Genomic DNA, 72,089 nt, shown 5'->3' with positions numbered 1-72,089 from the left:
TTTTTTAAAAATTTTTATCCCTTTATTTTGTTTTTCTTTTTACCTATCATCCTCAACAACGTGAATGTTTATTATGATGCATATGTCCCTCCATCTGTCTTCTTTTCAATTAAAATGCTAATTGAATAATGACTTTTCCAAAATATAAACAGTAAGTTCGTGCGCATGTGTCAAACATATTTAGTGCTCATTAGAACAAGGCTTTGTTTACAAAGCGTAATAAGGACGTCATATTAGAATGATAATTATAGTACAACTTGACAAACACATTTTAGATTTTAACACATTGTTATGAGGAATATAACAATGACTAATTACATTACGGTGAAAATATGGATTTTTTTTAGTAATTTATAATAAACTCATCATAGATACCAGGATAAGATTTTGTATTTACGTCAGACGCGCTTTTTGTCTAAAAAAGACTCACCAGTGACGCCCAATTCCAAAAAAGTACGAAGTTGAAGAACATTGATGTCCAAAATTCCGAAAAGTTTTGCCAAATCCAGCTAAAGTATTATATTCCTGAGGGAGAAAAGCCTTAGTATTTCAAAATTCAAGAGTTTAGTAAACAGTTAATTTATAAATATGATCAATTCATGTCAGCACAGAGGTACTGACTACTGGGATGGTGACAACCTCGGGGAATTAAAACTCCGCCAGCAGTGGCATCGACCCAGTGGTTATTAATTATTCATCATAGATACCAGGATGTAATTGTCTATTTTCGAGTTCGTCTAAAAAGACTCATCAGTGTCGGTCAAATCCAAAAAAAATTAAAAGGTCATATAAAGCACGAAGTTGAAGAGCATTGAGGACCAAAATTCCTAAAAGTTTTGCAAAACCTAAACTTATTTCCCTACCGGAGGACCTGAGGTCACCCCTATTTTAATTTTTTTTTTGGGGGGAGGTGTTGCATTCTCTTGTGTACTATTGTTTGTCGTATTTTTAATTTTTAACCATGGCGTTGTCAGTTTGTTTTCGATCTATGAGTTTGAATGTCTCTCTGATATCTTTCGCCCCTCTTTTAAGATTATAAACTATTTATGAGTTTGAATTTCTCTCTGGTATCTTTCGCCCCTTTTTTAAGAATATAAACTATTTATGAGTTTGAATGTCTCTCTGGTATCTTTCGCCCCTCTTTTAAGATTATAAAATATTTATGAGTTTGAGTGTCTCTAGTATCTTTCGCCCCTCTTGTAAGAATACAAACTCTTTTATAATAAACACCAAATTTTATGCCGTACACTTTTTATTTACTGCCAATGACTTAATAAATTTATCAAAATAGTTCTATTTCTCGATAATAAGCGTAGAGATTTTGAAGAAATCCCATTTACTGTTTCAAAATTTTAATATATATACTTTGAGTGTCACTTTGACACTGGAAATGTATAATCTAAGCGGTAAGCAAAGTCTTGGGTAAATGTAATCACTAGATAGCCTTATTATAACATGTATTAATGAGAAAGTCTTGTTATAGTAAGTTTCTTTTCACGTTATATAATACAATATCTACTGTTTTATCTTCGCAGTGAGTTGTTTTCTGTTAAAAAACTTAATACCACATGAATATCAACCTACTGACTGGAGTAAAACGCTAGTGAGGGTAAACCAAAGGCATGAGAAAGTGGGCCAAGTACATTTAATAAATCGTTTATTCCAACTTTAAAAATAATAAAGTTTGACCGTATCATTTATGCACAACCCAGTCCATCGTCATTACTGTCGGAAGGTTCGCATCCTGTACATCTGATTTGCCCCTTTTTAGTGACGGGGCAAACAACTGGAATGTTACACCCTAGTTCTGAAACAGACATGAAGTCTAAATATTTGAACACAAATATGCATGTTTAGTACAATGAATACCTTATATATTGTTAGCATACAAGTGTTTAAACGATTTGCCTTTTCAAAAAAAAATCAGAATAATTTTCAAAATGTGGTTTGTGTGCCAATGAGACAACTCTACATCCAATATAGGTGAAAGTACGGTCTTCCACACGGAGCCTTGGCTCACACTGCTATATGTATAATTATTGTGTTCAAATGAATATATTCCATCGCAGTCACAATTCATAATTTACAAAGAAGATTAAAACAACAGCTTAAATTGTATTCATAATGACTTATTCACGACTGAACATCATTACGATTAAACTTTTGGCTAGTGACTTTTGTAACCTCCATTGTATATATTGTAAATAGTTATTGTTGTTATCTCTGTATCGATGTCATACATTGGCTATAAAGATATAAACGCAGTTGTATTTTTAAAACATTCATTGACAGTTTATTTTATTGTAAGCATCCGGCAAAAATAGCCTATAATATGCCTTTTAAAAATTAATGTTAAGCATGAAACCGAAATAAAAAAATGTTATTTTTTTTTCCTCGGATTGTTGATTACTAAACGTTTCTATGGTTCCAACATATATACTGATGGTCATATTGACTCCAATAAACCAGGTGTTAATAAACTTGCACGCATCAATTGGAATGTTAGTATAGACTATGCTTACCAGGTACCTTTACTGAAAAGCAAAACAAAAGTAGATTGAAATTACAAACAATCAAGGAGATGTTGTGATTTTTTGCCAGACATCTTCTGGTTTTATTCATTAGTGTCATTAGAAAAATTTCCCATACTTTGTTAGGTACTGTATTTATATAGTATTAATTTATAACTGTCTTTAAAAAGATTGTTGTTTTGAGTAGCGAACATCCTTAAGCAAGGTAAAAATGAAAGCATAACAAACGCTTTAAATTAACATAACAATTAAAAGACTAATGTCAAATTCCTGAATTGATACAGAATTTCCTATCAATTTGTAATCATGAATGGCTTTACTGCATTCTGTAATTACTGTCACCGACAAAGTGTGACATGAATTGTCAGGAGATATACTGCAGATTCCCTATATTCCTTTTCACTGTTGTTTATTCATCTAATGCTGTAACACTGATTAATTGCGGTACAGCTGGTAACATTGTGTTAAAATATTAAGGATGTACTTAGGTGAGGTTATGTAAAAATTCAGAAGTTAGGAAATTAAAGTTGATACTATATACTGGTAGAGCATCAATTTAGGATAAAGATAAGCTAAAAATATTGATAGGTCATGGACCTTCTTTTCGAGATATCTGAGATTTAAAATATGGCGTGAAAAGGCTGACTTTTACCTTATATTTGCATTGGTATTATTTGGATCTAAGAACAAAAGTAAGAAAATCAAGAATCTTCTTAAATTTTTGGTAAATGACCTTTCATGAGCTATTAAGTCTTATATGAAAAAGTAGTGTTATGGGGCAAAATATTTACATTGTATTGTATGGAAAAACACCAAGGAGTCCGAACATTTGACACCAATTCCAAAACAATTAAGTACATCCTTAATCACTACAAAACAAATAATTATACCATAAAATTGTATTTTGTTTTTACAACGATTGAAATTTATCGTTTGATAACAATTAACTAAGAATATCATACTTACCGACTGCACAGTCTGAAGCATTAAAAGAATATAAAACTTTCTTTAGAAAATTAAACATGTTCTGAAACTTGAAAGTATGTGACTTATTACATTAGAAAATTCAATAAAAAAAAAAATCGGGAAATTTCCCGAATTTTTCATTGTACTAATGAACTCAAAATCGTTCAATTTTTTTTTGTCTTGTTTTTGAATTTCCGGATCGGCGCAGGAATCTACTACCGTTTCCGGTCTTGTTTACATGAGACTTTGAATAAAATGTATATTTATAAGTCTAGGCAAGAAAATAATACTAATTCATTAAAAAAAAAATGTTTGTTATTAAAAAAACGTTACCTGATGACAGCGTTTCTTTGTTTACATTGAATATGACGTCATAACTTAAATAACGTCAAAACTTAAATCCCTGACAACAGAACCAAAATCGGAAACGTTACGGTATTTCCGTTTCTCTTTTTAACTTTGTTGATAGAAAATCATAGACTTCGGCCCCATTCACAGGTAATTCCTGCCTCATATTAACATATAAACAGTTGAACACATAGTGTCAACACTGGAGCTGTCCAAGTTTTAAATTTTCTATTAGTGATTTGGCGTTTGAGTAGTTCAATCTCGAGCATAACCGAACACAAATCTATTGCCGTAATTTACATCAGTTACACTTGTTACTGTTAAATGATTGAAATGCTGATGAACTTGTAGTATTCTGTGTATGAAGTCTGAATACTTACTATTATTGCAATATCAGAGGCTCAAATATAAGTCTTCCTTTTCTGGTCATATTCTATTTTATCATATCCTTAAAGTTTCTATTCGGTTTTGGTTTTAAATATATTAACCTGGTGCATCAATGAGAAGATAACAGTTGGCGAAATGCGCACCAGGTGTAGTAACAATTGATACAGTTCGGTGTTCCTAATGTTCCTGTTGTTTTCCTTTTGTAGTTGATTTTATCCTTTAGTTTCGGATTAGATTTCCTTAAGTCGATTTGTTACTCTTGATCATCGGTCATTACATTTATTGTTACAATGCATATTTACCGGAGTAAGATTGGTAAGAATTAATATATAAATTTTCGAAAAAAAAAGGATTTTCTTATCCCAGACATAGATTTCCTCAGTCGTATTTGTCACAACTTTTTGTAATTTTGGATTCTCAATGCTCTTCAACTTTTTACTTGTTTTTTTTTTTAATCCTGGTACATTTGATAACTATTATTGGTATACGATTTTAAAGTAGTAAACAATCATGCATTAACTCACCAGTTTCTTCTGAATAGAGAAATACAATATTTAGTCTTAAGGTTGATTAGGTATAAAAGGAATAAATAATTCTTACAAAAATAATCTAAACAAAACAGCTGTAACTACAAATGTAGCTCAATAATTTTATTCAAAATATTCAGCCTTTACCATTTAATCACTTCATGTTGAATCATGGATGGATATGTTATATTAAAAGTTTAATTATAATGTGTCTACGTTATAAGTCTTTCTAGCCCGTTTTTCACTAATAAAACTGCATATTCTTATTCAGACAAATGACATTAAAATTTACATAAACGCTTAAAACGCATCGGGAACACATTACTGTACTTAACGTAAGAAAAAATTAAAAAAAGTTTTATGTATTTGATTTAAGTAGATGTTCTTTACTTACCGATGTCCAGAACAAAATCATTCAAATTAGAACCCGTGCAAATATCACAGATTGTTGGATTGCCTTCAAGTATAGCTGTAATATAGTTATATTTATGTTAGTTTTTTTGATATGCACTATTTCGTGAATACAAAAGATTCACAATGAAGGTACAACTACTGGACCATACATTGGTTACACTACCACAACAGATGTGTTTACTCCGGACTTTTATAGCGTCAAAAACTATAATTGTGTCAGTTGTATTCTATGATAACTGTTATTTGTCTTTTGACTGTTTTCTGCAAAGTTTGTTGTGTTTTTGTCTTTAATTAATATTCTGACGATTAAATTTTAACAGATTAACAGCTTTATTTTTTCTGCAATTTTCTTTGAAGATACAGACATTTCTTAAAGGCATACAACTAAAGTTGCTTACAACCAAAACACAAAACAAAACAAAACCAATTATACTATCAAATATGAAGGAAAACGAACAACACATGTTTTAATAGCGTGAAGATAATTGGTGAAATTGTAGTATGGATGAACCAGTTTAACGTGCGCTCTTTTTTCCAGCCAATCTATAGATATAGGAAGATGTGGTGTGAGTGCCAATGAAACAACCCTCCATCAAAATAACAATTTAAAAAAGTAAACCATATCTATACCATATGTTGTAAAGCTAAAACACACAGTAAAGAAAGAAGGATGATAAACGAAAAAAAAAAAAATTCTAGTTAATGAAGACACGTCAGAAGGTTAATTTATTACCGAAATGTGTGATTTAAGTGCTTCTAAGTTTTATATCTGTTAGTAGTACTTTCATATTTACAAATCTTCAAAATACTATTTCGTACAAAAAGTTGGTATCAAATTATTGTTATTGTAGATAAATTGCAGTCTATCTTGCTAAATAAAGATAGTGTTTGTAAAGATCGTGTTCAGATTAGAAAATAATTGATTACACAACGGCAAAGTATAATATGTGATTACGAGTTACGTCTCGGGTGCGTGGTCTATACTATACATGAATAGGGTTATTCCAGAAGCCAGTATTTCAGTGTCACACGTTAATATGTAAACAACCTTATTGAACTTTTCCAATATTAATGAAATGTATGAGAACAACGAATAAAATGTATACAGCAAAACATTGAAAGTTCTGATATATTTGTACATGGATTAAATTGCTTGCACACATACCTCTTTAAAAAGAAGAAGAATTCTAAAGTAAATAATTTAAGAACTAAATATAAGATACTCACTAAATGCACTCAGATAATAGAGCAGAGCTGAATCGTTCGGATCAATATTCATATCTTTCAAACAAAAATATCCATTATGGGTCTCATTAACTGCAACCCTAATACGAAAGCAAATGAGAAATATCACTGGCATTGTGCTGTCTTTGTCTAATTGAAAAGACTTTTGCACATATTTTGATTTCGTTAACACCAAAATGTGAAACACATTCATATCTCTTCAATGGAAATGTGTAGAATCTATTTGAATCGAATTGTATGATTGAAAAAAATAATACTATATAAAAAATGAATGCTTTAAAAATTCCGGAGCGCGTACCAATGTACCTTCATCGATGAAACAAAAAGCTTTTAAGCCAGGCATGTATACAATCTATATGTATGAACAAAAGGGAATTGATGCGATTAGACAAAATTCTCATAGGTCAACTATGCATAAGAGACCCCTATTTTTTTTTTTTTTTTTTATAATAGTTCATAATCAGTGATAAATAAAAATAACTGATTTTTCAAAGTCGCTAGAAAGAGTGTGATTTAAATTATTTCATTTGAGAATTTAATATCATGAACTTGCTTGAGTGTTTTAGGTTTGTTATTACATAAATGTAGAATCCCTTATTCGTTTAACATTAGAAATACAAATATTAAACAAAATCTATCAAAACATATTGATTTTGTAGTGAACAATTTCATGCATTTACTTAAAACAAACGAGAAAAAAGGAAAGTATGACGTCCATTTTCACTGAAAAGTACACAGTTGTTTTCAAGGCCAGCTGATGACCACCTCCGGGTGCGAAAATTTCTCGCTGCGTTGAAGACCCATTCAGGTCAGACTTTCGGCTGTGGTCTGCTCTTTGGTTGGATTGGTGTCTCTTTAACATATTCCTCATTTCCATTCAATTTAATTCCTTTTAGTGTTAGATTAGAAAAATTAAAATGAAGAATTCTACATAAATAAAACTGATCTGTTGACAATTTAAAAAGAGTAATTGAATATGATCAGGAACATACTGTTTTATACTTTTGACATTGCCTTTTTTGTTTTTAATTAAAACAATATATCTAGTATAAGTAAATGTTATTACCGCTCTGTATGGAAAGGTCCCGATCTAGCATAACATTCAGCAATTGATATTAATTCACCACCGAAAAAGAAATGTACTTTTGTTGTAAAGTATTTCAGGTATCCTCCACTGAATGAACCACCAGTTATATTGAACGTTTTATTTTTCCAGCTGCATTGAAAAGCACACAAACTCTGACCTGGTCAAAAAAGCATATATAAGTAAAGTTATTGTTTATAAATACTTTAAATACATGTAATTTGCTTTTAAAATGCAATGTAATTTAAAATTACCATCAACATATTATTCTCAAAATTCATAATACATGGTTTGTTTCCTTGATGGTGTGACTTCACAGTTGTGGTTTGATCATTAGTTTGCCAAAATTCGGCACAATCGAGTGCTTGAGGCCGTCTTATACTGGACGTTAGAAGAGAGTTTATTTTCTATCCACTATTATTTGAGATGAAGAACCGCCATAAAAAGACTTTTCCTTTGCTTTTTTGTTTAAATAAAAAAAAAAAAAAAAACATATAGAAGCAGGTCGGCAAGAAGTATTTCCTCTCTAAAACTTGTATTTGTAGTCTCAAATATGTTACACGGAACATTTTAGGAGGGGAGTTCGAGAAAACTGAGCGCTAGAAATGTTTGTCAAGCTTGCAGAAAATATATACTTTTGCGATACCTTCCAACCAATACAATATTTTGTGCAAATAATTATAGTTCTTGAAAAAGCAAATTTGGTACATCAAATACTATTCTGTTCTGAACGTTTTGCCGGAATAAACCAAATATCGATATTCAATAGATTATGAATTAATGGATAGACTACTGACAAAGGCAAAATTACGACTGCAAATCCGCGTTATAATATAGACCGTGGGATATATACAAACTATTATGACATCAACTGGCTTGTTTATGTGACATGCAAAGGAACAATAAGACAGTGACGAACGATACCAGGGACATTCTAACTCATAGACCGAATATAAACTGACAACGCCATGGTTAAAAATGAAAAAGACAAACAGTAGTGGAAAACACAAACAATAAATCTTACCTGATTTGATCAGAGTGAAAAGACAAAAAGAAACGACACATGCTTTCAGAGAGTCCATTGTTCTCAAATAATAAGGTGTGTATTGACGATGACTCTCTCTCTCTCTATATATATATAGCTAATAATGTAAGAATAAAAAAATTAAAAATAATGTAATACCATCTGCTGACAACATCAGTCAATTGCATCGGTTGTTTAAAAATAAAATATTCTAATTATGATAAAAAATATGAATAAATCTAAAATTCAAATTAATAATGTACCAATGATGTAGTAAAATTCAGACAAGAATTGCAAAAACAAAACTGGTATTTTAGGTCTCTTGTTGAATGTTGTCTCAATGACTATTACTGTTTTTGAAGACTTAGTTCACGATTTTCCTTGACACATCAAATAAGTACTATTGTTTTAAGCAGTGTTTTCTTTATATATTTTCTTTTGGTTTCTGTGGGATCACTTCTGTGAGTATAAACACTGGACGACATAAACTAGCTCAAAAGTGGCTCTTTAAGGTGACGTTAATACACAAACAATCAATGGGAGTATGTTGATTACACTGGCAATAGCGGTAATCGACATATTAGGTTACTCGTATGAAAAGATTTCAGCGAACCATGATGTGTTCAAATTTGCCTTATTAATGGAACATTTTGTTTAACATTATTGACAGATATTGCCGGGGATTAATGAAAAGTTCACTATAAACGTAAATTTGCTAAATTTGAGTTTGTCAGTTATAACAAAATCCGGCCCCGAACATCACCGAAAAGAAATAGATATTGTAACTCAAAACCGAAAAATTATCAAAAACTAGCTTAAAAACATGTACATATTTCCACTTGTATGTTTACTCTATGTTTTAAAAATTAAAATCACCAAAATACTGAACTCCAGGGAAAATTCAAAACGGAGGGTCCCTAATCAAATGGCAAAATCAAATGATAAAACACACCAAACGAATGGACAATTACTGACTTGGTACAGGCATTTTCAAATGTAGAAAATGGTGAATTGAACCTGGTTTAATAGCGGTAAACCTCTCAATTGTACGACAGTCGCATTGGCAAACATGGAGAATTGGCAAATTTACAATTTGGGAATATGCTTTCGTATTGCCTAAATTCTTCGATACCCTCATTAAAACTATGCCAGTAAATTGGATGATGATCATCTAGAAGATTAGCCAAGGAATCCCGACGCGGTTAACGTTCTATCTTTTTGGCAGTGTATAAACACTTATACCGGATTTTTCCATTCTTTGTTGTTTGAATTTTTAAATAAATCTGGTCAAATGCCCCAACTACCATAATTCTATTTATGGAAATTGTCATTACTAGACATGCAGACTATATGTGAATGATCAATGGCTGTGAAATGCATAGTTTGTTACTAAGTGTCGTATTTGAAAGATTGACTAACCATCTTTCCACTTGTAGATTAGTCAGCAAGAAAATCTGGCTTTTTGTTTAAGTTTCTCCAAATGGGAATTCGCGTTTGTAACTATAACACTACTATCAATTGCACATTAATATAAGGATACTGTATTTTAGTGTGACATGAAATTTTGTACATCTGTCTTGGTACATGCATTTCCTAAACTCAACTGCTCCGGTTCCTTGTTGTAAGATATTTCTGTTTTTAAGTGAAACTTATTCGTGATTGATATAACATAATTTGCAACCAAAATATAGTACCTTCCACAAAGTTTGATTTGAAGACTTCAACTCTACCATTTGGTTGTCTTGGTCCGGAAACTTCTGTGTTTAGATGCAATATAGCAACAAAAGCGTTTCAAACTAGCTCCATCAAATAGAATAATCATACAAGTAAACTTTCATGTGATACACATATCCTCCCAATCGAGACTGTCTGGGATTTTTACCATTTTTATTCATTTATAAGTATGTAAAACGAGTCAAAATCATAACTACATGTCTTTGTCTTGATTTTATCGATGTACTATCTTCCGTAATTATAACATATATTAAGTAAATATGTAAGATTGCTAATACACACAACACGAAATAAAGTCGTCAGAAAATTCGATCACGAACAAAGTTGAGTGTATGGGACACGATATCTTTTTTTTAGAAAAAGCATCCACGGATATGTATAACTCGAGATATAGTTTAATGCGTTTCATTTTATAAATGCAATTTAACCAATCATCTTAAAACCAAACATCACGCCTGTCATCAGTCTGAGTGCCGATGTTTCGTTTCACAAATAATCTGCTAAGATAAGCTTAAGGATGTTTTAAAATTTGAGTCAGATGTTCGGAACCCTTACTTTATTCCCTACAAGATAAGATTAAATATAGGTTTTCCCATATAAGACTAAATAGCTCATAAAAGATAATTTACCAAGTTTTAAGCAGATACTAGATTTCTTTTCTTTTGATTTGAGACCCAATTATATATTAATGCAAATTCAAGGTAAAAGTCCGAGTCAGCCTTTTCCCTCTATATTTGAAAAATCAAATATGTCGAAAATTATCTCCATGACCTATCAACATTTCTAGTTTATTTCGTTCCTTTACTTATGTTCGTCGAATAAATCACCAAAATACTGAACTCCGTGGAAAATTCAAAAATGCAAGTCTTTTATCAGTTGACAAAATCAAAAGCTTACCACATCAAACGAATGGATAACAACTGTCTTATACCTGACTTGGTACAGACATTTTCTTATGTAGAATATGGGGGATTAAAACTAGTTTTAAAGCTAGATAAATCTCTCACTTGTATGACACTCGCATCAAATTCCATTATACCGAAAACGATGTGTGAACAAAACAAAACACACAAAATAGATAAAAATGTCAAAACAGGGATACAGAATTGTGTTTTAATCTAAGTTCCTATAAAAACAAACAAATATGTAACTAAGAAGCACAAAATGGAATATAGAATAAGCATAATAGCAAAAACTAAAGACAAGAATACACAAATTTCCCATAGTTTAATAACTCAAAGACGGGACTTATAAGTACTGAGCCACGTTATGTGTATGTATCAAAGAAACATAAAAAGGCATGTAGACATTGCACATAGGCAAAAGTAAAAGAGAAGAATACAAAAATGTTTGTTTGTACTTGTTTGGCTTTACAACTTTTTTTATCTGAGCGTCACTGATGAGTCTTATGTAGACGAAACGCGCGTCTGGCGTATTAAATTATAATCCTCGTACCTTTTTTATACTTAATTACAATAGCACAATAACGTGATGTTTAAGAACAGAGCCACGTCATATGTATCAAAGAAACTCGTAGACAAAGCACATATAGTTTAGCAAAAATAAAAGTCAAGAATACGATAATTATTATAGAAAAATAACACAATGACGGGATGTACAAGTTTCGAGTTACGTCAATTGGATATCAATAAAAACATACTAAACAGTAACAGTAATATTCATAAATACAAATGGAATAATTTGTAATTTATAAGTTTTCCGTACATTTAAAAAAACCAACATGTTTCACTACATGCATATCTACACCATCCTTAAACCTGTAACATTTGGTATGTCAAACTCTACATGTTTAGTCAAATGCATCGAGTTTAATTCATAAAATTATTTTATACATATTTTTTTTGGATTATTATTTTATGAGCAGTGTTTTATCAATAATTTAAATTGTAGTTAACTGCTGTAAAATCTCATAAATACTAAACTCTGAGGAAAATTTAAAAAGATTAGTATCTAATCAAATGGCAAAATTAAAAGCTTAAACACATCAAACTAATGAAACACAATTATCATATTCTTGACAGTATGACGTTGTCAAGAGTATTTTTCACTATATATTTATTAAATTGGGAAACTATTCGTTATTTTGTAAGCAGTCTTTGTTTTGCCACCTAACAGTGGTAAATGCGAACCTTTAAAACTAAGACGAAGTCCCTTCTCATGCATAACGCAAAGTTAAAGAATTAGCAAGGGTATATAATGAAAAAGCGGACAACAGATACCAAAGGGACATTTAAACTCAGGTGCTCTGGAAGGGTAAGCAGATTCTGCTCCACATGAGGCACCCGTCGTGTTGATTATGTGATAACAAATCCGGTAAATAGTCTAATTCGGTAGGTCTGTTGAATAATCTAAATAAATCATGCGTTGTGTTTTCTATACGTTTAATCGTTGTGATAGCTAATGCATATAATACAACGCCACAGAGTAAAGTGTTATGGTCATAACGTTACCATAGCGTAATGTTTGTACTTAACGTATTTTCCGACATTTGTGGGGGGCTGACAAAAGTGAAATATGAAACGAAAATTAAACAAATGTAAAATTCACAATATAGATAAATAAATTTAAAATTAATGTCCATCTCAAATAAAATAATCTAGTTCCTTAACCTTGACTGAACACAATTACTGTTTATCTTTTAGTCCATTCATGGATGTTTCTTCTAGCACACACTGCGGCTTCACGAAACGGTAATTTTCTTAAGCGTTATAAGTTCCTGTCCTGTATCTATGTGGCTTCTTGACTCCACCAGTGGAGGGTGTGTTCGTTCGGGCGGTCTTGGTAGTAGATTAATTCCTTGGAAATTTCCCTCAAATAGGTTCATGTGCGATCTTTTTTGAATGAGCCATTGCGATGTGTTTTCTGGTCTTCTTTTTGCAACGGTCTTACCTGAAGGTATATCATCTGGATGGTCCTGTTTCCAAGGCAACCTTTCTCTAGAATTGCCTTTCTTGTTGTTAATAGATGTGTTCTTGTGTGAAATGTCGTTTACAAGAGCTGTAGATGTTGACGGCTTGTTGATGTTTCTTTTGATCGGTCCTGATAAAAGATATCCGATCTTTGACAGAACAGCGGTGGGTCCGTTGCCTCTAATGACTTTGTCCTCGATTATGTCCCAATAGTAGTCGGCGCCTATGAGCAAGTTGATTTCAAAACGATCTCCACTATGCACAGAATGTGCAAGTTTAAGTCCACTCAAATGTGGCAAGCTCCTTGTAGTTTGTGAAATACGGTTGTGAATCGGAATGGCAATTTCCGGAACAATAAGCGTGTTAATAACCATATTTTCTCCCTTGTCGGTCTGTAGCTGTATTGTTGCAGTGTCTAAGTTGCGATCTTTCTGAGATATTTCTAAAAACGCAGAGAGTTATATGCTTACTTTTTCTGTAGGGTTTATTTCTTATTGATCAGCTAGTTTCTCAGAACGCTGTGCTCCCTCGTCAAATAAGATGTTACATTCTACTTCTTGGTCGTTATATACAACTGGTGCAGTTGCTTTTTTCAGGAGAATGTTGTGACTCTGTTGTGATGAATGCATTACTCTAGTCTCGTTTGGTGTTGCAACTACGTTTATTGCTGACTGTTGTATTGAAGGCTCTGGTTTCGTACCTGAAATGACCTCTTTAACTTTACATATGCTAGTATGATGCATTCCGTTACACTTTTTGCATCGTTTAGTAGACTGGCATGCGGCCACTCGGTGTGACCCTAAACAGTTAAAGCATAACTGTTTCTGTTTTACAATTTGATTTCTTGTGTTGGCGTCTGTTACTGCGGTGCACTCCGTCGGATAGTGCTCACATGAACAAAATATACATGTACGTGTATTTACCTTCTTGCGTGTGTCTGTGGATTTACCATTGTTGTATGTATGTGGTTGCGTACCCATGAAAAATGCAGTAGAGTACAATCTGTCCGATTCCATGACTCCCTGTCCTGCCTACAGTATTTCAATCTCTTTAGTTAAAGATTTGCGTAAATTATGCAACATCAAATTATCTCTCCCGTGTTCTCTTGCAATAGATTTTCTTACGTCAATCGGTAACTTGTCCAAAACTACAGGTACCAAAAGCGAACCATACATCTCTGGTGTTTGACCAAGTGACTCTAATCCTCGTACGTATGATTCTAATCTGCAGTGGAGATCACTTCTAACCTCTCATTAAATCTGTCAGAATCTGTCAGGAGAACTGTTCTAGGACAGTACGTAGAACTGTCAGCCTGACACCTTTTAGTCAGTTCTAGGTTAGAACTGTTCTAGCTAGAACTGATTTGGTCAGTTCTACCTAGAACTGATTTGGACAGTTCTACATAGAACTGATCCTGACAGTTCTACCCCAGAACTGATTTGGACAGTTCTACCTAGAACTGATCCTGACAGTTCTAATCTAGAACAGTTTTAGTCAGTTCTACTTCTAGAACAGTTCTGATTACAAATTCTACGGCTAGAATTGATTTATAAATTCTACGGCTAGAATTGATTTATAAATTCTACGGCTAGAATTGATTTTTAAATCCGACGGCTAAAATTGATTTATAAATTCTACGTCTATAATTTTTAAGATATAAAAGCTTCGGCAAAATAGCGATTACTATTATAAAGAGTTTTGCTATTTTGTCGGTTTTATTTCAAATTTTTCGTCGGCAAGAGAACATGTTTAAATTAACCCCGTCATATTCTGCATGTATGTGACTGTTCCAAGTCTGGAGCCTGTTATTCAGTGATTTTCTTTTGTTGATGTGTTACATAAATTGTTTGTTTTTCTTTCATTTTTGAACATAGTTTAAGCCGTTAATATTGGGAAAAAAGGGGGGGGGAGCATTTTTATTTCAATTGTTTTACATTTGTCATTTGGGGAGTCAGGATGGCTCATTTTACATAAAAAAATTTATCTGACCTTAATCTTTGTATAATATGTTATTCTGGCCCAAACAACCAGGGACGGATCCAGCAGTTTTAAAAGGGGGGGGGGGGGTACAACTAAATGTCCTCATTCAAATGCATTGATCGTCAAAAAAAGGGGGTCCCCCACCGCTCCGGATCTGCCATTGAGTCACTATTAACTTAAACTGATCATATTTGATTTCATCATATAAATCTATATACATTTTAGTCGCCCTATGTCCCCCTTGGGACGAAGTGGATTAAGTCACATTTAGCTGCAAACTGCAGGAATCCAGTTTATCTTTAGGCAAGGATACCAATTATATTGGAAAACATTAATGATTTCAAAATTTTATTTGCACTCAATTTATAGTACTAGCATGTCCTCTTTTTATTTAAAATATTGAATTGAAAAACAAATGTGATATCTTTTTACAAGTAGTTTTCATACCTCGGACGGACCTGTTATACAAAAATCTTTTGACCGCATCAATCTAAACTGACCTTATTTGCTCTTTCTTCCTGCAAATCTATATAGCTGCACAGTAATTCAGTTATAATTTTAGGTCATGAGGGACTATTATATACAAGTTACAGCAATATTGGAAAACAATGACTTCAAAATTTTGTTCGCATGAACTTATAGTGCCAGCATATCCTCTTTTTACTCAAAGTATTGCATCGTAAACAAATATCAGTAGTTTTCATACTTAAGACTGAGTCGTGTAATAAAATCGTTTGACCTCATCAACCAAAAATGACCATATTTTCTTTTTTTTTATGCAAGTCTATATAGTTGGACAGTATATCAGTTATAATTTAAGGTCAAGAGGGACTGTAGTTTATAAATAACTGCAATATTGGAAATCAACAACCACAAAAAAAAATCGCATTGATTGAGAGTGCCATCATTTCCTACTTTTATTCAAAATATCGCATCAGAAACAAACATCAGCTAGTTTTCATACCTCAGACTGACTCATGGAACAAAAATATGTGTCTGGGCAACAACAACCCAACCATAGAGCAGACAACAACCGATCACGATGGATTGTATAATTCAAATGACAGCGTGTCCTCTTTTTATTCAAAATATTGAATTGTTAACAAATTTCAGAAGTTTCGATATATCAGACTGAGTCATTTTAATAACAAAATTTTTTGACCGCATCAACCAAAACTGAACATATGGGACCTTTTATAGCTTGTTGTTTTCGGTGTGAGCCAAGGCTCAGTGTTGAAGGGCGTACATTGACCTATAATGGTTTACTTATTTTTAAATTGTTATTTGGATGGAGAGTTGTCTCATTGGCACTCACACCACATCTTCATGATCTTCCTATATCTATATATTCTTTATCATGTCAATATATATGGCTTCATTGTAAACCAATAATATTTCTAAGTCAGGACAGATATATTGTATGATAAAGAGGACACCAAATTTTATCCACATCATTTTAGAGCGCCATTATTTCCCCTCTGTATCGATAATATTACTATTTAAGGAATGACTGTAATATTTTTTCTGTCTATGAAGAAATAACATAAAAAATTTGGTGCACACTGATAAATGCGCGTAGCGGGTTTTTTAACAGTGTGCACCACATTTTTTTACGTTATTTCCTATAGACAGAAAAAATATTACAGTCATTTCTTTATAATTTAATTCTAAATTTCATTTTAACAAAATGTTTAAACCTTGGCAAACCATAAAAAAACGTTGATGATGTTACGTTCACATGACTAACTTATGTCAATGGGTGTTGATAACAAAATAACGTCAGAAGACCCGTTACATCCAAACTTAAATTATTATATATTGAACCGTCACAAAAGTGACTTTTTAAGTCAGTAGTTCATGATGTTTTTTTTAAACAAAACTATTTAACGGCATAATCCAACACTCACATGACTGATTCATATACTTTATTTTAAAATGAAAAGTACATGTACATGTATGAGAAGTTCTCTTCTTGGAATAGTATACTGACTATACTGTTAATATATAATTTGAAGAAGGACAATGATTGGTTTTGTTTGTAGCCTTACGTCCAGTGGCAAATATTTCATTTATGTTCAGATCGAGTATATTTTTCCGACTTTCAGGACTCCCAGATCATAATCGTTATGGATAAGTTTGGCAACGAGCTAATGCAAATGTACATAGTTCTTTTTACGTTTAACAACACTGATTTCATTAATCCCATAATCCATCCACTGTACAATTTTTGTTTGAACATTTGTCAAAACAGAATCCTAAATCATGAATGTAAATCCAAGGCAAACTGTTTGAAACAAGGTAAATTAAGATTAAATTTCCATGAATTAAATGCAGAGTTATATTTATGAAGAGACTGTTAAAAATGGGGAACGAAGAAACGTAAACAATGATGTTTCATTTGCAATCTTATAAAAATATTTCTCCGATGAGTTGGATAACCTCCTATCCACTTCGATATTTGTACATGTAAATTTTGATCAGTAAAAATATAGAAAAATCCGCTATTATATAAAGTAAAGTAATTGGAACTGATTTTTTCTTCTAAATTCTTAAGTGCCCTTTCTGCAGTGACGTCATTTAGAACTGTTCTTCAGTCCTGACTGATTTGGTCAGTTCTGCTGACAGTTCTACAGTTAGACCTGACACTAAAATCATGGTGCATGTGTCTGATGCAGTGAAACACGCACTTAAACGAGTCATGATTTGAACAGTCGTTAATGATGATGCTGTCACTACTGTTTCGCTATTCCGTATAGGGGTAGACGAACTATGGATTGTGTTTGGGAGGGGAAAAGACTTTAGATTAATATGTATCAATGGCCTTTCAAATGCACTAGGCAATGAGTGATCTGAGTGATCTGAAATTATTATTGTTATCCATGTCTTTACCTGTTGTGATATGGTTCTCTCTTTGCTTGAAAGGGGGGAAAAGACTATGAGGGAGACATTGATTGCATTTGAAGATGTGACTTTAACAAAAAGAATGATGATTAATCAACCTAAGTCACCGGGGTTTTACTGTAAGATCGCACAAACTTACCAAATGGGTATAACATGGTTAACGAAGCAAGAAAATAACTATTTTCGCAACAGGGACGGCTTTTTGAGGCTATTCCCTCAACTTGGTCTAGTCTTTTCCAGCATGTAAATCATGCAATATACTTCGGTAGATGTTTAGGGGGACAAGCTTGGGATTGGCTCTTATGCTACCCAATCCAGGCGGGGACAAAGAGGATAACTTTTGAAAAACTCTTTTTAAGGCCTCATCATTTTGTCAAAAGCTTATACATTGGGGATGTAAGAAAGGATACCGCGGTCAATTTTAATGTGGAAAATCGGGTATCCCGTGCACTGCGATGTGTGCATGTCATGGTGACTGTGAATAAACATGTATTCTTGGCCAAATAGTCATAATTTTAAATAATTTTTAGTACTATAGTGATTTTATTTTGTTTTAATCAATCTATCCAAAACTCTACATCGAAGAAATAGATTGAGGACTCATCTTTGAAATTTACGTCATATTTTTAATCGGAAGTGTCAACTTTATATATAAATATTTACAACATGCTAGAATAAGTGGTTTTGAGGATAACTTTAAGCTAAAAGTTTAATGACCAGCACAAAATAAAATCATTTTCTTTCCATTTTGAAAAAAAGTTGAAAATTTGAATAAAAAATTGATATTTCTATGTCCGCTATTTTGGATATTACAGGAAGAAATGGGTTTTTAGACATATGTCTTATGCATTACATCCATCAGAAACACCAAAGAAAGATTCATACACAATTTAATGATAGTAGCAATACGTTTAAACACATTTCAGTTACCCTCCCTAAAAAATAAGCTTATTTAAGTACGATGTCAGCCATATTTGATTTAAACCGGAAGTGGGGTTTCTGAAGACATCTAATCTATTTAATTTATCCAAAAGTAGTAAAACACAAAGGTCTGTACCAAGTATTATGATAGTAGCATGATAATAACACATTTTTACACGCTAGCCTTCGATATTGGGCTGATTTAAGTATGACGTCCGCCATTTTGGATTTTACCGGAAGTGAGACATTTTTTTCAAATGCCTCCCTATCTGAAATAAAAGAGTTATAGTTGAGGAAGGTCTATGCAAAATTTCATGCTTGTAACAGGATGTGCACAATTCGTCTGAAATATGCTTGTAGCCGCCGGACTACTAGAACAGTTTAAGACAGTTCTACCCTAGAACTGATCCTGAAAGTTCTACCTAGAACTGATTTAGTCAGTTCTACCTAGAACTGATCCTGACAGTTCTACCTAGAACAGTTCTAGGGTAGAACTGTTCTAGCTAGAACTGTTCTAGGACAGGTTAGAACAGTTCTATGACAGATTATTCTGACAGTTCTAATGAGAGGTTAGAACTGATCTCCACTGTATCTCTGTAAGACCTCAAACTAAAAGCATCATTTGTCGGTGCCGGTAAATTCATGAGTGCTTTCATGTAAGCATGTATCAGTTTGCTAGGTTGTCCGAACCGATCTCTGAGAAGGTTGACTGCGGTTTCGTAGTTACCATTTGTCAAAGCTAATCCCTCTACTGTTTGCGCGGCGCTTCCCTCCAACTGGGCTTTAAGATAGTTAAACTTTTGGATTGGCGTCAATGTGTCGTTGAAGTGTATGGATGACTCAAAACAATCCCAAAATGTCTGCCACTTGAGAATATCTCCATTAAAATAGGGTAAGTCTAACTTTGGAAGCCTATGGTAATTACTTTTTGAAGATCTCGGTTCTGACGGGACTTGAAACATGACATTCTCTGACGGACGGGTATGCACTGCAGGGGCGTGTATTGAATACTGCTGGTTCATAGAATCTATTGCACATGTGTTCATATCAACTCTAGCTTCGGGTGTGAAATTATATGCGTCTGGGTTAAGTCTGCTCGTTGAAGGATCAACAATATCATGCGAAATTATAGTAGTTTCAAAGGACTTAATAAATTTCCGAATTTGTCTAATTTTACAATCAAGTTCGTATATATACTCATCTGAATCGGTGATTTCCTGCTCCAGATTTTCCTCCGATGTCTGTTCCAAAAGTCTGTTATTCAGGCCAAACAATGTTTTTCTGTTTCTGCGTGACGGCATCATCAAGGACTTTCACTTCGTCAACTACTGTGTCTGTTTTTGACTTTAACTCGTCTAATTTCACCAGTAGCTTCGTGACGGCTCCTTTGTGTCCAGCACGAACTGGCTTCAGCTTTGAATCCATATATATCCAAAGGTTACGGCACCATTAAATGTTGAATAATCTAAATAAAACATGCGTTGTGTTTTCTATACGTTTAATCGTTGTGATAGTTAATGCATATAATACAACGTCACAGAGTAAAGTGTTCTGGTCATAACGTTACCATAGCGTAATGTTTGTATTTTCCGACAAGGTCACATTCATGAAAGGGAAGGGGATTGTAGTTACGACGTAAGGAACATATCCGATATCATTTGTGAATCGGTTATTCCATAACGGTCAACCAACTCGTGATGGCGTCCGTAAAATTTACGGAGGGAGGATTTCAACTTCACCATTTTGGAACTCTTGGTTTAATAGCTTCCTTGATAGCAGCAACCCTCTATCAAGAAAATCATGATAGGAATTGCAAGCACGGGCATATCGTATCAATTGGGAGATATATACTTCGTATGAAGGTGCTGCTGGAATGTTGCTACTTAGAAATAGAAAGTTCACAATTGGAAAGCTGAAATCATCTTTTTTTGTCGTAAAGTTTTGTTTTCAACCGACCCTCATTGTCAATTTCTAGATGTAAGTCAAGATATAAAGCCGACTTAACTGTATCTGTAGTATCCTTTATCACTTGTTCGATGGGATAGATGCGTTCCACATAGCCACCAAATTTTGAATCATTTAGTGAAAGAACATCATCTTTATAGCGGAAAGTAGAGTTAAAGGATATTGCTAACTTCTTATCTTTTTTCCTAAGAAGTTCCTGCATGAATTCAGCCTCATAATGATAAATAAACAAGTCGACAAGTAGAAGGGTACATTTTTTTCCCATTGGAATGCCGACAATTTGTTGAAAAACACGTCCTCCGAACGTAACAAATATGTTGTCAATCAAGAAATCAAGCATCTTCATAATATCAGTTTCAGAGATTTTTTTGTTTGAATTAGAGTGATCCTTTGCAAAGTAGGATTTATCCCTCCCAAGACAAGATAATTGTATCTACGGTGGCCATTCTTTTTTATGAAGCAAAGCAATACCAACTCTTTCAATTTATCTTTTAGTTTGGAATGTGGAATACTTCTGTAAAGAGTAGAACAGTCAAATGTTTTAATACTGTTACAAGGTGAAAGAGAGTTAGATAAGTTTGTGATTTAAGGTAGCACAATAAAAAGATTTTTAATACCCTATCAGACATCGTTAAACTGATGTAATTCCACTCATCTTTCTTTAAATTTTATAAATGAGGTACCAAAAGAAAGAAAAAGGATTATTCTTTCAAATTGTGATAATTTTATAATGACATAATTATTACATAATTAATTGTTTTGTAATTAGTTGCCATATTCTGATGTTCATACTTCAATGAGTTTAGCTTCTTTGTTAGTCATAGCATCCCAAAATATTCTATAGATTCGTGCACAACACAGTTTGACCTCCAAAAACGTGTCTCAGATTTTTCCTATTGTATTTTATTCTCTCATAAATCGTCAATAATATAATCTGTCAAGATTGTTTTGTAGAATCTTACTCCTTAATCATTTCATTTATTAAGAAATAGTTTTATAATAAACTCATTATAGATACCAGGTGTCACTATTGAAATTTAAAGAAATCCATTTTCTCTTCGTATGTAAGAAAATTATTTTTAGAAAAATATTGGTAATAATGTTCTATTTAGATCCGATTGGAAATAACTACCACAGATAAAACTGAAGTAAACGAAAGCTGACGATTTTTCACAAGTTACATTACCAGGTCAGAGAGGAAATTGGGAAAACTTATCTTAACACTTGCATGACAGGTCCTAAAGAGAGAATTGTTGAAATCAAGTCAGTACAATAACTAACAGGCCATATAGAGGGAATTGGTGAATACCTTTACATTTTCTTTCATACTTAAATGACATCTTTTAGAGAGGAGATTTGCGAAAACCAGTCTGCACACTGTTATGACAGATTCTACAGGGAATTTGTAAAAACCTGTATGCACACTTGAACGGCAGGTTCAAGAGATGAAATGAGTAAAAACCAGGTTGCAAACAAAATGTATAGGTTTTGGTTACCAGCTGAGTTATTGTATTTTCTAATATAACCTAAATGAGATTTGCATTGTTTATTAATTTCATAATTTATAATATGAAGCATTTGATATTTATATATAACGGAAAGTACAATTAACTGACTTTACAAATATTTTGATATATTACAGTAGAACATGACTAAATACAGACCACATAACTTTATCTTTCCGGATAATGCCTTTTAAAATAATTATCTTAACGAAAGAGTGTTCATACAATTTTTTCTATGCCTTCACTAAGATATCAGGTATTAATGTGTAGTTGACTGTCACAGTAAGTGATAGGTTTAGCTAGTTACAAAATCCAGTTTTATACATCAGAAACCGCCTGTACCAAGTCAGAGATATGACATTTGTTATCCATTGGTTCGATGTGTTTGAGCTATTAATTTTGCCATTTGATTAAAGACTTTCCGTTTTGAATTTTCCTCGGAGTTTTGAATTTTTGTGATTTTACTTCTTACAAGTTTTCCCAACATTATTGTTTTTTTTTTACATGTTTCACTACATGCACATATCACCATCCTTAAACATGTAACATCTGAAATGTCAAATTCTCCATGACCAGTCAAATGAATCGAATGTAATATATACACTTATTTTTTTTAATTCATTGACTTGATCACATTCTATATAATTTTTTTTTCTTCGCTTGAATATAAATTTATTGCACTTAAGCTGTTAACAATGACCTTTCTGCTACATCTTTAACTGTAAGGTACCCTGAAATGGTTAGTAACTATAAGAACAGAGTTTCATATAGATAAGTATTATTTTCTTAAATTCTATATTAGAATATTACAATTAAATACAATGTTCAATAATAATGTTATACAATTCAATATCCTGATCTGAAATCGATGATATCCTTTTCTTCAATACGTGTACACATTCTATATTATGATCAGTGTTGTAATATCAATAATTGAAATTGTAGCTAACTGCATTATGACATTGTCAGAGTATTTACTTTTATTACATTATGTTACAAACTGTTATGTTAAAGACAGTTGCTATAATTATCTTAAACACTAAAATGAACCTTTCTCGTAATGCAAAATGCAAATTAAAAGACAAGACGGAAAGGTTTGTAAAAAGGGTTGTGATCTAATTAAAACAACAACAAACTCAAAGATAATTCATAAATGAAAAGAACTTTAATTGGTTATCAAAAGTACCAGGATTATAATTTAGTACGCCAGACGCGCGTTTCGTCTACATAAGACTTTAAACCTGACAACACAAATATCAAGCTATTTCAACCAAACCGACGAATGAGATATAGCCATATTTTGGATTTGGTACAGGAGTATTCCCAAGAACAAGTTATTCATAATATAAACTCCTCCTACAATAATAAACAATAAATGCTCGTTTTTTTCATTATTTTACATATCCTTTTCCAATTACAACAGACATACGGATTTAATAATAGTATAAAATGTGTTATAATAAACTCATCATAGATACCAGGTGACAATAGACAAATTTACAGAAATCATGGAAACTTTTGATTGTTATTTTCTTGTTTGTAAGGAAATTATGTAATATAGATACAATGGATAAGCGTTGATTCTTGAATCAACGCTTATCCATTGTATCTACAACTTAAACTATTGTGATAATGTCTTTTCAAAATTAAAGCCTATTCGTAATTAGAAGGTATTGTAAGTGAGTTTAAATAACCATGTTATCGTGACAAACGATGCATTACAATAAATTATATATTTCATTTAAATGGTTAAAACAATACAAATACATGTTTTACACAACACGTCTGCCCTTAAAGATTTTCATTAATCAGGCATCTGAACATTATATGTTTTGACAAAATGAGACATATTTGATCTTATTTTAATAAAATTTAGAATTAAAATGGGGAATGTGTCAAAGCCGGGGACAACAACTTGACATAAAACATATATACAGCATATATATAAAGCAAGTGCCCGTTATTTCTAAGAAGAAGTCTTATTCTTGGTACATTACGATTTTCTAGCATAGGAATTTGCGAATGAACAGATGAAATCATACTATATTGATTGATAAAACAAAAATGGAAACCTTTAATGTTAACATTTTCGTTTCAAACATGTGGAATAGCTAACAATAATCCGATAATAAACGACCACACTCGCTTTTATCAAACCAAATATCCAAAATAACTTAAAAAAACAAGAAACAAAACAGGAAAACTAGAGAATAGGGAAATCAACACAAAAAAAAATACCAGGATTCGAACATAAGCCGACAAGTTCTAACTCATCGAGCATATCCATGAAACCTCGCGGCTACCAACTCATACTATACGAATGCCTATTATTGTATACATAAAGATACAATCCATGTGTGTCCGTTGTACCGATGTATATCAAATATTCATTTATATATAAATCAAATATATTGTATTGTCAATTAAAGACGCCCATTACAGGCAGAATAATCACAAGTTAAATTTGGTACAATGATTACAAAATGATTACAATTATTTGAAGACAATTAAATTAATGATTACAACGAAAAGACAAGAAAGACACACTAATGTGTATATATATATTATATATGAATTAGACAAGTAAGTCGTAACCAATTGGTAGCCGAGAGGTTTCGTGGATATGTTGATGTTAGTTACACTTAAGAGAATTCATGGACGGGTTCGACGCCCAGTGCAGGCATATATAATTTACAAAAAATTAAAGGTAAGTTTTTAAATTAATTCCATTCCTGAACAGGAATCAGTAAATTGGCCAATTCCACCTTAATGTAATTTGGCACACAAAGGAAACAAAAGAATATAAAATGGTGAGTCCATTTCAGCGACGAATTAAGGAAGCGTTGATTCTAGAAAAAGGATCCACGGTAAATGAATAGAGTGACGTCACCACAATGGTTTAATTATAGAGAATTATGTTAATAATGTTATATCTAGATTAAATTGGAAATATCTACCACAGAAGAAACTAAAGAAAACAACAGTGCTACTCATTACAGTACCAGGTCAAAGAGAGGAAAGTGGTGAAAACCTGTCTTAACACTTGAATAACAGGTTCTAGAGGGAGAATTTGTGGAAATTAGTCTGTACACTAAACTAATAGGCCATAGAGAGGGCATTGGTGAAAACCTGTCTTAAAACTTGGATTATAAGTCCTATGTTAACAGAGATTTTTTTTTTATGAAAACCCGTTTGCACACTAAACTTACTTTCTGTATGATAAAATGACTTGATCTAGAGAATTTATGAAAAACTGTATGAACACTGATATGACAGGTCTTAGAGGTAATTTATAAAACCTGTATGCACACTTGATTGACATGTTCAAGAGAGGAAATGGGTAAAAACCAGTATGCGCACAAAATGTATTGGTCTAGAAAGAGAATTGGAAAAAAAACTTGCTGCACATTAAATAACAGATCCTAAAGAGGAAAAAGATAAAAAAAAAAAAAACTAGTCTGCACATTGAAATGACAGGTCCTAGAGAGGGAAAACAAATCGTTGGGAAGTAAAGCAATTTTCGTCTTAAAGGTTTTTTATATTGCTTTCTCAGTAGCTGAGGTATGCCTTTTGAAGAACAACGTCATGGCATGACACAACCATGATTGTTTTCAAAATCGTTAGAATGGTTGGTTCTAAAATAAAAATGTTATCATATGTTTTCATGTTTATAATTTATTTAATTGGAATTACAATATCGAATAAAAATAAGCATGATATCCGTGTCTTCCGTTACCATATATGCAGACTTGTTTGCAACTGAAAGTCCTGAAAATATCTACAACCAGAACGGTAATTATAGATTATCGTTGATCATCTCAACGAGATTGATTTTCTCGCTTGAGCTGGTACAGCGAAAGTGAGAAAAGCAATCGAGTTGAGATGACCAAGGATAATCTGTTTTTCGCTATTTGACCTATGACGACGTTGTCAATTTCATGTCAATTTCGTTAGCAACGCCACGTGGCCTCCTTAGTTTCTAGCGATAATTTTTCCTTCTCAAGCGAGAATCATGATATGAAAATTATCACAAAAAAACATCAAAGAAAAAATGCACAAAATTTATATTATACCTTACATGGATCTTTGATATAAATGTATTCTCCAATCTCAATCAGTCTATACACATTAAGAGTATCATTTTTTTCTTATATCTAATAAACACATGTGGGCTGTTCTGATTAACGGAAATGTAAACAGGGTCGTTGCCCATACTGCCATCGGTGCAATAGACAGACATGTAAAAACCAGTTTTATTTCAAAAGTGAGCATTTTCTATAAATTGTTGAATATGCCACTGTTGTATCTTTCATATTTAAACTTGGTAATTTACTTTTGATCTTAAATATCTATCCCTAATAACTTTAGTAACTATGTATATGCATTCAGGTATCGCAGATCACATTTTTTCGTTCAAAGTGTGGTAATTTTTGTTTTTTATTGAGTTAAAGCTTCCAATTGATATTTTATCGTGTGTTTTTCTATGTTGTGATGTTATAAAAAAGTAAAATCACAACAATACTGAACTTAGAGGAAAATCAATTCGAAAAGTCCATAATCACATGGCAAAATCAAATAACAAAACGCATCAAAAACGAATGAACAAGAACTGTCATTATCCTGACTTGGTACAGGCATTTTTAAATGTAGAAAATACTGGATTGAACCTGGTTCTATAGCGCTAACCCTCTAACTTTAATGACAGTCTCATCAAATTCCGTTATATTTACATTGATGCGTTAAATAAACAGACACACTAAATAAAACAGTCAAAATTAGGGTACATCAGTCATCATCGTATAACAATTTAAAAAAATTTACAAAGGCAATGTCAGCATACAGGGTTGAAAAATATCAAAAGTATGTAAGAATATATTCCAGAAATAGACCGAGATTTAAACTAGTCCAAAAGTTATATATAGAATTTATAAGAATCCAAAATAGTTAATTCCGCTACGCGATTGAATGATTTTGACGTTTTTGGTTCAACGTATATAATATTGTCCCAGGAAAAGGTAAAAGGTTTGGTACAATTAAAATGTTTAATCCCGCTGCAAATGTTTGCAATGTGTCTAAAGTCAGGAATCTAATGTACAGTAGTTGTCGTTTGTTTATGTAATTTATACGTGTTTCTCGTTTTTTTTTATACATATTATTTTTATTGTTTTTCCATCAAATTTTAAGTATATTTTAGATCGAAAAAGTATGTGCGCACCCAAGAAACAACTTTATATTTGGTGAGATTATGCCAATAGTTTAAATAAAGCTTCTGTTAAATTATTTTGTTGTTTCTTTGATGCGCAGGATGTTTCCACAACGGAAATATAGATAGAAAACTGCATAAGTTCTGTATTTTTTCATTGTTTTTGTGAAAACAGTACATATTATGACGTAACTGCGACGTCATCAGATAAAAATCTTTATGTTTTTTCATTTATGTTTCTTGAACCTATGCATTTCTAAACATTATGTGCCAATTTGAATTGGTTATCAAACATTTCATTTTCTTGGGCCAAAACTAGGCCTTAATAACCCGCCCCTACTCCTTTCTCTTTATCATCAACCACACAATGACTTGATATATCTTTATACAAAGCATCGAACATAAGTAATCATTTTCGAGCCTGATAAGTGAGGGTAACTTGTGAATTTTGAAGAATTTTATTTTCAGTATGTACCATTAAATCAGATACAGATCTAAAGCGCGGTAACTCTGACTATTTAAAGGGAATTGTCAAGCAGCTTCGCCATTAAATCTACTTAGTAATCCTGTAATACTCAAAGGATGTTTTATTTCCATTTAAAGTTGTTCATTCAAGTGTTTTCAAGTGCATAGATGATTATAAATCCCAAAAATGTTTTCTAAATACAGACACAGTTATACCAATGTCAGTGTCAGTGTCTGGTAGTGAACATAATGATTATTATGTGTCTGGAGTGGCAGATTAAAATATTGTTTACCTGTACTAGGTGGATGTATATTATTGGTTAAAATAAAATTGACCCAAAGGGGAATTGAAATCCATTTAACCAGACCCATACCAGTGATACTGTCAGAAGAAGCTTCTATTACACAATCTAAGACTGTGCCGACAAGAGTAAAATATCAAAAATTCGAACTCCCAGTAACACTCGTAATGGACGGTCCATTATCCAATGGTAACAGCAATGGCTCTGTCTGTTAAGATCTTGCAGTCTTTAAAAACGGCGAAAGATAGGTTTTTGAATATCACAATATGTATTTCCGTCCTCCGTCAACAGCGTTTTTTCACTCTCAATGAAGCTTGTGAAATGTAGTATAATTTTCCAGTTCACTTCGGGTGGTCCACCTACAATTTAACAACTGACCGTGATTGAGTCATCTATATCAAGAAACACGATGCATCAACTTGATAAGTGCCATTTTGTTTTTTTTAACAATATAATAATTCTATATTTACAGAGCATAAGTCTTCAAAACGTCAAGAAAATACTGACGTGACAGATGTATTTCTGTCTTTATCGTAAGTTTTACAGATTGTGTACCTTTGTGTTGATTCAATGCTTAACACATATAAATTTAATAGAAATCCACTGCTATCCTATTGTAACATTGTAATATTGACAATTCGGTGCTTGATACATAGAGAGAGGATTTTCCATGTATTGCTAGCAATAATTTCCTTAAAACAAAGTTTATAAATTAAAATATTAGTTGAAACAAATATAAATATGAAACAAATCAGGTAAACCTTCTAGGGCGCGCTCGACCTTAATGATTCCTCATGAATTTTGGGGATTGTAAAAGCTATTAAGAAATTCTATAAAATGAATAACATAAACGCGAGCACATCATAGAAAAACAAGTTAGTAATCTATGTTTAACATTTTATACCGAAAACCTCTTTAATCAAGTGAGTGAATTTGCTATAAAAAATATCCCAATTTCTATTTTAAACATGTTTAATAAAACAATTAAAAATCATGCTTTCCTTTTTGTAATATGTGCAAAATGACCAGGCCCGTTTCTGTTATTCCTTTTTTTTGCTATTTTGAGACTATTGCAGCGTGAAAATGTCGTAATTCACATGTCATAAACCTTATTTGTTATATAAGTTTTATTTAATAAATTCACAATTCATTACACGGATGGTATATACTATCTATACTCATTGACATTAACTATATTATTGAAATCAATTCTAATATGGCGTTCTTCTTTAGCTTTGGTCACAAAGCCATGTTCTAATTCCAATAAAATATGGGCTGCACATCATTGACTGCACAAATAAAAAAAACATTTCTTAATTATTTTTTTGAAGAAGAAGATTATTTCCAGAAAAATAACATTACCAGTTGCAGACAATATTTATATCTATTTTGACATTATTATCTTCTTTGTAAAAGAAAACGAGGGTGTAAACAACTAGGTTTGTAAATATAGTCGTGTACAATTAATGTATGTTTGTCTTTGCATATAGAGATCTGTTGTTTACTTTCAAATATTTGTTTTTTTATAGATCTGATGGTAATCACAGTTATCAAGACCATGATTCATTTTTCATGATCCAGTCCAGTACCTGTCCATCATATGCAGTGTCTTTAATGAGTTGGACTACACTGATATGAAACAGAACCAAAGACCTGTGAATACAAACAATAGGAGGAATTTACCAGCCAGATGAATGGGAGGAATACAACTGAGAGTCTTCAAACACAAAAATGTAATACTCCTCTCTATTGACTTTTACCTCAACATCAACATCATTATCAAATATCATATTCCTGATAACGGAGGAGGAAGGGGAAGGATGGAGTCCACATGCTGTCACGGCAGCAAGAAAAACATTTTTTTGGAAGCAGTAACAAATAATTTGATAGAAAGAAGAGACAAAATTAAATGAATTGGCTACATTTTATGCGAAAAGCAGGTTAAAAACAAATTCCATTATCATGATTATCTTATCTTTATCTGACCTATTGATCTCTCTTCTACCATTTGGGGTAGAACTTAAAACAAAATTGCATCGCGTCTGTTCCCTGTTTAAGGCACATAGTCTATAAATGGTAAAAGGCAAAAATAACGTAATCCGTGAAATTTGCTATCTTATATAAAATAAACTTCATAAATAATTTATTATCACTCAACAGAGTTTTTGTGTTTATCTTTTAATTTAACGATGAACGCGAAGTGAAAATCAATATTTTCAACGTCGAATGTGTAATTATCCCAACATCTTGTTAACATTGATTTCAAAAAGTATTTCGGTCAACGTTGTTTATGGCAAAAAAAAAAAACGTCAATATTAACAACCAGAAACCCACTCAAACAATCATATTGACGTATTCCCTAATATGCAAATAATATAAGAATTATAATTTTTCAACACTAAATTCGAATACAAAGTTGAATGATCTTCATAAATAATTGTTCCTTTTGGGAAAATTAAAATTGTCTGTTCTGGAGCCTCTCAGATCACCCCCATTTTGTTTTTTGGGGTTCTTGTTTTCATGTATGTTAAAAAGGTCATTTGATATGTTTGATATCAGATTTTGTGGCGCCTCAAATTATCAACCTCGTCCCTTACTTCGTTTTTGATTCAATAGTTGTCAAAAGTACCAGGATTATAATTTAGTACGCCAGACGCGCGTTTCGTCTTCATAAGACTCACCAGTGACGCTCATATCAAAATATTTATAAAGCCAAACCAGTACGAGGTTGAAGAGCATTGAGGATCCAAAATTCCAAAAAAAATGTGAGAAATACGGCTAAGGTAATCTTCTTATCTTCCTAAAATTATGCAGAATGTAAAAATGTGTTATTCTACTGTTTTATACAATTGAACGGCGACTAAATGTTGTTCTCTAGATAAATGAGTAAATTGTATGATAGAAGGACCGGGTCAATGAGCAGTTTGTATTACTTCTTATTTGCTTTTATATTTTCACTTTCTACAATTTGTATTTGTTATTAGTTTATACATTTTTTATTTATATTTTTTATTTCTATTTTTTCATTTTCTATTTATTTTGGTTCAAGATATAAACAAAATTATTTATTTCAGATGTAGGTAAGTATCAGTGAACACATCGTGGGTGAGTGCACCCTTGAAGGTTTCTGTAGTTGAGTTATATCAGATGATAATTTGTTATAATATTCAATGGTTTAACAGAAGAAAGAACATTAATAGCTGTCTGTATTACGTCGAATTTGTCTGTAGGTTTCTGGTAGTTTACTGAATCTCTTATAATTAATAATGCAATGAAATTGCTATATTTTCATTTACAATTTTGTGAAACTTAACAAGCCTTGTTCGTAGTCGGCGTTATTGTAGTGTTTACCATTTCACGGTGTCTACCTTCTCGGACAAACTTTGGTCTTATAAGTGTTTAGAATGCTCTTTCTTAAATTGTTTGTGATTTTGTCTGATGAAGCATACGGATTGTTTGCTGTATTCTAAAAATTGTCCATGTTGTTATAATGGTAGTTGGGTTTTCTCTTTGTTGTTTTGTTCATCATGTTACACTTGTCTGGATTGAAAAACATAAGCTATTCTTGTTCCCATTGTATGACAGCTTCTATGTCTTCCTGAAGTTCGAGACATTCGTTTTTATACTTTATTTGTCGGTAGATTATACTGTCATCTGCGAAGAGTCTGATTTTGCTATGTTGGATGTATTCTGGAGGGTCAATTATGTAAATAAGAAATGGTATCGGTCCCAGCACTGTACCATGATAAATACGTGGCGTGACTGGTATTATTTGAGATTTTTCTCATATATTTTATGATGGTGTGATACTAAACCCCTAACGAGAGGGATTGTGAATGATTTTGATATGATGTAGAAATAATCTTTAAATAATTTTCATTGAGGTCTAGGGCTGGCATGTCAGTAACTGCTAGTAGTTATTTGTCAATTGATGTATCATTGTCATTTTGATTAGTTTCTTTTATTCTGACATCGGACTCGGACCTCTTTTAACTAAGGTTTACTGTGCATATGTCATGTGTTTCCTATTCTATGTTTGCCAGAGGTATATGGGGTGGGTTGATATCACAAAACATGTTTAACCCCAACGCATTTACGCATCTGACCAGCTGACCTTAATTACGTTTGTTTGTTTTTTTAAAAGAGGATCATTGACATTATTTGGAGTTTAGTATGCCGTCCCCCCCCCTGAACTAACATACTTTTCTATTTAGAAGCCAGCTAAGGCTAAGTTGGTTTCTTTGTGTGGTACCTTGGTAAAAGGTTTAGCAAAGTCGATGATTATTATATATGTTTGTATGTTTTTGTCATTGTATTGTGACACTTCATGTATCAGTGAGATATTTTGGGACTCACGTGATCGTTTTGCCCTAAATCGACATTGTAATACATTTAGGGAGTTTTTCGAATTCTAAGTACAGCGACCTTTGTATCAGAAAGACTTGTTTTTTTGCCTTGGTTTTGATAATTTTCTTCGAATTACTAATTATTGGAAAATACGCGACCCATATATATATATAGCTTTCCTAGGATTTATGTTTAACAAACACACTAGAAAAAGTGAACTATCAAAATATGAACCATTTAACCCTGGAAAAAATAATGAAAATGTCTTGCTTTGAGTAGATGAGTCGGGCGAACAAAAATTGTTTAATGATGTTCTGCTTCAACTTCGTAGTTTATTTGGCCTTTTTCACTTTATGGATTTGAGCGTCACTGATGAGTCTTTTGTAGACGAAACGCGCGTCTGGAGTATATACTTAATTTAATCCTGGTATCTATGATGAGTTTATTTACAACCACTGGGTCGATGCCACTGCTGGTGGAGATTTATTTCCTCGAGGGTATCACAAGCCCAGTAGTCAGCACTTTTTGTGCTGACATGAACTGTCACTGATATGGTTATATTTATAAATTAACTGTTTACAAATTTTTGAATTTTTTGAAATACTAAGGCTTTTCTACCTCAGGCATAGATTACCTTACCTGTATTTGGCAAACCTTTTAGGAATTTTGGTTCTCAATGCTCTTCAACTTCGTACTTTATTTGGCCTTTTTTATATAACTTTTTTTATAACTGTTTTGGATTCGAGCGTCACTGATGAGTCTTTTGTAGACGAAACGTGCGTCTGGCGTATATACTAAATTTAGTCCTGGTATCTATAATGAGTTTTTTTTAGTGCTTTAGCATGTTTAGGTTTAAAGAATGTCACAATATATTGAAGATGTATCTTATATCTGTACTAATTATTTACCCAGCTTATATTTTGATTCAGGGCGAATTGTTACATTTTTGGGCGCTATTTAAAGTTAAAATGATTAGTTATTAGAAGATAATATATACCGGCGAAGGAGCTTTGGGTCACTTTTGCTAGACAATAATGAGTATTTGAAATTGATGTATATGGGAAGTCAAGAAAATGAATGATTACCAATGATACAATTATTTAACAAAGCCAAGTTACGTTGTTTCAATAAACCCTCTGGTCTTGATATTGAGCAATACATAGAGGATAATACATGACAAAATCCATATCACAGGCCGTACTATTCTGTGGTTAACATGTCGAAATGTACTATCATATTTTTTATTTTGTGTATTTTTTCTGTCTGTAGTGTTTTTTGTCGAGCCTTCGACTTTAGTCGAAAAAGCGAGACATAGCGATCCTACATTCCGTCGGCGTCGGCGTCGTCGGCGGCGTCAACAAATATTCACTCTGTGGTTAAAGTTTTTGAAATTTTAATAACTTTCTTGATATATCCTGGATTTCTACCAAACTTGGCCAGAAGCTTGTTTATGATCAGAAGATAGTATCCAGAAGTAAATTTTGTAAAAATAAAATTCAATTTTTCCTGTATCTTCTTATAAATGGACTTAATTTTTCTTCCAGTTTACATTACATACAGTCTGCAGTTAAAGTTTTTAAAACCTTTTTAAGATTCTTAAACTAGCCTGGATTTTCACCAAACTTGGACAGAAGCTTTTGACAATCAAAAGATAGTATCAAGAGGAATAATTTTATTGATTTTTTTCATCATTTTTGTTGAGTGTGTGATTAACAGCAAAAGTAGGCGAGACACTGGGTTCCGTGGAACCCTTACAAATTTTTTTTTACATGTACTGTATTCCTGTTATGTTCTGTTGTCATTTTAGCGATATATTTAACATTGCTATAAAACGGCTGTCTGTTGAGCCAGAATTCCAGGTTCAACTCACATTTTTTTCTGAAAATGTCCTGTACCAAGTTAGGAATATGACAGTTGTTTATAGTTATCATTTTCATATAATTTGCATTGTGTTTGGTTGTTTTTGTTGCACTTCTTTGTCTTCCTTGCATAGTTGATTTGTTTCCCTCGGTCTTAGTTTGTACTCTGGATTTGTTTTCTCTCAATCGATATATGACTTTTGAGCAGCGGTATTCTACTGCTGCCTTTATTCAACAAGACTGACTTATACACTTAAATGTTTAACTTAATAAGACAAGTTATTATAAACGAAATGGGAATATAACAAATTTATTTTAGTATAAATTGTTGAAGTGAACAACAATATAAAACAAATAAAATTGTATGGGGAGAATAAACATGTTTAGTGCAAGTAATATGTAATACATTATGGTGAATGAGTTTGCGGGAATTTATTTTTTGGTAGAATTGAAAACTGTAGTGTAAAAGTTCTTATTCCATGCAAGCTTTTCCTCAAACAAGTTTGAGGAATGACGTCTATACAATAATGGATTATACAATTGGCATTAATTTGTTTTATTTGGAACATACTACACATGTCATTTCCCTGCCTTCAACATATGGCGGACAAGGGGTAGCTCCGTTACATTTGGAATATACAGATAACAACAGAGATTTGTTTGACCAGCTAGGAATCTTCTTGATATGGTCAGGGTTTCCATCAACACAGATATATTCCAAATCAGTATGAGAAGGATGACTAGCCATTAAATATCCTGTGTATTCCATTCTCCAATTATCATAGCATGTTTTACGTCCAGGTATCATCACTGTTGACGATGCCTGTGTCAAATCACAAACTGCACATTGGATGGCATAATAACTGTATTTCTTATCAAACAAAGTATTCTTAATATCAATGTCCCAGTGATCGAACAAAGCAGCACCGATAAAGGGACTGTCATTCACTTTGTTATCATAAATACCCCACTGCGGTTCATTTGGAACACATAGATTATTAGTAGGACCACTACCTGAGTATGACGACCCGCCAACAAAACCTTCAATAAATGAAGAAAAAATAAGATTATATAAATCATTCACTGCTGTAGAAGATATTCTATAAGATTATTTACACTACACTGATATAAAAAAACCGTTCATTTATATTTATCTTAATATACTGATGTTTACGTTTTTTCCGGTCTTACCAGTTCGATGTAATCAATTGAATAAAAGCTTGAAGCGACAAATTTAGTTATTCAATAAAAAATATTTTTCAGTGTCTTTAACTTTGCAAACATATTTATATTCAGAAAAAAACGTTGATACTGTTTAAACTTTTTATTTCTCATATATATTTCAGTTCAACCTTACCACTATACATTACTTTTGCTTTCGAACTGGTGCAGTTCATCCTACCCCATTGGATGTAATTGGTTCCGTCTAAAATAAATACTCATTATGTCAGAACATTGTATTTGACCTTAGACAACACCGCTATTTTTAAACAAACAGGATATTGTTAATTTATATCAATATGACATCCTAGATCAGTGGTGCAATTGTTCCGTCGTTAATATAGAAATAAATAGATTCGGTATGGTTGAAAATGACACCATCTCCACAAGAGACCAAATGACACATGTACCATTCGGCCTTCAATATTGTGTAAACCCATTAATTATAGTCCTCGAAATGACAAAAATAAAACAATTCAATCGAAAAAGCTAAAGGCCTGATTTAATAATAAACGAAAAACAAATATGATATACACCAACACACGGCAGTGCATAGTTTGATTCTTTGTCCAAGTATCATATAACTTTTAGTCTCGATAAAAAATAAAATGCCGTGTTTCAGCTCATTTGATTCTAGTAAGTTAAAATGTATTGCATTTCAATTCAATTGTTTTTAGTATGTCGTTATTTTTCAAAGTATCGTAGCATAAATATGTTTTTTTTGTGAGAGAATGTTGGGCTACATGTTAACTGGAAAGAGTAGTAGTTGAATGTACAAAAACACCATTCTACGTACCGTTCGTTTCTGTTATTTTTGTAACTCACCCGTTTGTTGTTTTAGGCTGTTACAGTTCTTATTCACTTTTAATTTCATTTTTGCGCTCTCCCCTTTCTGTTGCTGTAGTTGTTTTGCATTCTTCTTTAAAGACAATTTCAGGGAAGATATTTCTGCTATTTAAAACAAACCGTTAAAAATTAATCATGTTTGTTTGGTAGTTTTGATTTTGTTATGTGTTCGATTTGCTATTTCGGCGGATTTATGATAATTGCTATTTACACACCAGTCTAATAATTGTGAAGGTAAGACGCGCGTTTCGTACTCATACATGTTAACGAATAATCAGTGGTGCTTGAATAAAGGCATTCGGAATGTCTAATACAGAACCTTTATAATTGAAAACTGGAGCAGTATTTGTTTGAACGCGTTGTTTGTTGAGAGATGGACAAATTTTTGAATTCATGAGATTTGAAGATTTTAAAATACAACAACAAGGAGGCAAGATAACACAAACGTAAACCACAGAGAAATACATGTAGTATTCCTTCACGAAATTTAATGATCATCATTCGTCCTACACTTAGTGGCAAATTAACAATATTGACGCGAATGCTCTATCACTAGTTTATAGTGAACATGCGCGAAATAGAAAACATGCTCAAATAGTAGTGAATAGTACACAATAATAGAAAATGACTTAACTGTTAACTGAAAGGACGTTTTTAAACATAATTCATAACTTAGTTGGAGGTGTAACTAAGACATATTACCTATCACAGATGATCATTCCCAAATGTATCCTCGGATAGAATTTTCTAAACCTTTGCAGTATTGACGATTAAAGGAAATACTTGAGATGTACAAAAAAAATCAAATACAATTTTGCATGACAAAATTGAAGAAATGGTGATAGACACAGAAGAGAGTACTGTATAACAAGGAAAGACGGCACATGCTGAACAAGTACACATTGAAATTGACCTTCTATCAAAATTTCAAGAAAAAATCAACGAGGGATCTCTACTGTATCGTATGCCCTTAAAAAATATGCATTAATCGTCGTGCTATTTAAGCTACTAGATGTGCCAATTGTTTAATATTATATAGATATTTCATAAAATAAACACAATATTTTCCTTTCTGCCTTAAAATTTTGAAGATTCAATCGTGTACAATTTTACAATGTGTACAGGAAATTAATCATAGATAAACCAAACATATTACCTTTGTCTTTTACACTCTGTTTTATTAACTTCTGCAAATCTGACTCTATTCTGGCAAGAACAACACGATATTCCTGATTGCTTCTATCTTCAATTTTCGTCTTGAGGTTTGATACATATTCCTCCACTTTGCTAAGCCTGCCTTGTTTATCATGCTGCATTGTCTGAATTTGACTCAGTTGTGTCCCAATCTGAGTCAACCGTTGTAATATGAACCACGTAAATGGAGAAGTCGATCCTTTATTTGACAAATCGCTGGACCCTTGAGATTCCTTTGATTTTTCAAAGTAAACAAGACAACCAATTAGGAAAAAATTACCTCGCATTCTTGCAAGTGGTAATAGATTATCGTTCTTGTTATTCCACGTCGACTGTCATATGAGCCCAGCTTTATTGCGTGACATTTGATGTCAATACTTGTATGTAGATAGTATTCGATCGGTCTTAGTGCGTATATTGTTTTGATGTTTAATGTAATACTGATTTACAATTCAAATGCGTGCTTAACATATACGTTGCCATAGAATCCGAACCAAATAAAATACAAAAGTGGACGTTTCTGTGAAAGACTATGTCATTGATATACATTTTTTGTACATGTACATGTAGAATTTTATAGAGCACGATTGTAGAAAAAAATGGTATCGAACATTAGTCCTAACTTATCCATCAAACTTTGTAAGAACTAAAAGAAATTTAATGAACAAAGCTAAATCTATAGGAGTAATACCACCAAATCATGGTACGTCACATCCGGTTGTATACGAAAAAAGGTCCAAAAAATAATCCCATGAATTTGACAGTTGTAGGTAATTAATTCTATATTTTATTGTAGTAAATCATTTTATGTGTCATAAACATATGTCTAGGGTATTTCATAGCACCATTTTTTTTTATCTGAGATTCTTTATAATATTTTGGAAACTTGAGCTTACATGGTTACTAAATTTTGTACACTGGTTAAATAAGGAGGGAAATTTCCAGTGATGGTTATTTTCTTATATGCAATGAAATGTTATGTGATATTTTTTCTATAGTACTGGACAGTATAAAACTTTACTCATTTCAAGTATTTCTATATTAATTTTGAAATACCGATAAATTCTGCACAAATTTTTGAGTGCAAATTTAGCAAAGACTAATAAGGGAAAGTCATTGGTGGTATTACACCAATATGCATATTTTTGTGTTAATTTCTAGGGTTTATTAGATTATCTCAGAAATGGACTGTAAAGACACACGTTTATATAGCATGCTTGTAGAAATAATACAATCTGAATCAGAATTGTTTTCCGTGTCAGAAGATTCATTTCTGCAACATGATTAAAAAAGGAGGATACGAAAATGCAAACAGGGACTTATATGTGTAACAAATCAAACAGGGACTTATATGTGTAATAAATCAAAACAATAAAGTTGCTTAGTCTTTAGTTTTCTATGTTGTGTCTTGTGTACTATTATTTGTCAATTGTCTTTTTCTTTTTTTCCCATGGCGTTGTCAGTTTATTTTCGATCTATGATTTTTAATGACCCACTGGTTGCGTTCGCTCTTCTTTCGGATAGTTCTATTATAGACAATTCTCCCTTAAATAAGACTCTGACAGTTCTATGACAGATTGTTTTGACAATTCTGAAAAGAGACTAGATTGTACATGAATCGATAACATATAAATATTTTTTAAATGATTTTTTTTCTAAACTGAGGAAACCATGGAAATGAATAAAATAAAGCAACAAAGTTTACAGAATATAATTCATTGTATTTATGTATACTTATAAATATTAGAGGTTGTACCATTATTTCATAAAACAATTGGTTTTCATTTCTTAAATGTGCGTACTGATATTTTCATGACGATCCACCAACAAAACCTTTAACATATGAAGAAATAGATAAGAAAACGATGATTTCTCACTACTTTGTCAGATGATTCACTACATTTGAAAAAAAGCGATCAATTGTTATATAAGCGCCGGTTTGAATTCATATTTATCTTAACCTAATTGTGATTAGATAAAATATATATCTATTTTTAGAGAAATTTAGGAACATATCTTTTTAATCAAGATTTTGATGCAAATAGAAAACAAATACCAAATAAAAAAAATAAAATATTTATTGAATGTATATAATAAAATGCTATTTACAAACATGTAGAAAAAAGTACTAGATATTGTTATTTTTCAACCATTTTATTGCATTTAAAAAAAAAATTACCACTATATACTAGTTTTGCATTTGAACTGGTGCAGGTTGATCTACCCCATTGGATGTAATTGGTTCCGTGTAAAACAAATAGTATTCACTATGTTAAAGTATATTATTTGACCTGGATCCTGATATTGTAAATCTGATATTTTGGTTTATATGGTGGTGCTCTTCTTTTTTGCAACAGACATTTAGAAGAATCTAAATGGGATGATTTACCCATTTTTATCAATTTTAACCTAGTATCATGGCAAACTTATATTTTTTAAATTTATGTTTTTTTATTCTTCCACTTCAGATTAAGTGGACCAATCTGAATAAATTTAAATAGGGTAGATGTTAATTTAAAGAGGTTTAATAAGTTGTGTTTTTTTTCGTGCCGTTCCAATGTTTTGAACAAAAAGAAATTTTACAGAATTTTTTTTATATGAGATGTACATGTATCTAAAAATAATTATTTGACAGCCTTTTTTTACTTATGACTTTCGATCGTCCCTTTAAAATCTTCATCTTTTTATATGAACCAAGACTAATTTTGTATAACATATAGTTTTTGCTAACATCTCCGTTATTTAGATTGTGAAGGAGAGTTGGTTCATAAACAATTATACAATTTCTCAATTCATGAGAGTTTCAGTTTTCTTAGCCTCTATTTTATGGATTTGTCATGATGTAACAGCTTAAAGCGATACGAATTAAAAGCAAAGTTTCAGTTAACTAGATTCTGAGCTATAATGTATTGCATAAAACGTGATTTTTTGTCAATATGTCTTAATATAGACAAAGAACCATAATCCAATTAGTTTTTTTGCAAACGATCGTTGGGATAGATGTAAGAACAATAGTTGAACATACCTTAATAAAAAAAGTTTACATATACATGTACATATATGTTCTATGTTCTGTACGTTTCTGTTTTTTCGTAACTCACCCGTTCGTTGTTGTATGCTTTTAAAGTTTTTATTCGCTGTTATTCTCATTTTGGATATATCCTCTTCCTGTTGTTGTGACTTCGTTGTACATTGCTGTAGTTTGTTTGAATTCTTCTTTACAGATAGTTTCGGGTAGATATTTCGTCTAGGTAAAACAAATAGATATAAACTGATTATATATGATAAAGGTATCAATAATGTACAGATAGTTTTTAATAAACCCGTTGATAATATTTGCTTGTTTCTATTAGAAATAATTGGTTTGCGTTTTTACTTAATATGTTTGTGGCTCTGATCTGGCTATGGTTTAACATCTTAAAATTGAGATGAATATATTCATATTTATATATGATTTATATCCAAATATTGTGTCAATTATCAAAATCATTGCAATAAATTACTTTGCCTTTCGTAGGCCCTTTAATTGAAATAAAAATAGTTTATCTTATCTGTTTTTATGTTAGTTTTATTCTTGAAACGTGATTTTTTTGCAATTTTGAAGGAGTTGTGTCAAAAGCTTTTATAATATACGTTGTTTAAACACACGTCAAAGATAAAAGTCTAAAAGTTGGGTTCTTCAATTAAAGAGGGACGAAAGATACCAAATTTTTAGGGACAGTCAAACTCATAAATCTAAAATAAACTGACAACGCCATGGCTAAAAATGAAAAAAGACAAACAGACAAACAATACTTCACATGACACAACATAGATTCTAAAGAATAAACAACACGAACCCCACCAAAACCGAGGGGTGATTTAGGTGCTCCTGAAGGGTAGGCAGATCCTGCTTCACATGTGGCACCCGTCGTGTTGCTTATGTGATAACAAATCCGGTAAGTAGTCTAATTAACAATTATTTACTCGTTTCGTCTTCATACAAACAATAAGTGGTGCTCGAATAAAAGCAGTTTGAAAGTCTAATCAAATGCTGAACATAAATAATCGAAAAGTCGGAAAACTTGTGCTAGATATGGTTAAGTCAACCTTTTTCTGGTGGAATGAACCACAGTGTTTTAAATATTTTAAGTTCTTATAAATAGATAAAAAAAACCGAAAAGTATGATATTTCGTGTAAGCACGTGTGCGATACCTTCGAATTACTAAACCTCCAAAAGCAGTTGCGTTGACCAAGTGGTTTTAAAAGATCATAACATTTTTATTACATATATCGGTGATTTCAATTACATGCACTTATCCCAATTCTGCTAGTCACAATCCTGTTGATAAGCATCAAGTGTTTATGCATTCAAGAACTCCTAATTTTAGTTTTTTATGTTATGTTTTGTGTGCCATTGTTTGTCTGTTTTTATTTTTTATTTTTTAGCAATAGCATTCTCAGTAGTTTTTAGACTTATGAGTTAGAATATCCGTCTGATATCTTTCACCCCTTTTTTACAGTGTATGCCATTTACTATAAAATGTTATGTTTGACACGTTCCTATGAACAATACTCACATAAAGCGTCAAACGCGCTAGATTTATAAAAAAGGGAAATATACAAAAGTACCGAACGCTTCATAAATATTTTGATATGAGCGTCACTGATGAGTCTTATGTAGACGAAACGCGCGTCTGGCGTACTAAATTATAATCCTAATACCGTTGATAACTATTTACACCACTGGGTCGATGCCACTGCTGGTGGACGTTTCTTCCCCGAAGGTATCACCAGCCCAGTTGTCATCACTTCGGTGTTTACATAAATTTTCTGTTAACAAAACTTTGAATTTATCGAAGAACTATGGATTTTCTTATCCCATGCATATATTACCTTAACCATATTTGGCACAACGTTTTGGAATCTTAGATCCTCAGTGCTCCTCAACTTTGTACTTGGTTTTTTTTGCTTGATATGAGCGAATAACTGGACACTTCATTGTTAAGTTTATCCCGAAACACTTGTCTATATACGGACTAGTCTTAAATAAGTGAACTAGTTAAATCCCGCCCAGTCAAGTGAAATAAACCAAGTAATACTACTGTAACAGTTATTTGTTTGATACTATTACGGATATCATTGCTTTCACACTTGTTACTTTAACTGAATTTGGAAGCAATTGACAGATGAACTATGAATAGATAGCAGGCAATTATAACTTATCTGTACACTTAGGGTCACTGGTTTTCAATTAATTTACATTTACATGTCCCCCCCCCCCAAAAAAAAATAAAAAAATAAAAGAAATAAAATACCCTTGTCTTTTTCACTCCGTTTCTTTAACTTCTGTATATCTGATTGCATTCCAGAAAGAATTACACGGTTTGCCTGACTGATTCTATCTTCAATTTTCGTCTTGAGATTTGCTACATTTTCTTCTACTTTACCTAGCCTTACTTGTTCATCATTAGTCATTGTCTGAAGTTTATTCAGCTGTGTTCCAAGTTGAGTCAATCCTTGTGATATGAACCAAGTAAATGTAGTATTTACTCCTTTATCTTCTCCATCACTAAATCCTTGAATTTCCTTTGATTTGACAAGGAAAAGAAGAAAAGGAAAAACAAAAAAATGTGCTTTCATTGTCTCAGGCGGTTTTAGATTATCCTTCTTGGTGTTCCACGTCAACTGTAATATGAGCCCAGCTTTAATGCGTGACTTTTGATGTCAATACTTTTATGTAATAATACTTGATCGATCCTATTGTTTTAATGTTAAATGATATCAATATTACAATTCAAACATTTGCATACATTTTATAATTTCATGGAATCAGAACAAACAATAAACTGTAGACTTATTACTGGATAGGTACTACATCATTTCGTAAATATCTAGGGTATAGAAAACTGTAAAATTTCAAGAGCAAGTAAGGTGTCAGCAGATTCATTGATGCAGCAAAATTCGAGAAAAAAATCATCTAAAACTGGCAAACTGGAACTTACTAAAAAGCAAAATTTAAAGGGAGCAAAGGGTTTCGTTTGTACTGTTTAAACGATAGATATTCAAATTGATCTGTTTTTCATGTTTGTTTGTAAAGAACAGTTGTCTTGACTCTTTTTAAACAGTGTCTGACAGAAAAGATTTGGATACTTTCCTACCTGAAAGAAGATTGTGACAGTTCTGTTACAGACTATTGTGACAACATTTCCGAATTGACGAAAGAAGGTTATTCATTCAAAATTATAAAAAGCAAAACATGTTTCTACTACATATTCGGAGTTAATGAGAGCATGCTTTCTTCCTTGTAAGCAGATTTTTTTAACATTTCATGTGATATACTATCATGCTTTTCAAAAATTAATCATCAATAGATATAAAAAAAAACATGTGGTATATGTGCCAATGATAGAATTCTTCCTTCAAGTCAAAATTTGTAAAATGTAAACCATTATAAGCCGTAGTACGGTCTTTATTACGGAGCATTTGCTCACACCGAACACCAAACACATTACAACATATATTGTTTAAATGACAAAAATATAAAAAAGGAGACTTTTTTTCGTATAAAGTTTACTATGACAACACATAACGACTGCAGTCATTAAGCCATGGTGAATACTCAAATGGCTTATAGGGCGAGATTAGCAAAAAATTAACAATCAGACGACAATAGTGCTCTCCGCTTCGACCGGTGATTTTTTTTATTTGTCCTATTAGAATCGAAATAATTCATCCATGACATGCTCTATGCTCATTCTAAAATATCCAGACATGATATTTTGACAATATGTTACACCTCGCCCACTCTCAGTGTAAAATATCGACAAATATAGTGCTTATCCATGTTTAAATGAGCATGGATCATGACATGAAGGAATTATTTTTTAATTGGTGAAAAAAAACCTTTCATACTTAAGTATATTCAAACATGACTCTATATACATAACTCATTTGATCATGTTCTTTGTTGATTTTCAATTGGAATAGAAAGCAGTTAGTTTGAAAGAATAATATGAATATCTGAAAGAAAAATCCAATGATAGTAATAATATCGAACTATTGTTTGAATTCCCACAATTCCATTAGTAGGTTCAAACACAGCGAACGAATGGATTACATCTGTCATATTCCTGACTTGATTCAATCCTTTTTCTTATGTAGAAAATGTTAAAATAAACTTGGTTTTATAAGTAGCTAAACATCTCACTTGTATGACAGTTGCATCCAATTTCATTATATTGACAACAAAACAATGAGATATAATAGAAAAAAATGTCAACAAAAGGGGTAAAGCAGGCAATATTGTGTTATAATCTTAATAACTATAAAAGAAACGAATATGTAACAAAGAAGCACAAAAAAAAAACATGAAGACAAAGCACATTAGCAAAGACTTTATAATTAGTTCTTGTGTATTCTCAATCAGGAAGTTATTTAATATATTACACTTAAAATTTTATATAAACTTTGTTCCGCATGAATGCAGATTTGCAATATAAAAATTAAAAAAACAGGAATTTTAAATCAACATTTTTTTAAATGAATAGTGTCTTTTGTGTTGTATTGTTCTTTTGTACTACACATAACTATATCGTTATTATTTTATACAACGTATACAGTGAATACATTTTTAAAAGTTATAAGTCTACTTTATTTAGATATCGTATGTCTTCTGTTAAAGTTTGTTAAAATCTTTGTCAAAATACAAATTTGACTGGAACCCTTAAAAATTTGATTTCGTATTTTAAAAAAAAAATGTATTTAAAAATCACGTAATATTGTAAAGAAATCGACTGATATGTTGATTTTTGAAAACACAATTATATCTAATCATAAAACTACATTTAAACAAAATGATTTAGTAACTTGTCGGCTACTAAACGTGTTACATATACATAATATATATATATATATATATATATATGTTAATAAGAATATAAATTCAATTTAAAGAAAAAAAGATATATAATACCGATTTTGTTGCGCAATATGCATTGGTCCGAAATTTTATTTACCTTAACCCTAATCTTAATGCGTTGTAAGGTTTAAACAATTTGATTTGCGACAAAGTGTTGATAAAATGCCATGTCATATAGTTCCTTAACGTAAGGAAAATCAAGATATCAACTTCCTCATCAGATCTGTATACCATTGCACACGTAACGATCAAAAAATATTTGCTAAACAAATAAAATCAAGTCAATAAACGACATATGCCTCAATGATTTTGTATGGTATCATATTTTTGACGTGTGTAAATAATGTTTATAAATACAATTTTTTTAAAAAGGTGAAGTGCCTTTAACTGTTTAGTAGGTATTCGACATTTGACTAAGCAACATGGTTTTAAGAAATCCATGTATGCTTTTATTAATAATCATTTTTCTTGGAATATACACGGGATCTATAGATATGTGTGTGAGGAGTGGAGGCGGTGGCAGTAGAAGTAGTGGAAGTGGTGGTTCAAATAGCGGAAGTGGAGGTTCAAATAGCGGAAGTGGGGAATCAGATAGCGAAAGTGGAGGGTCTAATAGCGGCTCCGGAAGTAGTGGTGGAAGTACAGGAGGTAGTATGAAACAGATACATATAAAGATAAGATAAAAATAAGATGTGATTGCCAATGAGACAACTCTCTATCAGAGAACAAAATGACACAGAAATTAAAAGCTATATGATTTCATTATACCGGTATTGAACAAATTATAATTGTAAAACATGTTTTCAAATTCTAGTATTTGATAACAAATGGATAGATTATTATTTAAATTATGAAAATAATTTAATGTTGAGATCTTTAACATGTTTAATGTGGCAATAATATTACTGGGTCCTCAATGCTCTTCAACTTTGTATGTATTTGGCTTTTTGAAATATTTTGATCTGAGCGTCACTGATGAGTCTTTTGTAGACGAAACACGCGTCTGGCGTATGAAATTATAATCCTGGTACTTTTGATAACTATTCTATATCTTCCATTATGATTACAAAATGTATTGCTTGTTGTTTTTATTTAACATGAAATGGCGTGCTCTGTTAATACGCATTCTGTCAAATATTTTATTCACGCTTTGATTCAGCCATTTATTGAATAAAAAGAGACATTTCAGTCAAAAAAAACCAAAAAAAAAACTGATTTGCTTTCACAACATATGCAGTTTTTTTTTTATTAAACTATTTTGATAAATTTAAAAACAAAAACGTTCATGTGTTATCCTCAATTAGTGTTCATATTAAATCATTCGTAAAATAAAGTCTTGAAGTTACCCCTTCAACAAATGTACACTTACGGGGAAAATAAAACCTTATCTATCAATATATAATCCAAATTTATTAAAATATGAATATTTAGAAGGCGATCAGAGGTGTACAGATATTGGTGGAGTTTGTCAAGATGACAATGGCAAATGTGGTGGTTCATATTATTCTGGAAAGTGTTCTGGTGGCGCTAACAATCGATGTTGTACAACTAGCGCAGAAGGTAATTAACATTTTGAAGTACAAAAAATTGAATGTGGATGTTTGTTACTCTTTATAATTGACTTTAGGATTTATGTAAGAAACTCTCTAGTTTCACTCATTTAAAGGAATAAACAAATATTGCCCGCTAACCCCTACTTTTCCTTTAAAATTTTCTGACGAACAGTTTTGAAAGTCATTTTTAAAAATCTTGCAAGTCCTTGGTAATTTTCTTTCTGATTTAAAGAAAAGGATAGATTTATGGAAAATCTAGCGAGAATCACTTCCCGTCAAATTATTCATTGCTCCTATTCGTAAAACCAGGTCATTACCATTTTATTTTTTTCTGATTTTTCAGTACTGTCAATTTATTATAGTCTTTTTAAAAGGTTCTTATTCAAAACAGAGCAAAAACATCATTTAAAACGAATGTCTGCAAAGACTGTTCTAAAAGAGTCATTCTTCACTGCATATTACGGAGTATATATCTCCCAATTGATACGATAGTCACGGGCTCGTATTTCCTACCATATTTCTTTGATAGAAGATTGTTACTCACAAGGAAGCTATTAAACCCAGAGTTCCAAATGGTGAGGTTCAAATAATTAGTTCGTTAACTTTACGGACACTATCAAGAGATGGCCGACCGTTATATAATAACCGTTTCACATTTGATATCGGATATGTTCCGTATGTCGTAACTGCAATAAACTTCCCTTTTCACGAATGTGACCTACCGAATTAGACTATTTACAGAATATGTAATCAAATAAGCAACACGACGGGTGCCACATGTGGATCAGGATCTGCTTACCCTCCCGGAGCACCTTAAACCACCCTTAGTTTATGGCGGGGTTCGTGTTGCTTATTCTTTAGATTTCTATGTTGTGTGTTCTGTGCTATGATTTGTCTGTTTGTCATTTTTTTTAACCATGGCGTTATGATTTTTTTTTCAATCTATGAGTTTGACTGTCCCTCTGGTATCTTTCATCCCTCTTTTACATGAGCTCATGTTGAAAGGTAAATAATTAATGGGACAATTCGGGGTTTACCCGACTTGATAACTCATGTTTAACATACACCGTTTTGGTATTGTGATGGATGACTTTTTTTTAATGATGTTTGTGTACATTTTAACGTTAGATATTTCATAAATGTTCAGTTAACAATACATGCAATAAACATTATAAATGGTCCTAGAATAAAGGGTCAGCATGTACACCGCGAAGGTTAAATGGAATATAACTGAAAAACGAGAATAAAGAATATTGGATAGGAGCATTAGTTCAACATAGGAACTGTTTATCTATGGACCCCTTAAAGAGTTGTTGCAATGGTTAATAAATGGCAAAACAGGGTAGTACTCTCTCGAAATGATGAATGGTATAAATGTAAACATATTTTATTAAAGAAATCGTTATATATATAGCTACAAGGGTAAAGACTGACATAAACATGAAATATACAAAATATTCAATTATTGGGATTAGGAAACAAAAGCAGTGCTCTTTTATAAATCCATCTCCCTGAATGGTATTTATTGTCCTATTCTGATAAGACGTGCCTGCGTATACATAAATTCCGCAAAATTTTGGCAAGGGTTTTACTGCCGTTCGGAACAGTACCAACCGTAAGTATATTCATTTTCCAATCGCCCATGGAGAGGGGTTTGTATTCTTAAGACAATGTTACAATAAAGGTGCACAACGTTATTTATAGTACATGCTTTCTAACTGGAAAAAAACTAACGCTCTGTAAAGCTAGACAGCTTATCACATAGAAAACACCAGTACAACGGGGGTACAAATATGTATGTTAGCAACCTAATATCATAATTTGAACTGAAATGTCTAAGAATCGTGTTAAATAATATCCTGTGTATGCAGAAGCTGTTCCAAAGAGGTTTGCGACATGCTATCGAAGGCTGAATTTAGAAAAGATCAAATTTGAAAAAATCAGTACATATCTAGGAATATGAAATAAAGTTTCATATTTTTCCTTTGATACAGTTCAATTTCAAGGACAAATGAAAACAAAAAGATACTGACATAACATATGTTTCATCCTTGGTTTATTCCATTTTTGGAAATATTCTTTTGCCATGGCTCGGTTTTTATAAATTCCGCCATCATGTTATAGTGATATGGTTAACATATTATATTTTGGCCTCTGTGCTTTGTCTATAATAGAGAGTTTACATGCCATTTCGTTTTTCTTTGTTGACATAGTTGTTCTATTTGTTTTAGTGATTGAGATTAAAACACAACGTTGACTGCTATACCCATTTTTGTTTACTAATTCCTATTGTGTCATAAGGACATGTCTGTTCAAAGACTGAAATATGACAGTTGTGTTCCATTATTAGGTCGATGTATGTGAGCTTTTAAGTGTCTTTCCGTATAGAACTATCCTTGGACTTCGGTATTTTTATTATTTAATTTTCTGGTATGCTTAAAGATATCTGCAATGTAGCTTCCTTATTCTGGACAAAGTTTATTCGATTAAATACAAGTAATACTTTGGGTAGTAATGAGTTTATTTATAGGAACCTTGAATGTGTGTAGTGTTTTTCGAGATTGAATCGATATCCGGGCTTTGTAATTCTGGTATTCTAGAGACCTTAGTTATTCATACGGAGCTCTTGTCAGAATCGTGATTCCATTCGAACTTGCAAATGTAATTGTTTGATTGCGAATTGGCCGTTTCAGAATCCCGAAAATTAGGAATAATGTAACTGTTTGTATATGTTGGTCCTCAAAACTAAAAATGATGTGGGAAAATTTCGTTTGCTTAAATCATTTACCAATCATTGCTCTTTAGAGAACACTTTTGAAAATATAACCTCAATTGTATTCTGAGTCGGTGAATAACCTTATTGCAGCATTCCGTAAATACAAGTATTTTATTTAATAACAAGAATGTGTCCCCAGTACACGGAGGTCCCGTCCGCACTATCATTTTCTATGTTCAGCTGACCGTGAAAAATGGGTTGGGGAATTTTGCATTAAAAGTAGAAAGATCATATCATAGGGTACATGTGTACCAAGATTCAAGTTCATTTGCCTCAAACTTCATCAAAAACTAACTCGACCAAATACTTTAACCTAAAGCGGGACGCACGGACGAACGATTCGACGAACGGACGCACAGACCAGAAAACATAATGCCCATAAATGTGGCATAAAAAAAAATGGGGATCAAGAGTGACTGGTTTTACTAGATTTAAAACAATTGTATTTATTTTCAAAGACTTGTATTCCTAGTTTATCGTAATATATAAAATGAAAAGTGTAATGATTTTTTTCATTATGTTTTAGAAAAAGATACAAATGATTGTAGTGGTGTGACGATTATCTCCCGTGATAGTTGGGGAGCCAGGAGAACTAAAAGCAGTTCTATAATTAGAATACCAGTCCCTAAGATGTTCATTCATCACACCGTAACGAATCCATGTTCATCTTTCTCTGAATGTATCTCAAGAATGAAACAAATACAAAACTACCACATGGATAATAGAGGTAACTTTAATACTTATTAATTTTTGTCCTTTTTGGTTTATAGATCTTCATCTTTTTAATAAGCTTTGAATTTACAATAGGATGGTCTCAAACATCATTGCAGAGACATTGAGTGTGGAAATGTGCATATATTTCAGACGAATTAGAACCGTTTATGTTATTTTGATAATTGTTGTGAAAAATCAAATGACTCATAATTTGCTATAGACCATGATTAATTTTTCAAACATGTAACATCCGATGCTAAACAAATTTTATTATACGACTTTTGTTATAGAATATTTCGTTCTAAAAATGCATGCAGATAAGGCCACGTATTCCTACAAGACGTCAAGAGGACGTCATACAAAATGCAGTTTAACAAACAATTAAGAATTCGAATTCTCTTAGATTGGCAGTTATAAGAAGGAAGTCTACACAACACAAAAAGGAAACTAGTCACTCACGAAGAGAATTCAAAATAAGGAAACTTTTTAAAGCTAGATATAATTTATAATAACAGAAATTTCTCGTTTATATCATTTTACAGGGTATGCTGACGTTGGATACAGTTTCTTAGTTGGAGAAGATGGAAAAATATACGAGGGAAGAGGCTGGGGTCGTGTAGGAGCTCATACAGAGGGTTATAATAGCGTTGGATTTGGTATATCATTCATTGGAAATTTCATGACAGTGGAACCTTACACCGTTGCTTTAAATGCAGCCAAGGCATTGCTTCAGTGTGGAATAAATAATGGCAAGATATCCACCTCGTACAAATTGTATGGACATCGCGATACAAAAGCCACAGACTGCCCAGGTGATAAATTGTACGATATTATCAAATCATGGCCTCAATATCATCATGATCCATAAGTCCAACTTAGTTTGTTACTTTTTGGAGATGATGGTGTGGATGATTTTGTCAAAATCGAAAATATTTCTATATAAAAGGGGAAAGGGGGAGGGGAGTTAAATGCTGGAAAATGGGAGCAGAATTTTTTTTATAGAGATGATATTGGTGGCTTTTCAGTTATGGAAAACTGATAAATTAAAAACCCTATCTATCCACACCCTCTTGAATATCTTATGGTTTCGTAAACATGACTGTATATATCTGTTACATTGTGTATATCACTCCTTTTGGTGAACACGAACTTTAATAGTGTAGGCTTTGTTTCCAATAAATATGTGTCAATTAAATGTTTCATATTATTAAACAAATTGCCTTGCTTCGGTCCTTTATAAATGGCTCTAAAATGACTACTGTAAAACCATTCAAATGGTAAAACCAACAGTATAATATATATAGAAAACGAGAATCGAGAAACACTTATGAATCCTTATCAATAATCGACAACTATTGAACATCATATTCCTAACTTACAACAGGTGCAAACAAATGCAGCGGGTTTTAAACGTTTTACTAGGTACCAACATCCACCCTTACCCGCAACAATAGTGCAACATCACAACATAGAAAGACACACATAAAATATCAATTGAAGTTGTTCAATTTAATCAATGACAATACCTCTATACCAATCAGAATGGCAGCCGAAAATATTTTATTTTAAAGTTTTTGGTGCCCCAAATAACATGAATTGTAAGCAATGTCCAATTTAAATTTCGTTAGGACTGTTTATTTTTTTCAAATGAATGTTTTATATAAGAATGAATATATAATAATTATAATGAATCATCCTCAGACTCAAAACTTACAAAGGAAAATTTATAAGAACTGTTTCTTGGCTTTTGTTTGGTGCTTTTATATAATGTCAATTATCCCGTGTATCGATCAAAGGGCAATAACTGCAATATTATTTCAGTCCTACCAGATATGTACTTTTCCATATAACTTTTATTTCTTAGTGGAAATATTTCAACACACATATGAAATTCCATGTTGATCAAACTTGTTCAAAACGTTAATGATATAAACGTTTGACAAAAAAATCATAAAAAATCAACAGGAATGGAAGGTATGAGACACAGTGTAGCATTCATTGCATTTACCACAAAAATATAACATAATTCCTGTTAAAACAATCGATTGGCACTAGCTCTTTAGACATTGCTTAACTAAATCATTGATATGTTATATAATCTAACAAGAAATGAAGGTTTGAGATACAAGTGTCCATGCATGTATAACATTTCCAAACGATACATTTTGTACAACTCCAGTCAAGTTATTGATAATCGCTGATGTTTAAAACTCGCCTTGAATATTATTTATATTAAACGTTCACATGAAAAGAATAAACAGTCCTACAGGAGATGTACGTTTGACATCGCTCACAATACATGTTATTTACATTGTCAAGGTGCACAACAACTTAAAAAAAAATATAGCTTTTCGGCATTGATATTCGATCTGGTTTATAGAGATTTGTCTTATTAAATCCATTGATTTTGATTTATCAAATTCTGGCAAGAACTGTATTTGTGACAGGGCACACAAGACCAGATGGCGGGATGAAAAAAAATTAAATGAATTAAAAATGTCGATAAGCATTTATTTTCAAAGCCGTTCGAAACGTTACTGACACAAAACATTGATTAAAATTTTCATGCAATCTACAAAAAAAATGTATGTGTGAAAGCACGAACAAGTCCTGATGGAGAGACACCGTATGTCGATATGTCGCCCGTACCACAAACAGGCTGGGGACAATAGCAATGAGAACATCAACGACTAGATACATGTAGCATAGATTTATGAAAAGGGAGTTCTACTTTAGGTCATGAATGTAGCTCGGCATACCTTGTCCTTATCCTAGTTTGATTGACCCATGCGATATCTTCTTGTATATTTTAAGTACTGATCTTAAAAGACAAAGGAAATATAATGAGATTTTTTTTCAAATTTGAATGATTTCAAAAGAAAAATAATCTCTTCAAAAAGATAAAACATACAATATGAATAATCATTCACCGAAATAGGAAATTTAATCAAATAAAATATCACTTCATGCTGTTTCACAACTAGGGTTTAAAATAGCAATAACTATATTTTTACAAAGCAAACAATTTTAGAAGGATAAGGTTTGACTTTTAAATGTTTATTTTGAGTTGATAGGAATAGTTATAAATGGCTTTTAATTAAATTGGAACTGTTTTATAAAAAGCGATTGCGTATTTTTTTTTAACTCAAGTAAAAAAATGTATGTTTCTGCAATGCCAGTGCTAAACAAACAATCACGAATATTTTACCTTTGCTGTCAATAACCTCTTTTTCTTCGCATGATAGATCATGATTCATCAATATGCGAAATAATGAGACTTTAAGCCAGGTTTGTACGAACACAAACAACACGACGGGTGTAACATTTGGTGCAGGCTTCAATAAAACCATGAAATTAAATATTCACGAATATGAAAGTTTTTCTTAATCCACGAAAATTAGTACCCATGGAAAATAAATGAATCCACAGAAGGCCAGCAACTACAGGTCGCTGTGACCTGTGAACCCGTTCTGCCTCTTTCTTGCCGACTTGTTTCTTTATTATTATGAGGCCGACTTCATATAGGAACTTCTAAGTGAGACAGATAAGAAGTTAGCAATATCCTTTAACTTTACGTTCCACTATATAGATAATGTTCTCTCACTAAACAATACAAAATTCGGAGACTAATTTTAACTAATTTATCCCATCGAACTAAAGATAAAGGATACTACAGATACAGTTAAGTCTGCCTCATATCTTGACTTACATCTAGAAATTGACAATAAGGGAAGGTTGAAAACAAAACTTTACGACAAAAGAGATGAATTCAGCTTCCCAATTGTGAACTTTCATTTCTATGTTGCAATATTCCAGAAGCGCCTGCATACAGAGTATATATCTTCCAATTGACAAGATATTCCCGGGCTTGTATTTCCTAGCTTGATTTCCTTGATAGAGGATTGCTGCTCCTAAGGAAGCTATTAAACCAAGAGTTCCAAATGGTGAAGTTGAAATCATCCCTTCGTAAATTTTCGGACGCCATTCCGAGGTGGTTGACCATTATGGAATAACCGTTTCACAGATTATATCGGATATGTTCCTAATGTTGTAACTACAATACCCTTCCCTTTTCACGAATGTGGCCTACCGAACTATACTATTTACCGGATTTGTAATAACATGAGCAACACGACAGGTGCCACATGTGGAGAAAAATCTGTTTACCCTTCCGGATTATTTTAGGTCAGCCGCAGCTTTTGGTGGTGTTGGTGTTGCTTAGTCGTTAGTTTTCTATGTTGTGTCATCTGTGCTATTATTTGTCTGTTTTTGTTTTTAATTTTAGCCATGGCGTTGTCAGTTTATTTTCAATCTAGATATGAGTTTGACTGTCCCTCTAGTATCTTTCGTATCTCTTTTAAAATAGCGATTTAGGTTGGTCCCTTCGATGTTATTTAATGATTTATATTTGCATTATATTTTAGAGGGTAGAACACTTCAATACTCCATATCTTGTAAATTGAAATCTTACTAAAATTTACGTCCGTTTAATGTCCATTTAATTTACAACATGTTTTCTGTTCACTGACTACTTAATTGTTATGAGCTATAACTCTAGGCTAATTATATGTAGTTAAGAGAAGAGCCCAATTTTCAGTTAACAATTACAAGGTGAAGCAACATTTACGTATATCACGTAACATCTTTGTCTATACAAAGCATGTTACATTATAATAGATATAGGAAGATGTGGTATGAGTGCTAATGAAACAACTCATCACAGTCACAATGTATCAAAGAAAACAATTATAGGTCAAGGTATGGTTTTCAACACGGAGCCTTGGCTCACACCGAACAGCAAACTATAATTATAAAGGACCCCAAACAATTACTAGACAAGTATAAAACCATTTAAAAGGAAAAAAAACCAACGGCGTAATTTATATTTAAAACGAGAAATACAAATGTAAGCATGAATGGTTTTACACTGTCTAGTCATTTTTTGACCGTTTATAGCTTGCTGTTTGGTGTGAGCCAAGGCTCCGTGTTGAAGAACGCACTTAGACCTATAATTATTTACTTTTTCAAAGGTTAAAGTTATGTCTTCCTATATTTTGTTCTGAAAACATTTCATTATGTAACACACATAAAACTCGTTTGCAGATGTGGATCATCTCCTTTTAAGTGGCTAGGTATCTAGTATATGCGCTATAAAGATGTTAACAAAGAGAAGAATAGTAACTAGAATTTAAATGGTTGTGACACCATGTCTTTCAGATTATTTATCAATTTTCAAATTAGTATAAATAGATCTATTCTGTCGTAGTGTCCATTGTATATAAAAACAGAGATGATATGAATGTAGCAATTCGTTTGCAGTAAACTTTTAGTTGTAAAGAAAATAGTTATTTCTTATTTATGTACGCCGCTAACTGGTCCAAAGCTCTGCATTTTCATGTGTAGATCTGTGTACAGTAATACAGGAGAACATAAATAACGGCTAACGCATTTGCAAAGTAATATATATGTGCAAAATATATGAGCATGTAATAATAAGCACGAGGCTCATGAGTTTATGTAGACGAAACGCGCGCATAGCGCAAATGCAAAATTTCAATCCTGGTATCTTTGATGAGTATATTGATAGAGGAAAGAAATGAATGAATGAATGTTATAAAATGTTATCATTATTCTGAATCCAGATCTGCTTTTATCCTGTTTTGTATATATTTGAAATAATGTCATTGTTATATAAAGACAATCAGAACTCATTAATTAACTTTTTTCTCATGGCTGACTCCGCATTTAGTTTTGTCGTGCAGTTGTATACTTTATTATTGGCAACTATAAAACGTTCACTATAATTATGAATCAAACACATGAACGAAAAACTATTCAAATGTAAGATTAAATTATTATTGAATAAATCCATTTATTTGATAGGTATTAATCATAATATATACAATGTCCAATATTACATTAAAAGGATGATTTCTAGTTCTGTAATTAGTCTTTGATTAAAAAGGAGTGTCATTGGTATTTTGCTATAGAAGGCGTGAAACGTGTACTTTAAGACCTACGCGTATCATATGTTTCAGTGCAAAACAATAAATTACAAATAAAAATTTCGAAATACTTATATTTTTTTTTTAAGAATGAACATGCTCTATAAATAGACCAACATATCTACACTTATTTATAAATTTCATCTGCAGAAGCATAAACAAGTGTTAATGTCCTCATTTAATTTTTTCAACAAGTGTCACTTCTGTACCTTTATAATTTTCTGTCCAAAATGGCTTTTGCTCTTTTTTGAAGGCTGTTTAGTTGTTTTTAACTTCTACGTAATTTAGTCTCTGTTGGAGAGTTTTTCCGTTGGGAATCATACCACATCTTTTTTTAATACTAAATGGTGAACATAAACAGTATCCGTAATAGTGGGTCGAAGATAACAGGGGAACAGTACTCGTTACTTCACACTAAATAAATCAAGTCGCTGAGGTTTTATCGGTGTTTCCAATCAAACATACATGTATTTACCTTTAGATAAAAATTAAGTGGAAATTCTTGGATTTATCTTCCTTGAAAACACAAAGTAAGGTGATTCTTAAGATTTACTCTATGACAATTACTTCGTTGCTCTAGCCTGTGCGAATATACCACAACACGTTGCTGTAGCGAATGCCATTTCATACAGTTTCATATGACAATTATTCCTTGTTTAAACGAATATTCGAGCAATATCACATGTTGTGTAATTTCTTGTTTCATGTTTCGAAATATGAAAAAGTCATTTTTTTTATGACAATATATGATTTTTTTTCATTCAAATTAAAAAAATCTTGATCTCAAATGTTATTCATGACCAAGCTATAGACACGACATGGGCATTAAGTTTCTGACAAATTTAGAAAATTGAGTTATCAAATTAGATATTTTTATATAATTTCTAAACTTTGATGTCACGTGTAACTTAATCAGTTCAAAGTTTTGATGTACATTTACAGTCTCCTGTGGAAAAGGTTTATCAATTTTCGGTTTTAATCTAATTTTTCGTAAAAGTCGTTACTTAAAATCTTAAACTTTGTGAGAATTATTGAGAATTTCCCAGTCAAATGTATTAACAAAAGTACTGAACTTTATGTAGGTTCCATATAACATGATGAAACGTTAGTCTATATCCCAAATAACGGAACGAATGAAAATCAACTGTCAGTTTTCTGACTTACTGTCACCAACCACTGTTTGTTGACGTCTTTTCAGGTTTATTTATGTGTTTGTTTAACTTGTTAAAATGTTTCATGTTGTTTGTCTATGATGTGACATTGTTTAAAAATAATAGTTAAATTAAACGGGGTTTTGCAGCTATCTAAACATCCCACTTGTATGACGACTGTTTATAGATCTTTTAAACTGAAACTGGGATCTATCAGCCAAAACTGTGTAAACATGCATCACAGACTGATACGGTGTTTATTGTCCGCAATTCGCTTTTTGTCCGCTTTTGCTTTTTGTCCGATAATTTTGCTTTATGTCCGACACTTTTCCTTTTTGTCCGTTGCTTTTTGTCCGTTTTGCTTTTTGTACGATAAGCAAAAGTGTCGGACAAAAGCAAAATTATCGGACAAAAAGCAAAAGTGGACAAAAAGCAAATTGCGGACAAAAAGCACGATAGAAATGTTGTAAAATTTCAAGTAAGACTAATGAAGAAACAATTTGTTATTTTTTTTTTTTAGAAAGACAAAGAACACATTTTTGGTCCTCTTCATAGAAGATGACGAAATATATTACTATAATTCTTTGTGCATCGGTTGTTGTTTGTTTAGGTTGTTGTTGCTTTAATGTTGTTGTTGTCTCATGTACGTGTACCTAACATCATCATGTATTCATAGTATCCTCTGATTACCTCTATTTTGACATCCTTTTCGAGTAATACATGATAAACTCATCATAGATACCAGATTGAATGAAAGTTTGGTGTTGTCACCTAAACATTGGTTAAGAAGATTTTGAATTAATATAAGGCCTATATGTTCGGATCTTAAAAAATACATTTCTTCAATTATGTTTAAACATATTTTCATTTACAATGTATCTTTATTTAGTTAGGTATAATTTATAAAATTGAGAATGGAAATGGGGAATGTGTCAAAGAGACAACAACCTGACCATAGAAAAAAAAAACAGCAGAAGGTCACCAACAGGTCTTCAATGTAGCGAGAAATTGTCGTACCGGAAGCAGTACATATATTCGTCTTCAATTTCTTACTCTAACCACAATATAGTGCAAGGAATATTTACATGTGTAGTAGAGAAACATAAAGGATAGAGAATATTCATTCACAACACAAAATCTGTTCAAGCCCAGCAAAAACTAAAAAAAAGGAAAGGATCAAATCTTTTATTGTTGTCCTTCATCTCAAAGTCAGAGTGAGGTTTTCAGAAGACAGCAAACCAAAACAAAATCACTCTATTACCTCTATAAAAGGAAAATTAAGACGGTCTCATTAACACCGGTTTGAGAGACATTCTTTGCAAAATGATAAACTTTGTAAGATGTTGCACGAACAAATTGGTCTCGTTCAAAAAAGAGTATACTAAAATAAAATAGTTCCTGCTCATAGATGTTTATGTAACGCACACCCTTTCGTCTACTATTTAAGCAATCAGTCGTATATAAATACTATAGGCTTAGTGCACTAGAATACCTCATAATTAGAGCAATAATGATAAATGGATCTCAAATTGACCGTTGATTTATACCATATTATTTCTCTTACGATTGGTTGCGTGCAACTATCGTTTCAACTCGGGACTTTTTGAGTGTATACTATACTGATGAAGGTAAACCCTGATAGGAGCGTTGGGCGCAAGAAATTTATAAAACGTTTTATGTTACAAAGACAAGTACATGACATTTTATTTTCAAAATATATAATAAAAAATATGTAAATGTAATGGAGAAGAAATACCGAGGTAGAAGTTATGTTTGTATCTCACTTGGTATTTCCTCAAAGGAATCGTTATGAAACAAAATGATTAAATGCAAGATTTTAAGAGTTATCGCGACAACGTCTGCAGATTTTTAATGAGACATGTGCTTCCTCGGAAGAAATTAAAGTTATTTTGCTGAAAGTCTTTTAAATTATTACAATTTAAAAAAAAAACCAAGAACCTTTAACATAAACCAGACAAGTGTTTAGAATGTTAGTATCTAATAAAAATTGAGAAATACAATGGCTGCGCATAAAGATTTGAAATGGAAGTTCGGAAAAAAAATTTGAGGGTTGGCAGAAATTATGGAAACTGTAAAGGAACCAAAAATAATTACCAAATTTAATAATAAATTAGTTTATTTCGTTATCTAGCACTGAGCAGATGGTTTTGGCTATTCGGTGTACACCCCTGCTTTATTTAATCAAACATTAATAGGTGCATGCCAAATGAAGGTAAATTCAATAGAACGTTTAGAATATACTGTAAATACAGATATTATTGCAATGTTCACGTGGTTATTATAGCAAAAGAAATGCGGCAGAGTTATAATTGCAGTGCTAGTAATTTAAACTTACATTTTGATTTTTTTTTATATCAATTAAATAAGGTTTTTCTCAATATCGCAGAAATTAAAATCGCGTTTTAATCCAAAATGACAAAATCGCAGTAGTAGGCAGTGGACATGTTTTATTTTTCTTATCAATGTACTGAGATCTTTGTAATGTCCCCCAATAATGCTCCTATATCTTTCGATCTTACGTCATTTTTGTTCGATAAATCACGAGTCAGTACGACACTGAAGGCAGTGTTTATTTATCATAGCGAATTTTCAAGTCGGATGTTTAAACACAAGTATATAAATTTAATATATTTACAAAATTTCTGTCATAAAAAAAATTCACACAATTATCTGTGTTAATTAATACCTAATATTTCAACCAATAACATTTCCTAACTTCTCGTTGTAAAGCAACAGTAAATAACCAACTTAATATTACTGTCGTGTTTGCTTAGTGTTTTTTCTATTTACATGTCATCAAAATATTATATACATGTTATATACAAATATTTATTTACAGTGATTCCTCTTCGGATCAGAGTTAGAAATCTTATCACTGCTAACAAAACAATATATATGTACAATAATGTCTGTTACATGTACATGTTAGTTTCAGTCCGGGAATACCTGCTGGATTTCGTCCTACGTATCGACAGTTTCACCTTGATTAAACCACCTCCGAACATCGATTTCATTACGCGCACAAATCGTTTGTTAAATGCGCAATACAACAGAAAGTTGACAGAAAGGTTAAGGAGAAGCAACATGTTACTTATGTGTCGTAATTTATGATAGTGCGAGAACGGAATATGTAACAGCCGAGTAAAATCTCCGATCGTTGACGGTAAGATGGCAATTATAGACAATAGCACAATAGAAATAAGTGTTATTGTAAATCTCCTTTGGTCCAGTTGCCAATCTTTTTCTTTATTGTTTCTGATATCATATTCCTTCCGAATAGACCTCGCTTTATGCACAGCATATATCAAATACGAATTGCAGAATACAAATATGACCAATGGCGCGACGTGAAATAGTGCAATGCAAACTATGTCATAAACGCGATAATTGTGTGAAGCTCTGAACGATGTTGGATAAAGATGGTATTGGTCGGTAGCTCCTACAAGACTGAAACACAGGAATCTTGGAACTGTGATAAAAATTGTTGCAACTAGAATAATTGCTATTCTTACTTTGGCTCTACTCAACGAAAATTGAGCTCGAGCCCACAATGGCGCTTTAACATATAAAAATCGGTCAATTGTTACCCCAACTGTCAGCCAGACACTTGAAGCAGTGAAAAAATTTACAAGTGGAAAAAACAAGTAAGCGTCAAAGAACTTCCATGCATATAATGTTGATCTGCTCGAGACCATCAGATGGAGGAATGATAGCACCAATGCACACATATCTGTGACTGCAAGCGCTTTAAGGTAGAAGTATGGAGGATTATTCAATCGTCCTCGGATTAAAATTATCAAATTGAGTATATTTCCGAAAACACCAGCGACACAAAGAATTGGTCCAATGTACTTATTACAAATAACAGCAACCATATCAACCTCATCCCGTACCTGATTCGAGCTAGGATAGGTTTCTGATGAAACATCGGAATCATTGAACGTGGTCATGGTAACTATTGTTGAATTCATAATCATTTTCCTGGAAAATAAAAAAAACATAATAAAATAAGGTAGATTTTTATTTCTTTTATTTTTAGAAAAGTGGAGTATCTTCTTAATATGTTACTATGTCAACACTTCAAGAGCACGCTGTGTATTGTATATAATATTTTCTGATAAAAAAAAAATCCCGGGTATTACGTCCTTTTTTTGTTAATTAATTAAGTGGTAGTATTATACACGGTCATGTTCTTCAGACTCTCATTTACCCTCTTTCCTGTTAGCTTAATATGTTGCTATTAGCTCTTACTTTGTACGTTTGTGGTATAGCAAAACTGTCCCATTGTAATATATACATTCTTTTATCTAAGGAGATTTTTTTTCTGAAAGTCTTTTAAATGCGATTCCTCATCATGTAGTTTAAATATGCCATACAAGAAAGTATTTCAGAAAGTTGTCACTCAAAGTGGTGTTCAAATACAGCCATCAAGTGGAACGTACCGTTAGGTTTCATAATGAGAAATATATTTCATGTTACATTCATATTCAAAGGACGACCATTCGATTTTTTTTGTGTGGGGAGTTTTGAAATGAATAAACCAGGTTTGGTGAGAACTGAAAAATACAGTCTGGTCTAAGACAGAATGAAAATGAATATTCTATCCACATTAAGTTGAACCATTTGTAAAACCTGTGGTCCCTTTCACTAGATTTATATATAACATTATTTTATGAAATATGAATTATTTAAACAACAAGATAAGGCTTAACGCCTATGTAACACTAACTAACAACATGATTTTAAAGGAGAAATTAAATGGCCAACATTATGTCTTCAACAATAAGCAACTGTCTATACCATATGTCATCAAACTCCTACTCATCCCTGGGGCTAGACAAGTTAGGAATAATTTAATTGGACATAATATGCAAAAAAACTACAAGACTAACAATTTCAATGCCTATATATAAAAAAAGACATCCACTAAATTATAAGCGACATAATCATTTACACGTTTTTTCGACAGACAAAATACCATGTTAGAGGAAGAATAAAACTAATTTAGTGTTTTTTGTAAATTTAGAAATGTTTGCGTGAATCTATTAATCTATTATAGGGATTGTTGAACAGAGTATATGAATGAAATTGATTTTTTTTTTTTTTTTATAAATTAGGCCGTTAGTTTTCTCAATTGAATTATTTCGCATGTTTCATTTTGGGGCCTTTTATAGCCGTCCAGGCGATATAGGGTTTTCCTGTAGTTGAAGGTCTCACGGTTGCGTTTAGTTGCTTTCATCCAATTCATTTTTACTTCGGTTTGATAGTTGTCTCATTGGCAATCGTACCACATCTCCCTTTTTTATATTGAAATTATGGAAATTATAATTGCATAAAATAAAATGCATTCCAAATCTAAATAGCAAGTTCTTTTTTTTGCAAAATCTGCATGTATTCTATCAAGATATCGCAATAATAATAATAAAAAAAACACATAAAGAAAATTAAACATTTTAAGTACATATGGCTAGGGTTAATTCTGTAAATTGGTGTAAAGGGACAAATTGGTGTTTCCAACACAACTACTTAGACTTGAACATGATTGTGCAAACTAAGCAGAATCTGCTTTTTATAGATATACATGTAGTGTTAATCAACAGCAGATATATCTAACGATGTATTACTGAAAATTATCTATCACAATTATGTAAATGATCTTTTTCCAAAAGACAGACATTCAGACAATGTAATTATCTGTCTTTCAATTCTCCTTTTAGAATCTAAAGGACTATGGGTAATCTCATTGTTCGAACACCAAAATGAAAATAATGTTACATCATTGGTTGAATTTCCATTGTTTAGAACGTTTTAAACCAATCATAACGTTTTGGTGTACGCTTTTTAAGAATATTACCCAGAATGCATTAGGTTCAGGAACGGCGAATTTCGTGCATTTTGAAAAGTCCAGGAGAGAACCGAGTTTATGTGTTTTATATAAATTTTGATACGTCAGCGTAACTCATTTGATAGAGACACAATGATTTGATAGAGACACAATGATTTGATAGAGACACAATGATTTGATATAACCAGTGGATAACAACTATGTAACAATGTATTTTTTATACGACAAGTTACTTTTAAATATCAGAACGAGATTGTTCTGGTTTTGGACATAGCTGTTACGGGTCTTGAACTCGAGCACTAGTTATTATACTAGAGGGCTATTATATATCATAATTCAGAAAGATTTTCGATTTCTTTTAAGTTTTCATACAATGGTTCAACTAAGCTTTTGCCATAATACTTTAGGGCGGTTTATATTTTATCATATTTACCAGAACGACATACACTTTCTATTCTATTTATTTTATCTATTCAAACATTAAGTTCAAATAAGCTTTAATTGCTTTATAACTTAACACTAGAGGGTTATTTGTATTATAAATCAGAATGAAAGACAAGTTCTATTAGATTTGTTTTAACTATTCTTATAGTTCAAATAAGCTATTAACTTGTCATGAGGTGATAAGACTTAGTGCATGTGATACATTGTACATGATGATCGCTTTGTTAAATGATACAGATAAATCGACGTTTAATGTGTCTTCTAATTGTACAACAAAAAAAGATAATTGCAATTTTTCACCAGATTTTTTCCCGTTCAAATACGTTTTAAACATGAACTTAAGGTAAAGCAACGAGTTTTAACCTACAAATTAAATATGTTTGCGAGCATGAGCTCCGGAATAATGTTATGGTGTTTTTTACAATTCTTAATATTGATTCTGAACTTCAGAGTGGCACTTAAGCTGGTTCTCGGCTGACTACTATACTTTGAGTGAAGCGAATACAAGCGGATTCCAGTTTAAGTGGCACTAACGTAATTTGCAATATTGTATTATAAAAAAAAAATCAGAAACGTCCTTGGAAACGAGCACTATTTATCTTACGTGAAGGCTTTTTGTATAATAGTCATAATAACAGGCACGTTATTTGAATTCGTTTATCAATTTATACAAATAGTTCATATCAACAATCATGAGTATTTTAAGATGATACGTGCATGTTCTATAAACCTGATGATTGCTCTGTCAGATAAATCGTTATACAATGTATCATATACAATTGAGAATGGAAATGGGGAATGTGTCAAAGAGACAACAACCCGACCAAATAAAAAAACAACAGCAGAAGGTCACCGACAGGTCTTCAATGTAGCGAGAAACTCCCGCACCCGGAGGCGTCCTTCAGCTGGCCCTTAAAAAATATATACGTCTAGTTCAGTGATAATGAACGCCATACTAATTTCCAAATTGTACACAAGAAACTAAAATTAAAATAATAATAGACTTACAAAGGCTAGAGGCTCCTGACTTGGGACAGTCGCAAAAATGCGGCGGGGTTAAACATGTTTGTGAGATCTCAACCCTTTCTTCATTGAATGGTCTTAACCTTACTTATTATGCATGCAGTGTATGGATGGTAGAACGGGGTTTCTTTAAATGATTGTCTTTAAATCTTCAAATATGTAACAAAAATCATCATAAATTCCTAGCTTAAAAGCGTACATAAAATTGAGAATGGAAATGAGGATTGTTTTTAAGCGACAATAAACCAACCATAGAGCAGACAACAGGCGAAGGCCAGCATTGAATCGTCAATGTAGCGAGAAACTCCCGCACCCGGAGGCGTCCTTTAGCTGTCCCCTAAACAAATATGTATACGTTAGACGAAACGATGAGCTTCTTAGTTAAATGTATTTTATAACATCAAAGTACAGAACCGTAGGTAATTTTATGCTTATATAATTCGTTACTGCAATTATTAAAGCCACCAGGAAGATATTTTGTGCAGATAGACTAATGAAGATACAGACACATTGAGCCTTAGCCACCAGGAAAACTTTTTTGTGTGGATAGACAAAGTCCCTAATCAAATGGAAAAATCAAAATCTTAATCACATCAAACGAGTGGATTACAACTGTCATTCTCCTGACTTGGTGCATGCAGTGTCTAATGTAGAAAATGGTGGATTAAACCTGGTTTTATAGCTCGCTAAACCTTTAAATTGTATAGCAGTCTCATAACCCTGAATAACATTTTCTCACCAAATCATTTTTATATTTTACACCTTATAATTTACGTTCGGCTTTTATGATATTTTGTGCCGTTTGTTTCCTCCTTTGAATTGTTTGTTACCCATAGTCTGAAGTCGTACGGTTTGTTTTGTCTTTGATGAACAAGTGTCTCATTTGCAATCGTACATCTGCTTTTTTACTATCTGGAAGCTTTTCTTAAATCTTGTAAAATAAATGAGCATTTGGTTAACATATTTGCGTGTGATGTTTTATTTTTATAGGCCATTATAATTTGCCAGCGAAATAGCGATTTAAATCGCCAAGGATTTTTAAATTCGCTTATTCTCGCCGATCGACTTACTTCTTGTATTTTATGTATTTTGTGGATAATTATCGATAGCTTGCTGTCTTAACGACGTGTATCCCACATTTTCATTGATTCGTAAAGAGTACTTGTATTATTTTCTCAACGAAGATATAGTTGTGGTCGCCCGTTTCAAAATCTTCTATTGAAACTGCATGGAAGTTTTGTATGTGCTTATAAAAAAGAAGATGTAATATGATTGCCAATGAGACAACTATGCACAAAAGACCAAAATGACACATACATTAACAACTATAGGTCACCGTACGGCCTTCAACAATGCGCAAAGCCCATACCGCATAGTCAGCTATAAAAGTCATCGAAATGACTCAAACGAGAAAACTTACGGTCTTATTTATGTAAAAAAAATGAACGAAAAACAAATATGCAACACACAAACAAACGACAACCACTGAACTACAGTCTCCTGACTTCGGACAGGCACATACATAAATAATGTGGCAGGGTTAAACATGTTAGCGGGATCTCAACCCTCCCCTAACCTAGGACAGTGGTATAACAGTACAACATGAGAACGAACTATAAAAATTGTATGGTTACTGTTTTATTATCTATTGTGTATGTTTGTCTTAATATGTATGTTTGTTTGCATGTTATTTTGTTTGTGCATTTTGAAAAGTCCAGGAGAGAACCGAGTTTATGTGTTTTATATAAATTTTGATACGTCAGCGTAACTCATTTGATAGAGACACAATGATTTGATAGAGACACAATGATTTGATAGAGACACAATGATTTGATATAACCAGTGGATAACAACTATGTAACAATGTATTTTTTATACGACAAGTTACTTTTAAATATCAGAACGAGATTGTTCTGGTTTTGGACATAGCTGTTACGGGTCTTGAACTCGAGCACTAGTTATTATACTAGAGGGCTATTATATATCATAATTCAGAAAGATTTTCGATTTCTTTTAAGTTTTCATACAATGGTTCAACTAAGCTTTTGCCATAATACTTTAGGGCGGTTTATATTTTATCATATTTACCAGAACGACATACACTTTCTATTCTATTTATTTTATCTATTCAAACATTAAGTTCAAATAAGCTTTAATTGCTTTATAACTTAACACTAGAGGGTTATTTGTATTATAAATCAGAATGAAAGACAAGTTCTATTAGATTTGTTTTAACTATTCTTATAGTTCAAATAAGCTATTAACTTGTCATGAGGTGATAAGACTTAGTGCATGTGATACATTGTACATGATGATCGCTTTGTTAAATGATACAGATAAATCGACGTTTAATGTGTCTTCTAATTGTACAACAAAAAAAGATAATTGCAATTTTTCACCAGATTTTTTCCCGTTCAAATACGTTTTAAACATGAACTTAAGGTAAAGCAACGAGTTTTAACCTACAAATTAAATATGTTTGCGAGCATGAGCTCCGGAATAATGTTATGGTGTTTTTTACAATTCTTAATATTGATTCTGAACTTCAGAGTGGCACTTAAGCTGGTTCTCGGCTGACTACTATACTTTGAGTGAAGCGAATACAAGCGGATTCCAGTTTAAGTGGCACTAACGTAATTTGCAATATTGTATTATAAAAAAAAAATCAGAAACGTCCTTGGAAACGAGCACTATTTATCTTACGTGAAGGCTTTTTGTATAATAGTCATAATAACAGGCACGTTATTTGAATTCGTTTATCAATTTATACAAATAGTTCATATCAACAATCATGAGTATTTTAAGATGATACGTGCATGTTCTATAAACCTGATGATTGCTCTGTCAGATAAATCGTTATACAATGTATCATATACAATTGAGAATGGAAATGGGGAATGTGTCAAAGAGACAACAACCCGACCAAATAAAAAACAACAGCAGAAGGTCGCCAACAGGTCTTCAATGTAGCGAGAAACTCCCGCACCCGGAGGCGTCCTTCAGCTGGCCCTTAAACAAATATATACGTCTAGTTCAGTGATAATGAACGCCATACTAATTTCCAAATTGTACACAAGAAACTAAAATTAAAATAATACAAGACTTACAAAGGACAGAGGCTCCTGACTTGGGACAGGCGCAAAAATGCGGCGGGGTTAAACATGTTTGTGAGATCTCAACCCTCCCTTCATTGAATGGTCTTAACCTTACTTATTATGCATGCAGTGTATGGATGGTAGAAGGATTTTCTTTAAATGATTGTCTTTAAATCTTCAAATATGTAACAAAAATCATCATTAATTCCTAGCTTAAAAGCGTACATAAAATTGAGAATGGAAATGAGGATTGTTTCTAAGCGACAATAAACCGACCATAGAGCAGACAACAGGCGAAGGCCAGCATTGAATCTTCAATGTAGCGAGAAACTCCCGCACCCGGAGGCGTCCTTTAGATGTCCCCTAAACAAATATGTATACGTTAGACGAAACGATGAGCTTCTTAGTTAAATGTATTTTATAACATCAAAGTACAGAACCGTAGGTAATTTTATGCTTATATAATTCGTTACTGCAATTATTAAAGCCACCAGGAAGATATTTTGTGCAGATAGACTAATGAAGATACAGACACATTGAGTCTTAGCCACCAGGAAAACTTTTTTGTGAGGATAGACTTATATGGATACAGACATACCGAGACGTATGTGGTTTACAAAGAACGTTGACTGGCAGGATAACACCAGAATTAATGAACAGCTTCATTTATAAACTATAGGATTGTCGTCTATTTAGAAACAGAAATGATAGCATTACTTCAGGACACAGTTTTATTCATTACCGTATAATTAGTTTCTCCAACTCCTGCTTTTGTCTTCAGGTAATTGGAAACAAATGATGATGCAAGCGTTAAAATCAGCTTAACTGAAAACTTGTATATTTAGTCTAGACTGGCATTTTAAAGTACAAATTCAATATCAAGTTGTGGTTAAAATAACAAAAGTATTTAAATGCAGTTAGCTAAATAAGTGGTTAAAATAAGAAAGATAAAAAAAAAATAAAGAACACCTTATTAAAAGAAATTGAGAAAGGAAGTTAAATAATTATAAAAAAATAAAACACAAAGTCCCTAATCAAATGGAAAAATCAAAATCTTAATCACATCAAACGAGTGGATTACAACTGTCATATTCCTGACTAGGTGCATGCAGTGTCTTATGTAGAAAATGGTGGATTAAACCTGGTTTTGTAGCTCGCTAAACCTTTAAATTGTATAGCAGTCTCATAACCCTGAATAACATTTTCTCACCAAATCATTTTTATATTTTACACCTTATAATTTACGTTCGGCTTTTATGATATTTTTTGCCGTTTGTTTCCTCCTTTGTATTGTTTGTTACCCATAGTCGGAAGTCGTACGGTTTGTTTTGTCTTTGATGAACAAGTGTCTCATTTGCAATCGTACATCTGCTTTTTTACTATCTGGAAGCTTTTCTTAAATCTTGCAAAATAAATGAGCATTTGGTTAACATATTTGCGTGTGATGTTTTATTTTTATAGGCCATTACAATTTGCCGGCGAAATAGCGATTTAAATAACCAAGGATTTTGAAATTCGCTTAATCTCGCCGATCGACTTACTTCTTGTATTTTTATTTTATGTATTTTGTTAATAATTATCGATATCTTGCTGTCTTAACGACGTGTATCGTACATTTTCATTTATTTCTCAACGAAGATAGAGTTGTGGTCGCCCGTTTCAAAATCTTCTATTGAAACTGCATGGAAGTTTTGTATGTGCTTATAAAAAAGAAGATGTAATATGATTGCCAATGAGACAACTATGCACAAAAGACCAAAATGACACATACATTAACAACTATAGGTCACCATACGGCCTTCAACAATGAGCAAAGACCATACCGCATAGTCAGCTATAAAAGTCAGGTATACAACTCAAACGAGAAAACTTACGGCCTTATTTATGTAAAAAAAAAATGAACGAAAAACAAATATGCAACACACAAACAAACGACAACCACTGAACTACAGTCTCCTGACTTGGGACAGGCACATACATAAATAATGTGGCAGGGTTAAACACGTTAGCGGGATTCCAACCCTCCCCTAACCTAGGACAGTGGTATAACAGTACAACATGAGAACGAACTATAAAAATTGTATGCTTACTGTTTTATGTTCTATTGTGTATGTTTGTCTTAATATGTAGGTTTGTTTGCATGTTATTTTGTTTGTGTGTATTGAATTATAGTGTCGGGTTTTAAAACTTACTAGAACTTGTGTTACTTTGTTTGCAATGAATCGTCAATAAGTAAAACTTTGATTTGACAAAATATGTATATCGTAGTTTGATTACCATGATTTCAGTTAAAAAGTTAAACACATATTTTTTGAATATCTTAATTAAGTAGTTAAAAATTTATTTACCTTTTAGTAATCTATTCCAAGAATGAATGTGAACTTTGTATATTTTCCATTCAAATTGATATTGAAATTCACAATACACATGTGTCATGCTAACATGCAAGTCCCATTCTCTATGTTATTCCCAAGAAAGGAAGGATTGGGTAATACTATGCATACATTTGTAATTATAAATTAGATTTTATGAAAATTACCACTATTAGTATTATAAAATGCAATCATTCGAAAGACTTTTTAATGAGGTTTTGATTGTGTAATAGCAATAAAGGATAGAACTTACAATAGTTGTAATGCAATCAATTGAGCGTAAATGTCAAATATAATTACAATTATTCGATGTTAAATAAATTAAAAACTTAAAAGGCTCGTACATTGTTTTTTTGTTAGAGCGGTGACATTAATAGGTGTAAATGTTTGATCGTTTAACGAAATAGGTCAACCGTTGGTAGTACAAACGAACGATGATCTTCTTTACCCATCATGCACTACAAAACAAGATGGAGACAGAAAGCACCAAAAACACAGAAAAAATATCTATTTTACAAAAAAAGATTAAATTCAATAGCACAGAAAACAACTTAGAGTGCGTCCCGTTGATTCAGAATCAAATATTACATCTTCTCCATTCGTAAAACATAATTTTCCTTTTTTGTATCCCACGAGTAGGTTAATCTTTATGACCTTTGTGAACTGATTCAAACATAGTTACAAAATAACAACACGGCGTCCAAAATGAGCGAAATAATTACATTGACTTTTGTAACATTTCACATATAATACTTTTAGATTAAACAAGATAAACCAAATTGATATATCTAAAATCAAAATAAACGAAATTGTATTAATAAAAATGAAAATATAAATGATACATAGTGGTTTTGCTGGACCCCGTGCTGGACTACTTCTATTGTCACCATCATACTATTCAATTAATGGTTAAACATGTGTATAGATATAAGAAGATGCGGTATGAGTGCCAATGACACAACTTCTTATCCAAGTCACAATTTGTAAGGGAAACCATAATAAGATAATAATAAAACATATAAAACTCTCTCACAGGCACATATATATGATAATACTAGTATATCAAATAGCTCTATACACACAGCAGAAATATAAATAATATTGGGGTGAAAATAAAAATTATTTCTGTTATCATTTCAAACCGCTTATGTTTGATAAATTATAATTGTTAAGACAACATTTTTATGTCTTCATTTCCAATGAAAAGGGATGTGTTATCAAATTTTGAAGTATTTAAAATGTTACAAAATGTTTTTTTTTTTTTTACAGAAAAGGATTTCTTACATTATA

The 72,089-nt window shown here is 32.1% G+C and overlaps 3 protein-coding genes across 3 annotated transcripts; 1 reads left to right on the top strand and 2 right to left on the bottom strand.

Annotated features, from left to right (window-relative positions):
- Positions 1-35,194: 35,194 nt before the first annotated feature.
- On the bottom strand, positions 35,195-43,522 carry LOC134726248 (uncharacterized). The gene is made up of 2 exons (XM_063590649.1): positions 43,198-43,522; positions 35,195-35,679 (listed from the first exon to the last, which is right to left on the bottom strand). Exons 1-2 carry the CDS (start codon positions 43,520-43,522, stop codon positions 35,195-35,197), a joined length of 810 nt encoding a protein of 269 aa, XP_063446719.1.
- A 2,661-nt stretch (positions 43,523-46,183) lies between these two features.
- Positions 46,184-51,833, top strand: LOC134726897 (peptidoglycan-recognition protein SC2-like). Its single transcript, XM_063591300.1, has 4 exons — positions 46,184-46,448; positions 47,232-47,360; positions 50,656-50,856; positions 51,386-51,833. Exons 1-4 carry the CDS (start codon positions 46,223-46,225, stop codon positions 51,709-51,711), a joined length of 882 nt encoding a protein of 293 aa, XP_063447370.1. The 5' UTR covers positions 46,184-46,222; the 3' UTR covers positions 51,712-51,833.
- Positions 51,834-60,676: 8,843 nt separating this feature from the next.
- LOC134726247 (FMRFamide receptor-like) lies at positions 60,677-61,970 on the bottom strand. Its single transcript, XM_063590648.1, has one exon. It carries the CDS (start codon positions 61,968-61,970, stop codon positions 60,933-60,935), a length of 1,038 nt encoding a protein of 345 aa, XP_063446718.1. The 3' UTR covers positions 60,677-60,932.
- Between the last annotated feature and the right edge of the window lie 10,119 nt (positions 61,971-72,089).

Source organism: Mytilus trossulus, chromosome 7, assembly GCF_036588685.1.
Source record: "Mytilus trossulus isolate FHL-02 chromosome 7, PNRI_Mtr1.1.1.hap1, whole genome shotgun sequence".
Classification (NCBI taxonomy): Eukaryota; Metazoa; Mollusca; class Bivalvia; order Mytilida; family Mytilidae; genus Mytilus; species Mytilus trossulus.
Note: the sequence above shows the minus strand (reverse complement) of the source record. Positions and strands in the feature narration are given on the sequence as shown.

Excerpts from the sequence above, each read along its gene's own strand:
- LOC134726248 (XM_063590649.1), bottom strand. The coding sequence starts at position 43,522 with ATGAAAGCACATTTTTTTGTTTTTCCTTTTCTTCTTTTCCTTGTCAAA. Across the intron at positions 35,680-43,197 it reads ACGGAGTGAAAAAGACAAGG|GTTTTGTTGGCGGGTCGTCA; the intron begins GTATTTTATTTC and ends CATTTATTGAAG.
- LOC134726897 (XM_063591300.1), top strand. The coding sequence starts at position 46,223 with ATGGTTTTAAGAAATCCATGTATGCTTTTATTAATAATCATTTTTCTT. Across the intron at positions 46,449-47,231 it reads TAGTGGTGGAAGTACAGGAG|AAGGCGATCAGAGGTGTACA; the intron begins GTAGTATGAAAC and ends ATGAATATTTAG. Across the intron at positions 47,361-50,655 it reads TTGTACAACTAGCGCAGAAG|AAAAAGATACAAATGATTGT; the intron begins GTAATTAACATT and ends ATTATGTTTTAG.
- LOC134726247 (XM_063590648.1), bottom strand. The coding sequence starts at position 61,970 with ATGACCACGTTCAATGATTCCGATGTTTCATCAGAAACCTATCCTAGC.